At 37.4% G+C, this 72,089-nt stretch overlaps 1 protein-coding gene across 1 annotated transcript; it reads right to left on the reverse strand.

Moving 5' to 3' along the window:
- Positions 1-12,060: 12,060 nt before the first annotated feature.
- On the reverse strand, positions 12,061-59,762 carry LOC127412254 (uncharacterized). Its single transcript, XM_051648483.1, has 15 exons — positions 59,695-59,762; positions 59,006-59,338; positions 56,735-57,016; positions 55,551-55,683; positions 52,127-52,403; positions 45,971-46,175; positions 45,248-45,442; positions 36,475-36,795; positions 35,454-35,792; positions 32,339-32,446; positions 31,020-31,310; positions 26,703-27,008; positions 20,157-20,453; positions 14,049-14,360; positions 12,061-13,610 (listed from the first exon to the last, which is right to left on the reverse strand). Exons 1-15 carry the CDS (start codon positions 59,744-59,746, stop codon positions 13,543-13,545), a joined length of 3,519 nt encoding a protein of 1,172 aa, XP_051504443.1. The 5' UTR covers positions 59,747-59,762; the 3' UTR covers positions 12,061-13,542.
- Positions 59,763-72,089: the final 12,327 nt, after the last annotated feature.

Here is a 72,089-nt window from a genome sequence, read left to right on the forward strand (position 1 = left end):
ACCTCCACAGGGCGAGCAGTACTGCCAACAACTCTAGGCAGTTTCTTATGAAAGCAAGCCGCGACCGCAACGTTGCCATGGTCATGTTCTCGCAATGAGGACATGACTCATCCATGAACGATGTCTCCACGTGGGCAGTGCCCAAACATGTAAGACAGCGATCGTGGCCGTCAGAAGCGGAGAGATTATGACCGCAACCAGGAATAACACACAAATGGAAAGTCATCTTTAAAAAGACGTTCCGTGTGTGTCGCTCTTTTTGTGAATGAAAATATACTCTTTTAGAATATACTCTCTTATTTTCGCTCTGCCGAAGCGCCCAGGGGCGTTCTCTGCACTCCACGGGTGCAGAGGGGGAGAAGCCGCTGAAATGCGCCGTAAATCCAGCAGTTTTGAGGTGTGTCTTTGGAGGGAATTGAATTCATTGCACTGAATACAACCGGTCGGCTCCGAAGAGAAAATCTGAATGAGTGGTTGCATACCAGCTCCTTTTATACCCGTATGTCTGGGGGAGTGGCATGCAAATTCCACTCGCCAATTCTCATTGGCCTTTTTTTTAAAAAAGCAGAGGTGTTTGGGGCTCCCAAGAGTGACTCCTAGTGTCACTACATCGACACAACGTCGAGTGAGTGACAGATAGGGAACCAGAGTTGGCAACCCTGAAAAAGTAGAGTGGCAGTATCATGGCACAGTGGTATAAAAGCAAATAAAACTTAATGATACTGCCTGACTGCATGAGTGTAAAGCATTCTGAGCTGCAAGATCTGGACATTGAAACCTTATATTGAAAATAATATATACTTATATACTGTATATATAAAATAATTCTGCTATCATTCAGCAACATTATATCTATTAAAGTACCAAATATCTGAGATCTCATTGATACTGTCACTGCAATTTTTGGTAAGGGTACCTAGCTAGCAGAAAAATGGATAGGCTGTTTTGGCACATTAATTTAACAGACTGAGCTACCCCAAGACATACCATCCAAAAACCATATTTAGCAATAATATGATATTAAATAACTGAGATTGTTGATTCAATGGGTCCATCATCTAGAGACCGACAGAAAAATCCAAGTTCTGGTTCTCCCTCAGCCAATAAGAACGCATGCCTGAGGTAGCATTTTCATTGGTCAGTCCAGGAGCCCATTCTGATTGGTTGATAACTTTTGATAACTTTTATTGATTACTTTAAATCCAAGAGCCAAAAGAAGGCAATCTGAGAGATTCATGTGCTTGGAGAGATTCATGAGTGCACAAGACAAGTTTTGAGCATGCACACTCTGAGCGAGAGCAGAGGGAATTCGAGAGCACAGGACATATTTTGTGCATGCACACTCACTCTCTGAGCACGAGCAGGGAAATTTCACAAAAGAGCAGCGTTTATTTGAGGGTGCGCATCCAATTTTGTGCGAGAGCGAAAAAAATCTGCGTGCTAGCAGAACAATTCATGCTCACGCATTACATGGATGTGTTCTTGCATGTCAAGAATGCGCTCTCGACTTTGTGAGATGAACATTTCTCCGCAAAACTCAGTTCATGAGCGTGAGCGTGCAAAATGCTCTTTAGGGTTAGGGTTAGATCTTACTTGTGCAGAATTGTGGCACAAATATAAATCCATAACTCTCTCCTGGTACAAATGAAACCAGTAAAAAGTTTATTCTCAGTGTGTCTGATCTCAGCAGCAGTCTATCTATGTCTTGTAGAATATCATTAGAACAACACCTACAGCTGTGTGATCAACAATACCATTAGAAACCAGATTCAACATCTCAACATTACTCAACTCAGTTCTCTATTTACAGTCTATGAATAGATAAAATAATTCCTTGTTTGTGCCTTGATTTGCTGTTGCATAATTTGTAGTTACACTTCTCCAAACTATTGCAATGTTTGTTCATTTAAAAGAGCTATCATATATTTGTTTGGTTTTATTGTTCTGTTATTTCCTCAGATTGTGTTCACTGTTGTTGTTTCACTGAAGCTGTGATCTGATTGGTCATCTATGCTCTGGTGGGAGTGGCTGCTGTTGCTGTACTAGTATGACGTCAGATAGAGAAGAGAAGTGACATTACCTGATTCATCACATACTCTAAAACAAGAATAAACAGCTATGATCCATCACATTTGACAGGACAAACTGAATAGCACTGTTTTCACTAACAAAAAAATACAACACAATTGTTTTCATTAGTAGTTTTACAAAATTCATACATGGTGTGAATTGAAAATGATGCGAAAATAGCAAACAGTGTCTGCTAGAGGGCTGAAATGATCAGACAGTAAGAGCACTTACAACAGAAGTATTTTGGATCCTTACCGAGTTTGTGTATACAGAGTCACTCTGAGACAGATTAAATTCACGAAACAGAAAATATTGTGTCAGTGCAGCTGGATTTTTCTTGAAGTCAAACATTAAATTTTTTACACATTTAAATGGCTACACTGTAAATATAGCATTGTCAGTTTCCTTAATGTAGGGAAACTGACTGCTTCACCTTTCCCCAGCCTTCTAAAAAAAGTTAATGTACTCAATGTTTACTACTTAATTTGCACTTAAAGTTAATTTATGAAATCACCATAATTTTTTTTTTCCAATAACGCAACACTATTTAGAGCTAAACCTCTAGCAATTCTGAATAACTGTTGTGCAACTAAAAAAAATTTATAATGGGAAATTATCGACAAACCACAAAGAAATCCCTGTCAAATTATCTAGGGTTTTCCAAGTAATTAAGACATAGCACTCAAACAGTAAGATTTACTAGATTTACACTGTTTAGTTCAACAAACAGTTGCAGATTACAGCCAACAAAAAGTGTTACACTGTATTTAAAAAAAACCCCTTAAAATCAGGGGGCCTGGGTAGCTCAGACGGCTACCACGCTGGGTTCAAATCCAAGCGTACTGTGACTCCAGTCAGGCTTCCTAAACAACCAAATTTGCCCAGTTGCTAGGGAGGGTAGAGCCACATTGGGTTACCGTCCTCATTCTCGGTGGAGTGCGAGGTGAGTTGGAGTGTGGAATCGCGGGGAATAGTGTGAGCCTCCGTACACACCATGTCTCCGCGATAAGGTGCCCAGCAAGCTACGTGACAAGATGCGTGGATTGACAGGCTCGGAAAGCAGATGTGAATGAGATCTCTCCCCCGCCACCTGAACTGGGTGGCAACTGCACCACCACGAGGACTCAGGAAGCATTGGGAATTGGGCATTCCAAATTGGGAGAAAAGGGGATAAAACAATTAAAATTATAATAATAAATCTCAAAATCAAAGCGTCGGGAAAAACAAAAAAGTATTGTAAAGCGAATTACAATATAAACTGAGTAATAGTAGCATTGGGGAACAGCGTAATCGATGCCAAATCTGAAGTTCTATTAGTTTAACATTCCTTATTTAGTCAGTCTCTGTAAATCGCCTAATTCTAAGGAATTCCTTAAATTCCAGGAATTTCCAGATGACATCACTTCGAGAGGCCCTTTAAAACCCTCTCTCGTAGTCTTCTTTCTTTGCACCTTCTTCTCCCCTTAGATCGCCGCCTCTGGAGTCTCCACTGTTTTGTATGTAAAACATATACATACCCTATTCTCTGTTATACATGTATCTCTAAGCTTCTACAACTTTATATCATTAGTTTCATTAAGGTTATACTTCTCTATTCTAATACAGTTAAATATTCTTCTACTCTAAACATGTTTATAATAAAAAGGTTCAAAACAGTTTAAAACAGTTTCAAGGCTTTTTTTGTCCATTTTTATCTTTCTTGGGAATACTCCTAAAACATATGCCTGTGAACAATCAAGATACCCATTTTACACACAGAACCGCTATTATTTATTATTATTGTTTGGGGTTTAAGCATGAAGTGCTGAAATCTTATTGTAATCACTAATAATTTTATTATTATTATTCTGCCGTAAAACTGATCATGCAGACCAAACCGTAAGGCGTAAAGACATGAAACTCTGTGTAATGGTAGTACTCCAGCTGGCTAGGCATGCGCATGTTCCCACCCCAATCGGCCTATAGGTGACGCTATAGCAAATGCAAACATGCTTTGGTCCATAACACCTGGACTGTACGTCGTACACTCAAATGTACTCCTTGGCTCAAGCTGAACAAAATCCAATTTCATTTCTGTCATGAAACATTTTTCGCAATTTGTGATTTTTTGTAAAACTTATTTTTGTAAACTAGTCCTAGTTTGTTCGCCTGATCAGAACCAAACCAGTGCAGAGAAATGATCTAAAGTCCGAATATGAATAATTATCAAAAAAAGTTAAACTTTCGATTGAACTTCGCAGCGTTGTGTAAAAACGTAAATAGCATGCATGGCTACTTTTACTCTAATGCCTGTAACTTTTGAATGGAGTGAGATATCTTCACAAAACCTCAGAAACCTATGTATGGTGTCAATCTGAGGACAAAAGAAAAAAATGCACATTAATTAGCTTTAACTCTGTGTTTGTTGGTCCAATCGACTTAAAGTTTTCCATGCAATGTCTTAGTCCAAGGTGCCATCAAGGTCTGTGAGGACAGTCGCATATGTCGATAAACATGGCCGCCATCAACTAATCAATTTTAAGCAGCTATTAGACAGGGTTAACAAAGGCCGATCGGAATGAAACGCGGTGGGTGTATTCGACTCTTAACCAGAGAGGTCTGAACTTTGTATTTTGCATGGCTATAATAGGGTAATTTAAACATATGGGCTGGGCCTAGTTTAGGCAAAAGCCAATAACTCCTAAACGCAAGCTCAGATTTTCATCAAATTTAGTACACTTATACGAGGTATGATTCTGAAGAAGCATGCAAAGTTTTGTGGAGAGTAGACAATAGGTGGTGCTATAACAGTAAACAATGTTACAAGCACAATATCTTTATGGTAATTCAGCTGATGTTGCAGAAAATAGTATTGCTTTATCTCTATTTTAGATGCTTATGGTCTTTCTGAAAAATACTTAATACCGTGTAACACACGCACTCAAAGGCCCTATGCCACTTGAACCCTGTTAACTGCTGCTTGCAGCTATATTTTAAGGTTATATTTGCAGGATTGCTTAGATTCCCAGGCTTGCTCGCTCTACTAATACAGTATCACCCTTACTTTCTAACAATACATTGGCTCCATCTTCTGGTCACTCAAAGGTACTATATCAGTATTTCTAACAAAGTGATTACATCAACTTTTTAAGGCATAAATGGTAAAATATCATAAGCAAGGTAGCATTATATACTTGTAAGGTTACATATAACTATAATAAGTCAAATAAGCATCATAAGCATTCAGGGTAAATACATATCATAAGTATAAAGCATAGACTGAATAAAAACAGGATTCTTGCATTTTATCTAATTTTCCTCAACAATATGCAATTACTTGTACAAAAATACTATTATATTCATTAAGAAAATATTCAGTGCCTTCCACTTATATTGGCACCCATGGTAAATATGAGCAAAGAAGGCTGTGAAAAAAATGTCTTTATTGTTTATCCTTTTGATCTTTTATTAAAAATATTCACAAAAATCTAATCTTTAATTGAAGTAATCTAATTGAAGGGGGTGGGGGGGGTGGGGGGGTGGGGGGGGGGGATCTCATAATTAAATAAATGGCACCCCCAGAAATACCTATGAGTCAAATATATCTGGAGAATATTCCCATTCATATTTGACATTTTTTAGTACACCTGGGTGACTAGGAACATGAAATTGTTCAGCCATGACTTCCTGTTTCACAGGAGTATAAATATGAGGTAACACAAGCCAGATTCCCTTAATCATCCATCACAATGGGTTAGACTAAAGAATAAAGTTATGATGTGTGGCAAAAGGCTGCTGAGCTTCACAAAATAGGAAATGGCTATAAGGAAATAGCTAAAGCTTTGAAAATGCCCATTTCCCCCATCAGGGCAATAATTAACCAGTTCCAATCAACTGGAGATCTTCAGAATCAGCCTGAAAAAGGACGTGTGTCTATATTGTCTCCACGCACGGTGAGAAGGATGGTTAGAGTGGCCAAAAAATCTACATAGCTGGAGAATTAGACGTCACCTACATCACAACAAGTTGTTTGGGAGGGTTTCAAGAAAAAAGCTCTATTTTTGTTTCATCTGACCAGAGAACCCAGTCTCATTTAAAGTTGCAGTAGTGTCTGGCAAACTGAAGATGCTTGAGTTTGTTTTTGGATGCTTTTTTCTTGAAACCCTCCCAAACAACTGTCACTATTCACTTTCACTGTATGGAAAAAGATGTAATGAAAGTGAAACATGACTGAGAAATATCTGCTTTAGTCTTCCAGAAGAAAGAAAGTCTTGTGGGTTTGGAACAACAACAATAAAACATAGGGAAAAAAGTATTAAAATATATTTTTTAAAAATCAGTCAACAAAGAAAAAGATTAAAATTTTCGATAGCTTTCTTATTCTGCAATTAAATATAGTTGTAAAGTACTGATCAGCAAGCAGAACATACAAAATGGGTTTCTGGTCAGAAGATTTGCATTTATGTATATTGAATATTGTTGACAAAATAAAATTAATTGAATACATTTTGTTATTCAGTTTTTTTCTTTTTTAAATCCCATATGTAAAAAAAAAAAAAACTCTTCCAAAATAAACCAAAATCTTTTACAATGTTCTCAATTATGAATTAGGAAAAGCCTTTCAATGCCAAAACAAGTGTACAATAGTCTCTGGGTGCTACTTACAGAAAGAAAAACTTGATGGATTACACAAAAAGATGCTTTCTGTATAGGGGCGTATTTTCCAGGGGTATTGGGGGGAGGTAAAAGTGGGCCCGCAGCTGATTAGCAAAACTATTTCAACACAGTAACATTAGCTAGAAGGTTATCAGAGGCCTACAGCTGTGCACTGGGTGTACACCGTAGCTACAACACAAACTCCGCATTTGAACTCTCGGTAGCAGATAAATCCACAAATAATCAAGCATACTTACAGGTTGTGGTCCTGAAGCACCAGATTGTCCCAACAAAGTGGGAACTGCACCTTTCAGGAGTAACCATCATGAAAATTCGACATTGGTTGTGGTTGTACTGCTGAAGATTAGTGTTAAAATAAATTTGAACCACTGATTCTTCACTTTGTCTGCCTTTGGAAGTCCAAATAAAGAGGTTTTGATTTCGGAGTGAAGAAAACAGCGTCTTCTCGATATGGCGACAACACTAACCCACTCATCCTGGCCTCAGCTATAACTACCTTTGTTTGAGGGCGGGCCAAATTAGCCCTTAGGCGGGCATTATGCAAATGTTTTACATAATGACGTAGATACTTTACGGAAGAAATGGCTGGACTACAAACCAGGCGTTTCTTGTAGTTCTTGAGCAGTGTTGTCTGTAGGAGAGTATAACTCCCTTTTGCATGGACTTTTTGCTTTGTAACTTTGCAGACCTTTTGCATGCACAAACAGCTATATTACACACTAAAGGAAAGGTAAAATCCCAAAAAGCTTAATAGGGCCTCTTTACTTAAGCAACATGTTTTGACTAACCATTGAATAAACGTTTTCGATAAAGACTCATTGCTTTCATAATGATGGCTTTTTCCTGACAGACTGTATTTCCTTATTTATGAAATTTCTAATATATGTGCTGTTTTTATATAGTTGCTAAGCCATAGTGAATGGGTTGCAATTCATTATTCTCAAGTTTAAAAGCCAGTGTTACGGATCAACTGGGGATCATATTAACAAGACATTGCATGCTAACGCATATGGGGAGCTGCCCTTCCACACAACCTAGCTGAAACCTCTCTACAATAATGCCAATATTTTAATATCGGCAATGTTGTACAACCTTGTGAATGTGTTTTGAGAAGACCAATCTGCTGCAAAACATATGTCTTGTAAAGACACACCATTCCTCCATGCCCATGAGGAGGCCATGCCTCTAGCTGAGTGTGCTTTAACACCAACTGGGCAGATCTTACCCTGCGACTCGTAAGCCAGGGCAATCACATCAATGATCCAGTGAGAATGTTTTTGCTTGGAGACATTCCTTTCGTGCATCCACCATAGCACACAAAGAACTGATCAGACAGTCAGAACTAGCGTGTGCACTCAACATATGCAAGTAGTGCCCACACAGGGCATAACAAATGCAAGGATTGTTCCTCATCCGAAATAAATGGAGGATGGAAGAAAGCTTGAAGGTGAACCACCTGCGCTCTGAAGGGAGTGGTTAGAACCTTAGGCACATAGCCTTTTCTGAGTTTGACAGTGGCTTTTGAAAGACCGGGGCCAAACTCCAGACATGAATTGTCAATAGATAGTGCATGTAAGTCACCAACCTGTATTTACTGAGGCCAGAGCCAGCAGTAGGGCAGTCTTAATGGAGAGCATGCACAAATAAACAGAGTCCAAAGGCTCGAAGGTGCCCCAAAGTTAGGTCCCAAGTCGGGACTGTAGCTGGCCGAGGTGGATTTAATTGTCTTGCTCCTCTAAGGAACTTTATGATTAAATCATTCTTGCCTATAATGACGCTGGCTTCAGGTGTGTGATATACAGATATAGTCGCCACATAAACTTTAAGCATTGACGGAGTGGGTCCTGCATCTAATCACTCTTGAAGAAATATAAGAATTTCATGTATAGGGCAGTTTACTTTGCCATGTGAAAGACACCAATCAGTGAACACATTCCATTTTAGCGCATAGAGGCGTCTCATGGACGGTGCTCTGGTCTGTAAAATGGTGTTCATGACTGAATGCGTCGATTCTGACCCATTTAGCATGCACCATTCAGGGGCCATACATCCAGGTTCTACAGCTTGGACTGGGAATGCCAGATTGTGCCTTGCGCCTTAGAGAGGAGATCCCTCCTAGGTGGTATTTCCCATGGTGAGCTGTATAACATCTCTGTCATTTCCGGAAACCATGGCTGATTGGGCCATTTCGGCGCAATTAACAGAACTGTTTCCATGTCCACTCGGACTTTGCTGATGACAAAATGAAGGAGGTGCACCAGGGGAAGCGCATACTTGCGTTTCCCAGCGTGTCATGGCAACATATATACGCCACTATTGTTGTGTTGTCCGAACGAACCAGAATGTGGTGATTCACAATATCGGAATGAAAAGCTCTCAAAGCTAGAAAGACAGCCAGTAACTCTAGGCGGTTGACATGTCATGGCCGTTTCGCACCTCTTTCCAGATGTCAGAAGTCGGGTGTCCATTACACACTGTGCCCCAACCTGTGCTAGATGCATTTGCGGTCAGCACTTTCTTTCTGAAAACTTGACCCAGCATAACATCTTGTTGGTAGAAGGCTGCCGCTGTCCATGGTGCCATAGCAGCCAGACAGTGGTGAGTTACCGCGAGAACTGTAGATGACAGAGCACCGTTGAAACGGGGCAGGGAAAATGCAAGTTGGATCGTATAACCATGTTCGATTGTTTTTTAGCACCCAGTCGGAATGTCAGTAAGAGCTCGCCACGCGTCCGCATAATGGGACAGAGAGCAATTTGGTATGTTCATAACATGATATAATGCGCTGCTCTCCATTGGGAAGCGGTTGCGCATAATGTGAGGATTTGAAGTGGGAAAGCCCTTTATTGAAAAGTGTGAGTGTCTCGTGCATGGTCAACGAGCACTGTAATCTATTTCAATCTTCATAATTAATTACAAAATATAATGCGCCGCTCACCATTAGGAAGCAGTTGTGCAAAATATGTGGCCTTTGAAGATTTTGACAGTTCGTTATGAGCTTCAGGGAAGAATGGGGCAGATCTACGAGTCGCGGTCGCTTGACTGCATCAGGACTGCAGGAACCATTAATCAAGGTGAGATTATGTAGGTTCCTCTGGAGGAGACCACATGCTATCGAGCTCTTTGACCACCCTTGAAAGGATGCAAAGCATCTCCTTGTCAGTGGCACATACATGCCTCCTCGTGTGACCCCTCAGAATGAGGGCAATTCGTGAGCGCAGAGTCTTGAGACTCATGCCTTCACAGTGAGGGCAGTCTATCTCCATGAGAGCTAACTCTGTATGGGCACAGCCCAGACAGAGAAAAGCAGCTCTCATGCTGATCTGACGGCGGGATGTGCCTCTTGTACAAGGAACACTTACGGAACGTCTTTAAAAAGATGTGAACATGTAAGCGACTCTTTTATATATATATTTATACACACAATATACAATATACAATTGCTTTATCAGGATACACAACACCTGCCAAAGCGCTGCGGGGAATCAGGACGCTGCGGGGAATCAGGATGCTGAAGCATCCCGTTCACCAGCGAAGCGTCAAGCGGCGAGGCGGAGTGATGTTCTCCGGAACTCTGCAGGGGAGCGGAGAGTCTTCTCATTGCCATGAAGATTTCGCCTGCTGACTCGTGTAGTCGATGGCGAAGCAGTAGAGGGCTTCTAGATGAGAGATGAATCGCTGTCTTGAAGGAAGAAAATGGCATGTGGCATGATGGGATTCTGTTCCTCACATACGTTAGAACACAATGTCAAGTGAACTGAGTTCTCGGCTACATACCTAACCTTGGTTCCCTGAGACGAAGGGAACGAGACATTGCAAATGCTGACCGACTACAAGACTCAGAGTTCTTGAGTGATGCGCTCCTTGTCCCTCAGTCAGAAAATTCTGAGGAATGGTGTTTGTGCACCTGCTTTTATAGCTGACAGCTTCGCGCCTAAAAGGGCGGGGCTCAAACACCACAGCCAATATTAGAATATTGCCATTATTGTAGAGAGGTTTCAACTAGGTCGTGTGGAAGGACAACTCCCCATATGCGTTAGAACGCAATGTCAAGTGTGCTAACTCATAAGGGAAATAATGATTTCTTTGTTCTCCCACGTGCCAAGAAGTCAAAAACCCAAAATTGGAGATAACATCATACAAACTTTATTTTATTGTTTGTTTGCTGCAACGAACTTGCAGCATTTGGAAAAAAAAAAAAAAGCAAATGATAACAGTTGTAAACAACTGAAAAAGTAGCAATCAGTGATTTTAAATATTGAAATGCAATGTGTTTGTATATGAAAAGCAAGGTTAAGAAAAACAAGGAAATGCATTGGAAAAATACATATTAACAAATGAGATATCCCTATTTTGTAAATCAGTAAGAGCACTGTTTTAAGGCCACGATCGACATCTTTATGGTATATAGCTTGGTTCTGAAATTACTGCAGGAATGAAGAATTGCTGACATGTGTAAATTAGTAAGAACAAATACAAACTATTAATTTGCTGTCATTTTAGATTTTCACATCTTATAATGTCTTTCAATAAGACTGAAGAATTTAAATTGGCATTTACAAATCAAAAACGCAGTACTCTGCATCAGCCTTGATTCTGAGGGCCCCTGGTTTCCAACACATCGCTAATAAAGTGCAGGCATTTCTATCGATCAACCAATTTATAATTAGACACATATCATCGACTGTGACTTGGCCAGCAGATCATATGCACAAGAGTTTGTTCATAAACATTTTAACAGGATATTCTGAATCTCTATCATGTAGGACTCCTAAACATGATCTAAGTGGATTGACAGAAACTCTAGATCTGCACAGGTGTCTTGATTGGAGAATTCTGATTAGCACTAGATTTATTATTGATATCTTTATGACTGTGATTTTGCTATCAGAGTTATTATTATTATACACCAGTTATACTGAACTTTTGCTATGCTTCCTTTAATATCCAGACCAAGTATATCTAAATTCCACTTCCATATATTCCATCACAGTGGTAATGAAGAATTGGATGATTGAATGAAGCCACCTTATTAAGATTTTGGGAATGCACATGACACCTGGTGTACCACTCACACTTGTTGACATGAATTCATTATGTGTCTTTATATCTTATATTCTTTTGTTACATAACCTTGTTCCCTGTATCATAATGGCATTTAGTTCTTTAGAGTTCTGTTTTAAATGGTCATTTAAGATGCTGTTCAGGTGTTTCATACAGAGTGAGAACTCCTTCACCTATGGCGATCGGCCCAAACGACCGCACCATTGGAGGTGGCCGAGATTTCTTCAAAGGATCAGATAAGTACATGCTTGTCTTGTTGTTTTACAGCTCCATGATTTAAAAATGGTGCTACTAGAGATGCATCAGGATCAGTAGTGTTGGAATTCCTTTATTAGTCTTTATGACATTGAAATGGTCTATACAGTCTGATGAATTTCTAGATTCGTCTACACGTGAGGAAGAGCTTTCGCAGACCCAAAAATACACAGTTCTGACCTCAAACATGAACAATAACCTGTTAGTGGTGTCAGTTGTTTTAAACTATGTACTAAACCAATAAACAATGTTTAGAGAACTTAGAGAACTTTGCCACACTTTATCTCACGATATTGTATCAATACTTTAGATCCAAGTATTGATATTTTTATTCAGTTATTTGTGTATTCATGTCATGTCCAGTTTAATAAAGAAAAAGCAGATCATCTAAATAAGAGCAAACTCAGAGCGTTCCACATTTCATTACTTTTGTGAGCAAAAATGGACATTATAACTGAAAAATACCCAAATAAATTGAAATTGAATCAAGAGCTTGTGAATCGTTACCGAACTGAATCATGATATTGCGATGTTTCGTTATATATCGAATAGTGACGTATTGTGATACTGTCTTATTGTGAGGTGGCTGACGATACCCAACCCCAAGAGATGTACTGCTGTGGTACAATCTGATCTTCGTATATAATGTCTAATGTTTCTTATTAGATATTTAAAGCTTGCAGACTACAATCACACAATGTTAAAGATATGAAAGTCAAACCGATAATATGATATATGCAGTGAGTAACATTACTGTACACAGGTATAAAATCAAAGATTAGGGTTTAATCATTGATATGTATGATGGCATCCAGTGTTGCATCAACTTTAAAACAGAAACAGGTTTCTTCACACTTTTTACATTTCAGTATCTCAGCTCAACACAGGGCCGGCTCTAGTGTTTTGGGGGCCCTAAGCAGATTTTCAAAATGGGGCCCCCTTCCCTAAAGGTACACCTAACCAAACACCCAACATCAATAACTAAGCAAGATTAAATCTGTGCAAATACACAAGTCAGCTTATTCAAACGTATAAAGTTTAAGCGAAACTATCAACTAGACTGCTAAGTGCTAAGCACCCTCAAACGAATGTTAGAGCACCCTCAATTAAATATGTATGGATAATAATACTATATATTTGCAAAGCATATTTTACATGATTACCAGCGAAAACAGAAACAAAATTCCTGCATCAAAACTAACAAACGTGTATTATTTTGCAAATCAGTGTGTCCTAATTTGCAGATGCAGCATTCTAGTTTCACTTTCATCATTTGATTTGTTAAGACCTCTGCTAGTGCATAAGATAATTTGTAGCAGAATTATGTCATGCAATGCACCACTTGTTGCAAAAACTTTTTTTGTTACTGTAGATTGAATTCAAATGTTGATGATGTAACTGCGATTCACACCAGTGCTGTTGAGCGTCTCTTTTAACTCTTCAAACTGAATGCATGCTCTGATTTTCATTCACTCCATCAGCAGCCTCATTATTCAACTAAGGAACCAACTCTTTCGGAGGCACGTTTATCACTGTTGATTCTTTCTTTTTGCTTCCTGTGGAATCTGTATTAAAAACAATAAGAATCACAGATGATTAAAAGAAAGACAACATAGTGTGTGATTCTACAGTTACACAAACTCAAAGACACACAAGTTCAATAAACATATTTATAATTATTTAAATATAATTATTTACTTGTAGAATGAATTATTGTTATTTTGGGGGCCTTTGTAGAAAATATTTATATGCATGATTAATTGCGATGAATTTCATTAATCTGCATGTCATGTAATTAATTCTATTATTTATTTAAGTCACCTAATTAATATTCATGAGTCAAGCAGATGAGGTTTATGATGCGTCTCCCCCAGTTTTCAGATCATTAACTTAAAATTCAGTTTAATTTAGTGCTTATATGAGGTAACCCTAGGGCATTAAACTGTTGACCGAGTGCTCATTTAAATATGATAATTACTACACTGAAAAATGGAGCTACTCACCACAGACAGCAATATCGAATCTCTTGTGTATATTTGCTCTGCTGTTGATGATCTTTACATCATATTCTCCAGAGTCTGTAATTCTGCCATTTTGGATGGTGAGAGATCCAGTCTTTAGGTTCACATGCAATCTGTCTCTGAATTTTCCACCAAGAACATCTTCATATGAGATATTTCCATCATTTTGTTTTTTGTTAGCTATGACAGTGTTTTCAAATCTCCACACTATTATAGCATCTTTCTGTATTTCAGTAAACATGTACAGAATAACAGAATGTCCCTCCTGCACCTGCTTTCTGAACACTTTATCACCTGGAGAACAAACAGTCACAGTTACTCAGACATAAAGATATAAAACAGTCAGTAACATCAGTAAGTATTAAACTGAGATTATTGAACCTCATGTAACTTATAGTCTACATTTCATTTCTACAATGTTCAGATTGCTATTCAGATCTTGGTAAATTTTTATGGATTCCTCAATTTGTATGGATGTAATGGTACTTTGTTGCATGATAAACAGCACGGGGGAATTTTGTAGCAATAAAAGGCTAATAATAATAATAATAATAAATCTAGCTGCAAGCAGCAATTATTGCATGTGTCACAAGATGTTAAAGAATTATTCAGATAGCTTGTAAGCACCTAAAATAGAGATAAAGCAATATAATAATATTTATTCATTTTAATTTATTTTTGTATGATATTTATTATGGTTTGGTCTCCATGAATAAAATTAACAACAGCAATTACAGGGCCAAGCACACAATCAACATGCAAGGAAATATGATTGGACATCACTAATAATAATTTTGAAGGTGCTATATGTAAGACTGACAACAAGCGTTTGAAATGGGTACTGCAGTCCAAATTCAAAATATTGGAGAGTTGTCTGCCCCGCCCCAGACTCGAAGCTCATGTGGGTTGCCAGAATGTTGACATGCAAATTAGCCAATTCAGCATCCGTTTTAAAGGATTTCTGGGCTTTAAGCTGTCTCCATCTTCCAAAGGCATCTCCAATATTTGTCCTTGTTTTACTACACCTCTTGTCATGGTGGTTTTTAGACGGATGGCGAGGCTTTTTAGGTCGGGTGGAATCTGTAATCTCTGATCCAGTTCGTTTGCTGGCTTCCATGGCTGCAGCATGCAGTGTTGTTTGCCTGCAAACTTGTTTAAATCTGGCAACCCGGCGGTGTCGAATCACACAGGTCAAAACATAAACAGAAATTCTGGCCCGAATGGAAACTTCAAAGTAGAATATACTGGCTGTAGTATTGTTATCGGAGAAGCCAGTATTTCAACTTAGCATGTTTCCTAATTCTCTAATGACATATTATGGTCATTTTTTGATTTAGTACAGTAAAAATATTACATATAACACCTTTAAGAAAAGCTGTATAAAAGAAATAAGTAGAAATTGTTATTTATTATAACTTTTGATCAATAGGTGGCAGACTCAGATGATTTCTGAGCATCTTGCCATCTAATTCGTTGGTGAGCTGTTCGAGAACCGTTTAGTCTATCGAAAAGCATTTGATATCTTTTTGTTGTGAGTTTCCCTAGATTATACACGACAAATTTCATGCAAATCAAACTTACAGCCTAAGAGAAGTTAGAAAAAGTAGTTTTTCAATGAAATTCAAAATGGCGGACAGGAAGTATGGCCAATTGTGGCAAATTGGGTATCATTGTACTCGGCATGACCCAAGGAATCTAAAGAGAGCAGTATCAGGATGACAGGCCAAATTAATCAAATGTTATAAGCATTTCCACACATTTCATTATAACTTCTGACCACAAGGTGGTGCTGGCCCTAAACTGTATTGGCTCTCTCAAGACATGGTGGCGATGATGTATACCAAGTTTCGTAACGATATGCCGATGCATTTGTAAAATACAGAACTTTATGAGCAAATTCAACATGGCTGATGCTTAATATGGCCGACACAGGAAAATTGGGTATCACTCGATACGATATGCCCCAAGGAATCTAAAGAGGCCAGTCTCATGATTTCATGCAAAACTGTTCATAAGTTATAAGCAAAAAAATCATTTTTTTCATATTTTATGACCACTAGGTGGTGCTGTGCCGAAACTGTGCAGGTACCCTCAGGTCATGGTTGTGATGGGATTAGGGTTGCGCGGTTTACCGGTACTAACAAAGTATCGCAATACCCAAAAAATTTATATGGTACGATATCATCTTGTTGCTAATTTCGGTACCATATTACAGTATGCTGTCATTAGCAAAATTATATGAGATGTGACAGTTTTGAGATGAAATCACTGACAATTTGAAAATAAAATAAAAAACCTCTGGATATGGCCAAGCGTGATCATTAAACAGCAGGGAAGTTGTAATTTAATTCAATATCAGGGTTTCTGCTGGTTTTATGAAGCTAAATTTAAGAGATTTTAAAGACATTTTTAAGACCAACTAAAGAAAATTTAAGGAATCAATGTGTGTGTGTGTGTGTGTGTGTTGGTGTTTTCTTAAATGAGGGATCATAAAAATTGCATATTGTTTTTATTTAGTACTGCCCCGAAGAAGCTATTTGACATAACATCCTCACATATATTCCACACTACAAAATAATAACTGAATTTACACACATGATCCTGTTCAGAAGTTTGCATTCCCTTGGTTTCTAATATGGTGTGTTGCTTTCTCGATGATCAATGACTCTTTGTGTAATAACTGTTGATGAATCCCTGCTTTGTCCTGAGCAGTGAAGATGTCCACTTTTCTTAAGAAAAAACCCAACTACAGTAAAATTATTTGGTTTCTCAGCATCTTCTGCACATATGAGTTCTTCCCAACAGTGGCTATATATGAGGTCCAGATTACTAATACACAACTATTACAAAAGGTGCAAACAATTATTGATGCTCAAGAAGGAACACAAGAAGATCCAAGGGGTCAAACTTTTGAACAGGATGATTTGTGTAAATAAGAGTATATTTTGTGTTATGTAGCTTTTGAAGGGCAGTCCTACATAAAAAATATAATCTCTTATAGGCTATTTGGGATAAGGGGTATGGAAATTTATAAAAACAAAAGGGTTATGCAAACTTCTGCACTTAACTGTATAGGCTATACAGTTTGTGAAAATCTTATATTTTATTTTAGATTTAGTTTTTTCATGATTTAACCACATTTTAGCTTTTTTTAATGTACAAATTCCATGTAGCCTATCCTATCCATATGATGTCATATTGCATGTGTAATTACGAAATGACTTGTCATGTCAGGTACAAATTTTAACACAAAATTCACAACATTGTAACCAAAAATTCAAAATACAACCCCCACATCTCAACATATAAGTGCTTGTACTACGTAAAAATTGTAGTGTAGCTGTCTAAATGTGACATTGTCTGATTTACCTCTGTGATCGTGGAGAAATGAACGTTACAGAAAAATACTCGCTTACATATTCACGTGCTGCACGAAGAAATGGATTGGCTTCTTTCAGCTCGTTGTTGAAAACAAATTTTTTTTTGGTGCATTTCTACTTGTGCTGACTGACAGGATGACAAGGAGTGCGCGCCAAGCGTATGACGTCATTGCCATGGTATCCAGATACATTTTAGCAGATTTGCAGAAAGACTAGAATGGAAGTATCGTCAAATCAACATAAAATGCTTCGAAATTGCTTCTCTTCTCTGCAAACGATACCAAAGACAACAGCGAGAAGGAAAATGAGTACATCAAATGTAAGTAGAAAAAAAATCTGTGAGCCTACCAGCTGAAACCAGGACATAATTACAATGTTTAGAGAATTGTCGGGACACCGGGACACACCTCTTCAAAACGGGACTTAAGGTCACCCTACTTAAACGCAACGAGAAAACAATCCCTCATACAACATTTAATGCCATGACCTAATGAATTAAAGACTTTTTGTTCCGATTTAAGACCTTTTTAAGGCCTTATTTTGCGGAAGGGCGAATTAAGACTTTTTAAGACCTTTTTAAGACCTGCGGAAATCCTGTTATAGTCACGTGCACTGCACGCTTCAGAATGAACAAGAGATCTCGCACCAGGAGTATCCCAGCATTAATGGGAAGTCTGATATAACTAACCCGTCAAAACAGGAAGAACTCAAAGATCTGTCAAAATAAAAGTCCCACTTAAATGAAAGCTCTATTCAACTGGATGCGTGAAATTGAAGACAGAAAAATATAACTATTGTATAAAAATGTAATATTCAAAAAGTAGCAATAATACTCATAATAACAATTTTATAATATTAAATGGTTGTTTTATTATTATTATTATTATTATTATTATTATATGTAAGCAACATCACAAATGCACGTGTATTATCAGCATGTTGTGATTCAGCCATAACAGCCTTGTGCCACAGGTAATCAGATTTTTTTTCATTAAAGTTTTCATTAATACTGTGAAGCTCTGTTGTGCAGCATTTTGTTTCACCCAAAAAAATAAAAAATAATAATAAAAAAAAAAAAATATATATATATATATATATATATATATATATATATATATATATATATATATATATATATTTTTTTTTTTTAAATTTAAGCTGTATGTATCAATTTGATTAAACCCCATTTGATCATAACATTTAATTAAAACATTTAATATGGAATCCAGAAAAATGGAAAATGCACAGTTTGTATCTGTGATATTTTATGTCGTTTTCTGTGTCATTTCATACAAAATCTAAGGCTTTTATTTGTTGATTATAGTCTTGATTTAGTATCGATACTGAAGTACCAGGGCTGGTATCGTACTGAAGCCAAAATGTTGGTATCGGAGCAACCCTATTACACATACCACGTTTCATGTCAATACGCAAAAGCATTGCGAAGTTACAGCTTTGCGTCCATTTTGGCGTGCTCACAGTCAAATTCATTGATGTGTTAATCGAGAGCGGTTTGGTTGATCAAAAACTTCTAATAACTTTTTGTCACCAGTGTCCCCAGATGATACATGACAATTTTTGTGTAAATCAGACATACGGCCTAGGACGAGTTTGAAAAAGTAAGTTTTGCAAATGATCAAAGCGAGAAAACGAAGGGGCGGAGCAAAAATTTGACAAGGTAAAATGATTCAGAAGGAATCAGGAAGGAATCACAGGAAAAAATAATTTTCTTTCTAGGCTTTATGGTTCAAAAGTTATGGTCAAAAATGTTGTTTTTGAAATGTTGAAATTTAATTGTTTTGTTTACTATAGCACCAACCTTAGGCCGATCTGGGCGAGCCTGTGTACCTGAGTAGCGAGCAATAGTACTATCTTCCCACCAAGTTTCAAGTCTCTAGGCCTTACGGTTTGGTCTGCACGATCAGTTTTAACAGAGACAAATTATAATAAAAGCCCTTCGGGCTTGAACCCCTAATCATCATCATCATAATCATAAAATACACCTAAAATACTTGCAAAGATGCTTTTTAGGGGGGTCCGAAAATAACGCTTGAATCTGACCCTGCCGATGAGATATTAACTTTCTTTTTGAATTCTGGATTCATCTGGAAAAATCACATTCCGAAATTATGAATTTTGTTATTTTATTATTCATATTTTTCTCTCTCTTTTATTTTCTAAGTTCAATACTTGTTTCTAAATTGCACAGTACTTTGGTTTAACTCAATGGGTGCCCAATGTTCCCTGTGAGCATGAGGTCATGAGCACCCAACAGATGCCACCTAGAGCATTTCTGCCATAGCATATCAAAACAAAAACATTATTTTTTGCATTCAATAAGCATTCAAATCAATTATTGAACGAACAAATACTTATTTTGAATTTCAAATAATCCGTCTCAAAAATCTGAGGGGCTCTGAGGGAGTGACTTCAAACAAGATTAAACTTGTCGTCAATACTGGTGTATGGTAACTCATTAGAGAAAAAAATATTTAGCATCACTCAGATGTGAAAATCAAGTGAACCTGGAGCACTTTGTGTTCAGAATGGATGTTTTTAGTGATCTGCACCACAGAATGAAAGCAATCTGTACTCAGACCACCTCAAGAGATGGTCTTGCATCGGTTTAAAGGTTTGTTCATCATAAAGTGTGAAAACACTTTAAATTACAGAACATAAAAAACTGTTCAAAGAGCTCTGATCTACTCACCATCGACAGTCACAAATAATCTCTTGTATGTGATCTCTCCACTGCTGCCGCTGATGATCTTCAGTGTATAAAATCCAGAGTCTGTGCTTTTAGTGTTTGTGATGGTGAGACATCCAGCAGTCTGACCCACCAGCAGTCTGCCTCCTCTGAATCTCTCATCAACTGGTGTGATCTCCCCTCTTCTGATTTCAGCTATGAGAGTGTCTTCATAATACATGTTCAGATCATCTCTCTGTATATGAGTATCAGAGGTGCATAGAGTGACAGATTCTCCCTTCATCACTGACATCTCTTTATCTGTATCAACACCAGACAGAAGAGAGGAATATAGGAGACAAATGTTGACATTAGAACAGGTGAATGTGTTCAATGCACTGAAAACTGAACAGGAATATTTAAGTGCCAACAAAACATCAGAGGTATCTCTCCAGCTGTATCATCCCTCTGTACTTCATCAAACAATCTCCCTCCATCACTGACACTGACCAGCAGTAAGCGGTAATCTACTATGACTACTGGGCAAACATTATGTCACCTAATTCTAAACCTTATCTGTCTGACTCATGAATATCATGCGTTTTCTCCAGTTTTCAGATTGTTAACAGAATGTATCCAGAGCTGGGCGGATTACATCAGAATTGTAATCTGGTACTGATTACAAATTACATGACTAAAATTGTAATTAGTAACGTAATATCTTAGATTACTGTTTTCAGGTAATCTAATATGATGCCTTTTGGATTACTTTTGGATTAGCTTTGACCTAACGTTTGTTTATTTGATGTCACATGCATTTGAGTAGGATAATCATGTACCATTCTGACATAATGTTGCTTAAATGTATTTAAGAAAACTTAATTGATGAATGAAAATGTGAGAATTGACTTTTTTTTTTTTTTACTCGCTATTTGTCTGTTAATGGGCGAAACAAAAAAGGCACTAAAAGAGTCTTGAAATACAAAAACATATTTTAACTACATACCATCAACATACCTATTTAGAAGAAGATTAATGTGCATTTCTTATTCAGTTTCGTCATTACAAGCACCATCCATGTGAGGTAGCGGATCAGACCAGCTATAGTTTAAAATTGTCTTAAAAGTGACTGCAAAAGCACACTCATGTACAGTTTTAAAACTGAGTACAATAGCAATTTGCGAAACTAAACCTAACTTTACCGTGCTAATGTGATCGGTTTGGAATTTGTCTGTGGATTCGATTGTGAATATAAAATTATGTGTATTTTGGCATTTTGATTTATACTTAGAGCAGTGGTTCCTAACCCAGTTCCTGGAGGCCCCCCAACACTACACATTTTGGATATCTCCCTTATCAAACACACCTGATTCAGCTCATCAGCTCATTAGTGGAGACTCTGAGACCTGAATTGGGTGTGTCAGAAAAGGGAGATCTACAAAATGTGCAGTGTTGGGGGGCCTCCAGGAACAGGGTTGGGAACCACTGACTTAGAGTAAGGGGAATCAATAAATTATCAACAATTTACTGTAGTTTTCTGAATAATATGTAATCATGTAATCCATACAAAAGTAACTAATCTGATTACAAGTATTTTAAAATATAATTAAATCTAATCTCAGTACTTAATCTAATCAAGTACTTGAATTTGTAATTTGATTACCCCATCCAGATTACATGTAATCCATTACTATCCAGCACTGTGGGTGTATGTATCAATGTATCAATGTATCAACTTAAATTCAGAGGTAACTTCAGGACATTAAACTGTTGACAGAAAGCATTTGACAGAATATTTAATAGGGGTGTGACGAGATCTCGTGACCATATTTCTCGTTGAGGTGAAAAGCTGTCTCACGATATCAGCATGATGGAGTGTGAGGGTGAAATTAGCATAGAAGATGCCCCCGCCACTTTTAAATCGTTTGTGTGGCAGCATTTTAGGTACCCGGTGGAAACAATAAACGGCAACAGAGTGACAGACAAGACACGAACAAAGGCTGTCTCTCGTTTGGAAGGCTGTGTCCTCCGGAGGTCGCATTTATCAGCCGCATACGTCATCGAGGCTGTCTCGTTTCATTTTTTTTTTCCATTTTTTTTTTTTATCTGTTGTCAATGCCTTTTATGTACATGCACTTACATTTATACAATTGTTAACCTTTTTTGCATTCCCGATAAAAAAAATAATAATAAAAAAAAAGAAACGAGAGAGCCTCGATGACATATGCGGCCGACAAATGCGACCTCCGGAGGACGCAGCCTTCCAAACGAGACACAGCCAATATGTAAGCACTGTAAGAAAATAGTGCCGTACACCGCGGCTAACACGAGCACTATGCAAAGACACCTACAGAACCACCGCAGCTCTCAACTAAAATCAACCAGGTCTGAAGAGACTCATGTGATATCATACAGGAGAGAAGCCAGTCAGTTGAGTTTGTGGCAAAACCTTTTACAGTGCTTGCATACTGTTCTGTCTTTTACTGCATATGATAATTCATACTGAAGTGACATTCATTACAAGATGATTAGTTAAAACATTTCAAAATACACCTGCATTGTTTTGCATTTTGTGACTTTCAGTCGAATAAAAGACTATTTTTCCAGTCATGCTGGCACCACGGATGGCTGCCTCGGTGTGGAGCTCCTCAGTTCTTTTGTTGTTTTTTTTGTTTGACATGCGTTTAGTAATCTTTTTACAGTCAGTTTTAACAGAGACGAACTGCTGAACATTTGACAGCATGTTCCAGACAATCTTTTCCCGGTTTTCGAATATTCAGACGTTTTGCTAGACATTTTAGTTGGAGGCGCAGCTCTGCTGTTCAAGAGGCGCAGGCGAGGGAGACGAGCCGGTGCGCTGGTCAAACTCCATCGGCATGGATTTCGAACAGCGCTGCCGAGTATTCACTTAGTGAATCTCCGCTCTCTTCCTAACAAAACGGACGAACTACATCTCCTCACCTGCACAAACAAGGACTTTTCAACCTCTGCTGCCTTGTGCTTCACAGAAACCTGGATGAGTGAAGCCATTCCGGACAGCGCCTTACATCTGCCAGGCTTCCGGCTGTTCAGAGCGGATCGTGGAGTTAACGGGGAAAACGAGAGGTGGTGAAACATGCTTTTACATCAATGAAAGTTGGTGTACAGATGTAACAACGTTAAAGAGGATGTGCTGTCCTAATTTGGAAGCGCTCTTTATTAACTGTAAGCCTTTCTACTCGCCGCAGGAGTTTTCCTCGTTTATTCTGGTGAGTGTGTATATCACGCCAAATGCGTGTTTGAACACAGCGCTGCAACAGCTGGCTGATCAAATCACAGACATGGAACAAAAATACCCGGACTCAGTTATTATTATTCTTGGGGATTTTAACAAAGCAAATCTCACACGTGAACTGCCCAAATACAAACAGCACATCACATGCTCCAACAGAGGCAGGAACATACTGGATCATTGCTACACAACAATAAAGGATGCATATCGCTCTGTCCCTAGAGCAGATTTGGGACCCTCTGATCACTGTCTGGTTCATCTTCTTCCAACCTACAGGCAGAAATTAAATTCAACCAAGCCAGTAGTAAGGACTGTAAAGAGATGGACCAACAAAGCAGAGCTGGAACTACAAGCCTGCTTCGATTGCATGGTTTGGAGTGTTTTTGAGGCTTAGCCACAGACCTGGATGAGCTCACAGATACTGTTACATCATATCTCAGTTTCTGTGAGGATATGTGCATTCCTACAAGGACTTATTTAAAGTTCAACAACGACAAACTGTGGTTTACAGCAGAGCTCATGCAGCTTCGTCAGGCCAAAGAGGATGCTTACAGGGGTGGGGATAAAGTCTTGTACAATCAGGCCAGGAACACACTGGAAATCAGAGTGGCTAAAAGAAGATACTCTGAGAAGCTGAAAAACAAGTTTTCAGCTAACGACCCTGCATCAGTGTGGAGTGGCATGAAACAACTCACAAATTACAGGACTCCTGCCCCCAACCCTGTGGTGGAACAACAACTGGCTAATGACCTGAATGTGTTCTACTGCAGATTTGAGAGGCCCAATCTCACACCCCACACCCACTCTGACCTTCACTTCACACAAACACCAACACCTCCTGCAACACCCCTCCTCCCACCTCCTGCTACTCAACCTGCACTTAAGATCTGTGAAGATGATGTGAGCCGCGTCTTTCGGAAACAAAAGACGAGGAAGGCTTCAGGCCCAGATGGCGTCTTACCAGCGTGTCTTCGATCCTGTGCTAACCAGCTGGCCCCCATCTTCACACAGATCTTCAATAGATCACTGGAGCAGTGTGAAGTCCCATGCTGCTTCAAACGCTCAATCATCATTCCTGTCCCAAAGAAACCAAAAATCACAGGACTTAATGACTACAGACCTGTTGCCCTGACGTCTGTGGTCATGAAATCATTTGAGAGACTGGTGTTGGCCCACCTGAAGAACATCACAGGACCCTTTCTAGATCCCCTTCAATTTGCTTATCAAGCAAACAGGTCTGTGGATGATGCAGTCAACACAGGATTGCATCATATCCTGCCACATTTGGACAGACCAGGGACATATGCAAGGATCCTTTTTGTGGACTCCAGTTCAGCTTTCAACACCATCATCCCAGCTATACTCCAGAATAAATTACACCAACTCTCTGTTCCCATGTCTATCTGTCAGTGGATTACCAGCTTTCTGATGGACAGGCAGCAGCTTGTGAGACAGGGGAAACTCACTTCTAGCACCTGTACAATCAGCACTGGTGCCCCCCAGGGATGTGTGCTCTCCCTACTAATCTTCTCTCTCTACACCAATGACTGCATCACCAAGGACCCCTCTGTCAAGCTCCTGCAGTTTGCAGACGACACCACTGTCATCGGCCTCATCCGAGATGACGATGAGTCTGCATACAGAAGGGAGGTTAAACAGCTGGCTGTCTGGTGCAGTCAAAACAACCTTGAGCTGAACACGCTCAAAACGGTGGAGATGATTGTGGACTTTAGGAGGAACACCCCAACACTGACCCACCTCACCATTCGAAACAGCACTGTGGCAGCAGTGGAGTCATTCAGGTTCCTGGGCACTACCATCTCACAGGACCTGAAGTGGAAGACCCACATTGACTCCATTGTGAAAAAGGCCCAGCAGAGGTTGTACTTCCTTCACCAGCTGATGAAATTCAACCTGCCACAGGCGCTGCTGATACAGTTTTAATCAGCAGTCATTGAGTCTGTCCTCTGCACTTCAGTAACTGTCTGGTTTGGTTCAGCTACATAATCAGACTACAAAGGACAGTTCGGACCGCTGAGAGAATTATTGGTTGCCCCCCCCCCCCCTTCAAGAACTATACACTTCCAGAGTGAGGAAAAATGCTGGAAAAATCACTCTGGACACCACTCACCTTGCCCATTACCTTTCTGAACTGTTGCCTTCTGGCCGACGCTTCAGAACTTTGAGCACCAGAACTGTCAGGCACAGGAACAGTTTTTTCCCTCAGGCTATCCATCTCATGAACAGTTAAATTGCCCCATTGAGCAATAACTATGTGCAATACACAGTTTAGTCTTTTTTATATTCATCCAACACATCCAACCTCTTCTGCCATTTCATTCCTCTAAAAAACAAAACAAAAAAAAAAACAAAAAAAAAAAAACATTTGCACAGTACATAACAGATTTGTATTTGCACTGTACATAACAGATTGTATTAGATTTGCACTACCCATGTGTATGTATGTATGTGTGTGTCTGTACATATGTGTATAATTAGTTTTATTTTTTATTTTTTATTATTATCTATGTCTTGCTGCTGTTTTTGTATTGTTGTACACTGGAAGCTCCTGTCACCAAGACAAATTCCTTGTGTGTAAGCATACTTGGCAATAAAGCTGATTCTGATTCTGATATACACTACCGGTCAAAAGTTTTGAAACACTTGACTGAAATGTTTCTCATGATCTTAAAAATCTTTTGATCTGAAGGCGTATGCTTAAATGTTTGAAATTAGTTTTGTAGACAAAAATATAATTGTGCCACCATATTAATTTATTTCATTACAAAACTCAAATTTATTTAAAAAAAAGTTTTTTAAATTGATGACTTGGACCAAATAATAAAGAAAAGCAGCCAATAAGTGCCCAACATAGATGGGAACTCCTTCAATACTGTTTAAAAAGCATCCCAGGGTGATACCTCAAGAAGTTGGTTGAGAAAATGTCAAGAGTACATGTCTGCAAATTCTAGAGTGACTACTTTGAAGATGCTAAAATATAACACAGTTTTGATTTATTTTGGATTTTGTTTAGTCACAACATAATTCCCATAGTTCCATTTATGTTATTCCATAGTTTTGATGACTTTACTATTATTCTAAAATGTGAAGAAAAAAAATTATAATAAAGAATGAGTAAGTGTTTCAAAACTTTTGACCGGTAGTGTATATAGTGTTAAAATATCGTCTCGTCTCGTTCTTGTGAACCCAGTATCGTGTATCGTCTCGTGAGCTAAGTGTATCGGCACACCCCTAATATTTAAATATAATTAATACATTGAAAAACTTGAACTACTTACCATAGACAGTAACCTTGAATCTCTTCTGTATATTTGCTCTAGTGCTGTTGATATTTATGTCAAATACTCCAGAGTCTGTAATTCTGCTGTTTGGGATGGTAAAAGATCCAGTCTTTAAGTTCACATGCAATCTGCCTTTGAACATCCCACCAAGAACATCTTCATATGAGATATTTCCATCATTTTGTTTTTTGTTAGCTATGACAGTGTTTTCAAATTTCACTATTACAGCATCTTTCTGTATTTCAGTAGTGTTTAGAGTCAAAGAAACTCCCTCCATCATCCGCTTTCTGAACACTTTATCACCTGGAGAACAAACAAACAGTCACAGTTACTCAGACATAAAGATATAAAACAGTCAGTAACATCAGTAAATATTAAACTGAGATCCCCTTTATGAGATACCCTCATGTCACTTACAGTCTACATTTCATTTCTACGATGTTCACATTGCTATTCAGATCTTGGTCTAAAGCCACACCTTAAAGGAAAAGTTCACCAAAATGTATGTCTTTCTTTCTTCTGAGGAGCTCAAATGAAGACATTTTGATGAAGATATGATGGGAATATTTCCATTCAAATGCAAGTCAATACAGACTAAAATTTTGCAGCTCCAAAAGCACATAAAGGCAGCATAAAAGTGATCTATACGACTCCAGCAGTTTAATCAATGTCTTCTGAAGTGTTATGATTGCTTTAGGTGAGAAAAAAATTCTCACTCTTTTTTTTTTTTTTTTTTAAATTATTAAAAAAAGTTTAACTCCTAAAGACATGAATTGTAATATATGTAGGAAATCATGAGCACTCGCAATAAAATGAAGAGTCCAGGGGGCCTGGGTAGCTCAGTGGTAAAAACACTGGCTACCACCCCTGGAGTTCTTTAGTTCGCTAGTTTGAATCCCAGGGAGTGACTCAAGCCAGGTCTCCTAAGCAACCAAATTGGCCCGGTTGCTAGAGAGGGTAGAGTCACATGGGGTAACCTCCTCGTGGTCACTATAATGTGGTTAGTGCTCGGTGGGGCGCGTGATGGGTTGAGCGTGGATGCCGCGGTGGATGGCGTGAAGCCTCCACACGTGCTATGTCTCCGTGGCAATGCATTCAACAAGCCACGTGATAAGATGTGCGGGTTGATGGTCTCAGACGTGGAGGCAGCTGGGATTCATCCTCCGCCACCCGGACTGAGGCGACTCACTACATGACCACAAGGACTTAAAAGCACATTGGGAATTGGGCATTCCAAGTTGGGAGAAAAAGGGGGTAAAATCCTAAAATGAAGACTCCAGTCATATCAGAAACCTTATAAAAGCTGTTTTATTCTACATGGAGAGGGTCCGCACATGGGGGCTGCCATGTTAGAATCACATGACCAGCCGAATACTACTCGATTAATCTCAGTAACCATCCTGTTATTTGACACTTTCACTCGTTGATTAAAGTAATCATGGCTGACTGTGAATACTACATTTCTACAACAGCATCTGAAACTGAAAACTATTGATTTTAAATGATGCTGCATCCAAGCCACTAGGTGTCAGCGTATGTCCAAGATGACACAAAGACAAAAGTTACAGAGTGCCTCTGCACTATAAATCTTTACTTCTGGCCAGCTCTCTTACTTGCGTTCACGAGAGAACCGAGTTCACACAACCTCTCAAGCGAACATGCCAACATGCTTACATCACGTGAGAGGCCACATGAACTTGGTCCTCTCGTGAATGCTCATAGGATAGATGGCCAGAAGTAAAGATTTATATATAGTGAAAAAGGACTTATAGGCTCATTTGAAATGCCAAACACAGCGCTCCAGACTGCAACTAAATGATCACATTTTGCGACCATTTTTCCCACCGGTGCAACAACATTTTTTTATAGGTTGCATTGGTGAAAAGCCCAAATATCTCACGATTAAACTAGACTTTTGTATGTATTTTCATTACAAAAACGCCATAGTTTTTTGTTTTACATGAGTTACCATGGAACTGAGGAGCCATATATGATCTTACCTGTGGTAATGGTGTAATTATAAATACCTCAGTAATATGTAGGAAATAAGTATGGAAGAACTATGCAATCTTTCATAATTTTATGGACCAAGAGATCAGTTTTGCTTCTGTGTAAAATCTGTTCTCCCAGAGGGCAGCGAAATTAACAAAAGCTATTTGTTTCACATACATTTTTTTTCGGAAAGTATGCCAGCTCTGTAACTCCATCCAATGCATGCGAATAATAAGTTAAAAAAGTTTTAATTAGCGATTTGTTTTTCATACAAACATATCGATTAATTACAGAAGATGTTACTTGATCGACTGGAGTCATGTGGATTATAACACTCTTTTCCAGTTATCTGTTGTCCAATGTCTGTGTTTCTTTGCCCACTCTAAACTTTTCTTTTTCAAAAGTGGCTTTTCTTTGCCATTCTTCCCATAAGGCCTGCACCCTTGAGTCTTCTCTTTACTGTTGTACATGAAACTGGTGTTGAGCGGGTAGAATTCAATGAAGCTGTCAGCTGAGGACATGTGAGACGTCTATTTCTCAAACTAGAGACTCTGATGTACTTATCCTCTTGTTTAGTTGTACATCTGGACTTCCACATCTCTTTCTGAAATGTCACCTGAGTATCTGGACAAACTGACAGCTAGAATGCCAAGGATCTTCAAAGTTGTCATTGCTGCACGTTGAGGATTTTTTGATGAAAACTCTTTGTAGTTTAAGAAGTTTTGAACATTCAAATTGTAATAGTAACTTTTCACATTATTAATGTCCTGACTATACATTGAGATCAGTTGAATGCCACTTTGGTGAATAAAAGTAACAATTTATTTCCATAAGAGCAAAATCTGTACATTATTCCAAACTTTTGGCCGCCAGTGTATATACTGTTTTAAAATATTGCCTTAGTCTTTTACTGTTACCAGATGGCCCACACAAAGAGACTACAAGAGTGCAAATTGAACGAAATCTCAGATGCAGTTTATTGTGCTACTCCAATCCCAATGAATAACTACCAGAAGAAAAAAAGTGGTACACAATACAGGACTTTTAATTATAAAGAAGCCCAAAATAAACATAGGACTCTTATATTGAAATGTCTGCACTCCCAGTTGTGAGCTCACTGACGGCTGATTCGCTGAGAAAGTGAATCTGATTCAAACTGCTAACCTGAGCTCCTGAGTTCACACCCTCAGTTCTTTTCGGGTGATACACGAAAAAGATCCGGTTCAAAAGAGTCATTTGTTTACGACTCTCTCGCGCTGGGTTTGTTGTTGCGTGCGGTGCAGCAAGCTCGTCAGAAAAAGAATGGGTGAAAAGAGGCGCGAGACACACTGGTTGTGCGAGTTCTACAAATATATTCAATAACTCACAAGATGATATCTGACGAAACCGCTTATGAATGCACACAACCCAACTGTCGCCAGCGGCGACTCGATTTTAAATTATTGTCGCAATCAATTATTTTTGGTCGCATTTGTGACTATTTTAGCAGCAGCCAGCAGCCCTGAATAAACAATTAAAAGTAAACACTTCATCAACACTACATCATCATCATCAACAGATGATCATTAGTGATCGATTGTCATAAATTTCCGATATGGCTTAATGATTGTGAACTGCTCTGCAACAGCTGAAAACACTCACGAGCCCTCGCGTGCTTGGAGAAAATACAACAGTGACGCGTTCCCACTAGGAAACATGCACATGCATTTAATTAATTAAATCATATTCTTTTGAGTTTGATAATCACATTAGGTCATATCATGATTCCTGTCTTTCTGCCCCCAAAATTTAAGACCTCTTTAAATAAAAATTAAGACTTTTGTTGTATCTTTTAAAATATTTGAGACTATTTAAGACCTTAAATTTTGGAAAACTGAATTTAAGACATTTTAAGACTTTTTAGGGATCCGCGGGAACCTTTGGCCATATCCAGAGGTTTTTTTATTTTATTTTCAAATTGTCATTGATTTCATCTCAAAATTGTCACATCTCATATAATTTTGCTAATGACAGCATACTGTAATATGGTACTGAAATTAGCAACAAGATGGTAAACCGTGCAAACCTAGGATATATTGAGGGAAATTTGCAACATTCTATTCACCAAGAACATTTATTTTTCTATCAAAGTCTAAACGAAATAGAAGTGCATCATGCGACTGAAAGAGAACTTTTCTCTGACCATCTCTTGAGATGGTCTTACTTTGGTTCATTTAGAGCGTTCACATAAAGGTCAAAATTCTGAAAGAAACCAAGTGCAAAACACTTTTAATTTCAGAGCATGTTTGATAATTATTACATTAAAAGGGTTGATCTACTCACCATAGACAGTAACATTTATTCTCTTGTATGTAATCTCTCTGCTGTGGATGATGATGTTCAGTTTATAATCTCCAGAGTCTGTGTCTGTGGTGTTTGTGATGGTCAGAGATCCAGCAGTCTGATCCAGCTGCAGTCTGTTACTGTACTCATCATCAACTGGTGTGACCTTCCCTCTTCTGATTTCAGCTATGAGAGCATTTCCAAAATACACATTCACATCATATCTCTGTATACGAGTATCATCAGTGCTTAGAGGAACAGGATCTCCCTTCATCATTATCACTCTCTTCACTTCATGTCACAGCACCACATAGAAGAGAGAAACATAGGAAACATATGTTGACATTAGAACAGGTGAATGTGTTCACAGCACTGAATACTGAACATTAGGTTTATTTAAACAGATCAGAACATCAGGGTCCATAGTCACAAAAAAATCTTAAGCATAAAAGTAGCTACTAACATGTAAATTTAGGAGCTACTTGCATGCAAATTTAGGAGCAACTCTTAAAAATGATGAGCGATTTTCTCATATGACATTTTTCATCAAAGAGTAATTCATGGAGCAATTTAAGGCTAAAAGTAGCTCTTGAACCCACAACAGCTTAGAAGTCATTTTAAATCCCTAAAAGAGTTAATCGCAAACAATCCGAGGCATATATGCTGTTATCTATTCATGCTGCAATTGAATCAACGTGTTATAATATTTTATACAACAGTTAGTTCCAGTCCTCAAATCTGATTGGCCGAGATGCATTCCAAGAGTGCTGATAGTTCAGACCATCAGCACTGGCTTTACTGTTAACTGTATCGCTCTGCCTGTATTTGTGGTGTTCTAAACTAAAGTTTATTCTGAGTTCTGTACAATCATACAGAGATTCAGTAATACAGTATAGTAATGTCATTTAGCTCAAAACTGGACAATCACGGACTTCAATAATGACTGCACTAAATCAATCAAGTAGAACTAGTTGTAACAACATTTTACATATTGATTATTAACAAAAACATTACACCTTTAAACTCTACTGTAGCACAAATTAGTTTTCTCTGGCTCTATAAGCTGTAGGTAATTGTGACGAGGTGGAGGGCGGGGCTGGGCCATGAGTGCGCACGGCCGGCCCCCAATCGGGCTAATCAGCCGAGGAGAGGGCTAAAGCTGAGCCGGATGCGGCAGTTCGGGAGAGAGGGAGCCACACGCAGCTGTCGTGTGTGTTTATGTTTGTGTCCTTTTAAGTTTTCATTAAACATTTTTTTGATGGTTTGTCCGGTTCCCGCCTCCTCCTTGCCCATGTTAACCTTGTTACAGTAATACTTACCCTTTGGTTTACAGGTCCTGTAAATCACACCAGCAGCAGCAGTAGCAGCCACGAGCAGCAGAACACTAACACACATTCCTGTTATACCACCTGAAGACAGACCTAAAGCTGTAATGATAAAGCAAGACCGTCATTAATGGAACTGAAAGAGGATCTGTTACTGAGTCCTTGTCATGAAGGCCAAATTGGCTGAAGCTTTTATTAGGTTTTCAACAAGTAGTTCTATGCGCTCGGATTTGTAAGAGCAGAGAAGAGACGGCTTTAACGCTATCATCATCTATAGTCAACTGTTGTTGCTACCTTTGTATGAACATATATGTGCTTTAATAAACACAATTGCACTTGAAAATGCTGTGCATTGAGTTTTCTAACACAGATTTCAACTAGCAATTAAATCAATGCTGTGATACTGTCTATTATCTAACGTAGGATTGATAGTATGTACATATTATGAACTTAAAAAAGTCCACTTATGATCATGAGGTAAAGTAGAAATATCTTTATTAGTGCATAATGCAAGCAGTGAAGCCTTTAAAGGAAGCAAACGAGGCAGTGCAAAAAATTCAGGCTAACTTAATATGGGCAGATTTTCTTTGTACACCTTCTCCGTTATGGACGTCAACGTTTCAAACTGCATTTTTCTTCTCCATAAATACTCTGCAGATCCTGCACAGCAGTGTCTGTCCATCTTGCAAATTTATTGAGACGCAAGGGCGCCAGACATTTGACGGCAGAAGCGAGAGCCCGCCAGGGTTTGGTGAGGACACTTGCTTCTGCCGTCAAGCACATGCCACTATCGCGTGTATACAGTTTGCAAGAGACAGCAGTGTGCAGAATTTTTCTTGTTTATTCTCTTCATAATTTTTTTCTCATAATCTCAGATGTGCGGTGGTTCTTTGTTTTTTAGATCAAAAACCTAAAATATCAACAACTCAACAAATGTTTCATTGAATCTTGCTAACCAGAAAAAATGGTGGATATTTTTCTTAACCAACAAGAAGCGTTCGCTGTTTTGACTTTGCAAGGAAAGTACCACCTCAGGAGTAGGTACTAAAATGGTTCCTGATTTGGTTCAGGATTTAGTTCCATGTGGAACTAGTTCATGTGGCGGAAAAACAATGTGAACCCGAAATAGTTCCAGGATCTATGAAAAGTTCCTGCAGTGGAAAACACCTTATATATGCATGTTCTCAGACACTCTATAAAAAGTTTCATTAGGATATACCCAAAATGCCTATCAATGCATTAATTTCCTCAGACAGAGAGGCAGAACATCAGTTTCTGTCTCTGTATTTATGGTTTTTTGTTTAAGCACACTTATAGTGGCTCACTACTGAGCTCTCTAACAAAGGAGTGCTTGTGCTTCATGAGCATTGTTACACCTGTCCAATTACAAAGTAATTCCTGTACATAGTCCTACATCAATTTCAGTCCACCAATTTCAGTTTTCACTAGATGTGTCATGAATTGGATTTGTATTTTATTTTATAATGTTTCTTGAGGTCCACTTATAATGTTAGTGTGATTTTTTCATTAAATAGTCATAATTTAGGAATAATTGGTCATTTTCAATTCAGTTTTTGTGACTTTGATTCAAATGCTCAGTTTTTTGGGGCATGTGTTCTTGAAGACTTCAGTGTAAACGCCCACTGCTGTGATTGGGTAACATCTTTGCATGTGGATAAGTGTAAATGCCCCCACCATTATGCACATGTGGGGTTGTTTTGAAAACTTCGGATGGTTAAAAAAATGACAACCGAAGGATTTCAACCATATATATTTGAGCCAGAGCCTGATCCCGAATTAACCCCCTCCACAAACACCACGGATACTGCAGTCTGTGGCAGCGTGGTAAGTAATCACTGTAATTTACTTGTCTATTTGTGTAATAGGTATTACTTTTATTATTGTTTGAACCAAGACGCGACACAGCGGTGTGTTACATAGTTGGGGCATTTTCCAACGGTGAAACATTTCTGTGTTTTTCAAATGCTGAGTAACGCATGACAGTACCAAATAAAGAGTTAATACATGGTGCTATCACATTTATAACTGTGAAAGGATAAATTTACTGTGCAACATGTAAACGTATACAGGATACATTCACCGGTGTTTGTCACACTGTCGCTCGTCATATAATCATCTTTCATCATATATTCAGTGTAGTGACAAACACATACGTTGTTCATTACAATGAGTCATATTTTCATTAAAAAGGAAAGAGATTGTCTAAATATATTGATATCAATACTCTTTAGGTGTATCTGTGGCAATTGTGCCATCATGCCAACAGATCAAGATGCATAGAGATCCCTGTGCATTAAAACTAATACACGAGCGTCTAAAATCACTAGGATCAATCAAATACTCAGTACACATCTAACAGTCTGTAACATACGAAGCAAAACAGTTAACATGGATACTCACACTTGTTTGTTGCGACATCACTGTCGGGTCCAATATAGTTGGCACTGCATCAACTTTTAATTTAAGTCTCTCTGCAAAGCCTGCTTCGAACTGTGTTTTGTTTGTGAAAGAATCATCGGCAAAATGAAGCGAGCAAACAAACACGTTCTTACCGACACGATCCGGGACTTCATCAAAAATAAACGTCAGCCTTCTCTTTCTTAATGTTGGGATCCTTGCGAAGCAAATGCAAGAAATCTAGTTTCCCACAACCTGGCACTGCACAACGTCTTGACATCTTCATAGCCATCGTGACACTTCCTGTTGCTCCAAAAATAATCTCATCGCTCTACTCTAACGGCAAGACCGGTGGGCAGGCCTAAGCAGTGTCGGCGATAAAGCAGGCGTTGATCTGTTTATGCAGAGGCTGGCCTGTGCTGATGTAATACCTCACTATGACGTATTAGTGAGGAGGAAATAGAGAACAAGCCATTTTGGCACCTTGGTTTCAATAAAGCCTTTTTTTGGATTAAAGAAGAAGTTTTCTGTTCTGAAATTTACAGTATGTTTTTATAGTGCTATGAACTCTTACATGTCAAGATATCATGGCAAGTTTGATTTTCCAATTCATGACCCCTTTAAAACTATAAAATGATTCAGACTGTTAATCTAAAGATCATTAAATTACTCAAGAAGTTGATCTACTCACCACTGACAGCAACACTGAATATCCTGTGTTTGGTCTCTATGTTGTTGGTGATATGTAGATGATAAAATCCAGTGTCTTTAACTCTGGTGTTTGTGATGGTGAGAGATCCAGTCTGATCTAGCTGAAGTCTGCCTTTGAAACTCCCGTCAGCACTATCATATAGTGAGATATTATTGTCCTCTTTATCACATTTAGCTATGAGAGAGCCTTCAGGTCCAAACCTCCACAGTATCAGCTCATCTCCATGTGTTCCACCATTATTGTTTAGAATGACTGTATCTCCTTCCTTCACTGACATGGTCTTCAGTTCTTCTTTCTGTTTATGAACTAGTGGAGAATCTACAAGAACAATTCCACACACAAGTTAAGTTTAATTACCACTCTTTGTTCACACTGCAAAGGGAGGGTATTTTTCTTAAATTACAAGTTTTCTTTCTGTTCAGACCGGAGTCGCTTTTGCGAGCATGTTTAAGTTGGTTGTCATAGTAATTACTCTAACTTCTGCAGGCTCAGTGAGACTTTAGCAATTGATGTTTCATCACTGATTAGTAGAAGCAGTAGTACATCATTAAGTGCAAAGGCTATTTTCATGGCAAGAATAAAAAATAAAAATAAAGCAAAACGTAAATACTTTAACTGAATAAACTAAAAAACACTGAAAAGTTAAAATCCACTTAAGATTTTACAAATATACAAATTTAAACATATACAGCTCTGAAAAAAATTAAGAGACCACTCCAAATTTTTATTAAATCAGCATCTCTACATGTATGGCAGCCATTTCAGTGTCTGTTGAATTCCAACACAAGCACACATCATGATTTCTTTTTCACAGAGCTAGGTAGGTCTATTACTAAAATCAGCTGACTTCAGCACTCATAGTTGCATTTTAGTCCAGGCTCCTGAAGATCTGCCCAACATGAAGCTATATATGTCTGAAGGAAGTACACTGCCACAGGTAATATCATGCCTTTCATCATCACTTACATAATTATTACATTAAACGACTTGATATACTCACCATTGACAATAACACTGAATATCTTGGATGAGGTCCCTTTGCTGCTGGTGATCTCTGCTTTATACTGACCAGAGTGTTTGGTTCGGATGTTTCTGATGGTGAGAAATCCAGTCTGATCCAGCTGTATTCTGTCTCTGAATAGCTTATTATCAACATATGAGACCTTCTTGAATTCTCCATCTACTCGAGCTATAATAGACTTAATTGGTACAAACATCCACTCTAACATAATATATCCTTGTGTTCCATTGTCAGTGTTTAGAGTAACAGAACCTCCCTCCGTCACTGTCTTTACTTGATCAGTCTCAGCACCAAACACAACTGCAGAAAAGAGGAAATATTAGAGATTAAAATGAGACTTCTACACAATGTTGCTGGCCTTTGTACTTGAAGCCATGTCATAAAATTACAATGTATGAGAATTTAAGTTAATAATATACAGAAATGCATTATATTTATTTTTAAGTTTGTTATTATTATGCAGTTTATTATTCAGACTGTAACAGTGAAAAGTTTGGACACTCTGTCACAGGACATAAGCACAGACAGAATAGACAGTTAGGTGATAGCTTTTATGTACAGAAAGCAGGCAAACTTGTAGTAAAAGAAACAGTCAAAGTTTGTTCTCGAAAAGAAGCAAGAGCAGACAAAGGATCCAGAGAGGGGCAGAGCAGAAACCGAATTACAAAAACAAGCCAAAAACTTGTTTAAAGGTGCACACAGTGAGTTTGTGTTCATGTCGTCTTGGACTTACAGTGACACCTAGCGGCTTGGATGCAGGATCATTCAAACACAGTAGTTTTCAGTTACAGATACCAATGTAGAAATTCACTATTTACAGTAAGCCATGGTTAATTTAAACCATCAGTGAAAGTGTCCAATAACAGGGTGGTTACTGACATTAAGCAAGTAATATTTGGCTGCTCATGTGATCTCAACATGGCAACCCCCATGAGGGGACCCTTGCTCCATGCAAGATTAAACAGCTTTTATAAGGTTACTGATGTGACTGTGAGTCTTCATCAATTGTTACTGTACTTCATTTTCAACAAGTTTCTCAAAAGTGATATTCATGTTTTAATTTGTAAAAACTTACTGAGTGCACCTTTAATGCCCTGTGCTCCACATCAGCATTTATTTATTATGCCTTCCTTATGAACAGCAGACACACACACAACCAGACAAAAACGAACACATCCCGAGAGTGTCGTCACAGTAATAACTATGTCAGATGAGTGAGTGCAAATGTGAAAAAAGTATACTAAAAGGAATTGTTCATCCAAAAATGAAAATGTGCTTTTTTTAGCTCACCCTCAGGCCATCCAAGATGTATATGACTTTCTTTCTTCATCAGAACAGAAATGAACATTTTTAGGAAAGCATCCCAACTCTGTAGCTCCATCCAATGCAAGTGAACTGCCATACATTTCTGATGGTCCAAAAAGCATATTTAGGCAGCATCAAAGTAATCCACATGACTCCATATGATTAAGTAACATCTTCTGAAGTGAATCAATAAGTTTGTGTAAAAAACAAATCGCTAATTAAAAAAATTTTAACTTTAAATTGCCGCTTCGACCAACTCTCTGTAGCTGTTTGAACTGACCCAACTCTTGCATGAAATATGGTCCTCTGTGGTGAACAGAGCCAAACTTCTGAATTCTCACGTGAATGCGCCAACATGATGACGTCACACGACAGCAACAACAGGCGCCTAGTGCTAACAGGAAGCGATTTTATAAAGTTACAAATGTTTTAATTCGTTATTTATTTTTTCACACAAACGTATCGATTCACTTCAGAAGACGCTACATGATCGACTGGAGTCGTGTGGATTACTTTGATGCTGCCTAAATATGCTTTTTGAACTGTCAAAAATTGATGACTGTTCACTTGCATTGGATGAAGCTACAGAGCTGGTATACATTCCTAAAAATGTTCATTTCTGTTCTGATGAAGAAAGTCATGTACATCTTGGATGGCCTGAGGGTGAGTAAATAATCAGCAAATGAAAATTTTTTGGTGAACTAATCCTTTAAGTGTAATCGGGTTATGCATATTAATAAATTAAACATAAACAGAATATGGAAAATGACATTTCGTTGCTTACAGCAGATGATCCGGATTAAAACAAGTCCCGAAACAACCTAACATGGTGCACTGATCTTGAAAAAATCCCTCATGGAGTGTCGTGACGTTAAATTGGCTGGAAACACTGGTTTTAGTTTGAGTTAGATCTTCTTGTATTTGGCCAGGGCCGTAGCTAGTGGGGTGATAAGTGGTAATGATTCTATGGGCCCAAAGGTCCCCACAACAAATTCTAAACTGTATTATTTATTTTTTTTATAGGAAGGGGGCCCACAGCAATATACACCTGGTGGTGATCTTTTAGAAAAGAGGCTTAGGATCTAATTGCAGCTTTTCAATGATAGCAAGAAGGTAATACAATAAAAAGAAGAATACAAATGAACTAAATGTATACATAAATGCTACAGCTTATCATAAGAACAAGAACTGACAATCAGTGAAGGAAACAAGAGGGTGTATATATATATATATATATATATATATATATATATATATATATATATATATATATATATATATACACACAGATGAATGATGAGGGAACAGGGAACAGCTGTGGAAGATGGAGGGCAGGTGAGTGTAAACAAAAGGTGCATGCTGGGAAGAGTAGTCCATGAACAAAGGGGAAAACTAAACAGTCACTTAACTGAACTGAATGTGAGGGAAAAAACACGAGGCAGTTCGTGACGCCTTTATCCTATTTAAAGTTAAATTTCAATGTAAATAACAAATAATAAATTAAAAGATATGCATGTTTCCTAAGTGTTTCTAACACTTGTTTGTTTTTCCCTAAATCCTTTTTTCCTTTTTTTTTAATTATTTTTCCAAAATTCCATGTTTTAAAGTTCCATTTAATTTCATTATCAAATTATAAATATAAGATTTTTAGGAAAGTTACCAATCTTTTTAGCTTCATCCAATGCAACTGAATGGACAAAAAATGTTGACGGTCCAAAAAGCAAATTTAGTCAGCATCAAAGTAATCCACATGACTCCAGTTGATTAAGTAACATCTTCTGAAGTTGACGTTTGTGTGAAAAACGAATCGCTAATTAAAACATTTTTAACTTTAATTCGCCGCTTCGACCAACTCTCTGTAGCTGTTTGAATTGACCTAACTCTCGCTTAACAAAAGTTAAGTATGGAGTGCCACAGGGATCCGTTTTAGGGCCTCTGCATTTCTCCTTATATATGCGGCAACGTGATTACATCACGCGACAGCAACATGAGGCGCCGAGTACTAGCAGGAAGCGATTTTTTGAAGTTAAAACATTTTTAATTACCGATTCGTTTTTCATACAAGCGTATTGATTAACTTCAGAAGACATTACTTGATCGTGTGGATTACTTTGATGCTGACTAAATTTGCTTTTTGGTCCATCAAAAACTAGTGTCCATTCACTTGCATTGGAAACTTTCCTAAAAATCTTAAATCCTGTTCTGAAGAAAGAAAGTCATATACACTACCAGTCAAAAGTTTCGAAACACTTTTTTTTTTTACATTTTAGAATAATAATAAAGTCATCAAAACTATGGAATAACATAAATGGAACTATGGGAATTATGTTGTGACTAAACAAAATCCAAAATAAATCAAAACTGTGTTATATTTTAGCATCTTCAAAGTAGTCACCCTTTACCTAGAATTTGCAGATATGTACTCTTGACATTTTCTCAAACAACTTCTTGAGGTATCACCCTGGGATGCTTTTCAAACAGTATTGAAGGAGTTCCCATCTATGTTGGGCACTTATTGGCTGCTTTTCTTTATTATTTGGTCCAAGTCATCAATTTCAAAAACTTTTTCTTTTTAATTAAATTTTAGTTTTATAATGAAATAAATTAATACGGTGGCACAAATATATTTTTGTCTACAAAACTAATTTTAAACATTTAAGCATACGCCTTCAGATCAAAAGATTTTTAAGATCATGAGAAACATTTCAGTCAAGTGTTTCAAAACTTTTGACCAGTAGTGTATATCTCGGATGGCCTGAGGGTGAGTAAATTATCAGCACATTTTTGGGTGAACTATTCCTTTAATACAAAGGTCAGTATTTTCCCCCACAAAAAGCTTTAGAACCATGACAATATAAGAGCCAAGTACTTCATTTCTAACACAACATAATGATTATTAAATTTAGAATAGAAATTGGCTCATAACACAAAGTGCGTACTGTCTGTGTTCAAAGTTTTCTGAAAGATGATCAAGTCCGATCAATGATAAAGTATTCAGGAGTGTATAAAAGACATAAAACATTTCTCATTAATTAAAACAACCATTAAAAAGCCATCTAACAATTCAAAGAACAGAGTTAGATAATTTTACATAAAACAATGATTTTCAAAGAGCTGTTTTTTTTTCAGATCACTTGTCTAAGGCTAAAACTTCGTTCAGCGTATATATTATATATCATATATCATATATATATATATATATATATATATATATATATATATGGACCAATGACGTGACGTGCAATTTTGATGTCCAAACCCCTTTATGGAGTAAATATTAGGAAATGTTTCTAAAAAACACATTCATTGAATCTATTAATGTCTGTTTATTAAATTATATGAACATGTAATGAGGGTTTTACAAAGTTTAAGAATTATTAGACATTATAATCACACAGTGTCATACCGGATAACTGTCCGGACCTCATGGTGAAATGCAAAAAAGCTACAAAAAGTGTTAAAAATCAAATAAAACCAAAAATCTCTGCCACAGGCATTATTGTGTGAGTGTTACCAACAATATATTTAAATATTAAAAAAAATATGACATCCAGTTGATTGTTATGCTTTGGAGCATTCTGTCCCAAAACTGGCAGTCAGCCAATTTCATCCGGGATAACAAGTAATCTGGAGCAATTTTATGGGATATTTTATTTTGACATGTTATAAGACAGGATGTTACACACATACACACACACACTAGGTCAAATTAGCCTATATTATTGTTGATTCATTGCTGGGTCACATTGTATATTAAGTGTAGCATCATTACACATTAATAAAGCCTTAATAAACATGAAATAACTTTTATTCTCTGTTAATAAAGCATGTTATTAAGCATACTTCATTGTACATAGTGCGTTATTAATTATTTCATGTTTAAACGTGTCAAAATGCACCACATTTATAATGTTTTTCCTTTGCCTAGATACTTAATATTTATATAATTATTCATCATTAACAGTTAATATGTAAATGTACAGTTTTCACATTTTGATGATTTTTCTAGATGCCACTGTCAAACAAAGAGAGCAGCAAGGTTTCTTTACAGCGTAGCCTAATTAATTTCCTTGAAAAAACTATTTTCAGTGTGACTCCCTTTGCATAACATAAAAATTTAATTATTGATGAACATCAATTATGTGTAAGTTGTGTAAAAATGACAATTCATGTGTAAACTCATAAGGTGTCATACCAATTAACAATTTCAGTCAGGCGGGATAACGCTGATTTTTTCCCTTAAAATGCATAATTTCATTTTATGGAGTTGAGAAAACAATAATAGTATGATGCCAAGTACTGTAAAACATTTTCAGACATTTTGCAGCTTAAATCACACTGCAGTGTTAAAATGTGGGTAAAGAACTTTAACAAGTATGTCACGTTTAAAGCAAACACATTATAATGAGAAAAAATAATTGTGCAAGTTTTATTTTCCGAGCTTTAATTATTGGTTACTGCCTCACTTTATATATTCATTAAGTAAGTACGTTGTCCCATATGACATTTTGACTGGTGTGGTCATATGATTCTCAATTAAAACACTTAAAACACATTGTTTGAAAATAAGATTTTAGTAATAAAGTAATAACATCCTCATAAAGGCAAAAACTACTTTGATGTGCAGTTTTAACCTATTTTAATTTTTGGTCAATTGAAAAATTTTCCGCTTGTAGAAAGTGAAACCGAAGGTGTTAAAGAATCAACAGAGATCAAACACTTACTGTCCACGAATATTAAGAAAAGCAAGAGTGAAATAAATCTGTTCATTCTGCTGTCGAGTTGAATAAATGATGATGATCAGTGGAGATTGTTAATATTAATCTGCTCCGGTCTGTACGTTAATGTTTCCCGTTGTTTGAGCAGCCGCACCGACTATAAACAAAGCGACCATCATCGAGACTTTAATTTAGACTGACATTTCCTTATGACTCTTTGATTATTACTATATCGAATAAACTTAAATTCGCTCAAAATGATCCAGTAAATTTGCAGTACTGGGTGCAACTGATGTTATGAAGAAAGCGAATAAAAGTAACGGGCAACTCGCGTATTACGACAGTAAGTCGCCGTTTACGGATAGCCGTAAACTGACACCTACATGTCGCAGAATTGGCCCAAGTGGCGCTCACTGCAGAACCGAATGCGTGGAGCTGAACCCACCGGCACCCCAACTTTTTTATTTTTTATTTTTTTTTATTTTTTATTTTTTCATTGCTTTAACCAATATAACATGGCAGTCAAACCAACTGAAAGCATAAGAAATAAACTAAATAAGTAAATAAATAAAAACCTTACAAAAAGATATATCGACAATATACAGATTTCAAAAGGCTATAAATTATACAATATACAATGCATATAACATTAAGATTCAAAAGGTGACATTTAAGGCTTTATAAAAGTTAATACTCTTTAGCGCTTTACTGTTTTTTACTCCTGTTAACAAATTAAAGTAATACTTTACTTCTATTTTGAAGTGTATGAAGTTTGGTTTCTGTGACGACCATTTACATTTATGAATAAAAAAAAATTCCATAAATCAACAATAAATGTATAATATACCATGCTTTATGTTCAATTTTACTATCAAAATAAAACAAAACATCCTCTTTCCTTAAATGCACATCAATAACCGTATTCATCTTAATAAAATATTCTAAATCACACCAGAACATTTTTGTATAAATACAGTCAAAAAAGAGGTGTACAATGCTTTCAATTTCAAAGTTACAAAAAGCACATTTTAAATCAATATCTTTCCTAAATCTTGCAATAACTTGTTTAACAGGGTAAATCCTGTGAATAATCTTAAAGGAGACCTCACAAATCTTATTGGTCACACAATATCATCTTGTAATTTTAAAGGTTTCTTCCCAATTAATATTTTGAAATTGTGCATTCCAAAAACTTTTAGCTGATGGAGATGCACAATTTTGACAGATTTTCCTAAGATAGTTGTTATTAATTTTTTTTATCTGTAATACTTATACCTTCCAACGTAACAGTAAAGTCAATATTTGGTCTTGAAACAATGTTATATTTTAATAATTCAATAAGTTCAACAGGTATAGCATCAATCACAGTCATAAATCATAAATCATAAATTCCTTAAAATATACTGGGAAGGAATATTTTCCAGAGAATTCAGAGTGTGTAAGTAAATTACTATTGCTGTTAAACAGTTGTGACACCAATAAAATATATATTTTTAAACCAACTGACAAAAAAAAAAAAAAAAAAAAAAGATTTATTTCTGTGCTTAATATATTTATTGTTCCAAATTAAACATTTGTGAGGGGAAAAGTTGTGCTTATACATAATCATCCATGATAGTAAGACCTGTTTATGGAAATTAGATAATTTAATGGGAAGTCTACTGACATCAAAGTTACAATTAAGAAGAAAGTCAATGCCTCCAACTTTCTTAAAAATTGTATTTGGTATGTAAAACCATAACCTATCTCTCGAACAAATGTAATTTTGAATCCATTTGACTTTGAGTATAATGTTGGATGATTCAAAATCGAGTACATTTAACCCACCTTGATTAACAGGATTATAGAGAGTTTTTTTATTCAAATAGTGAAGCTTATTCCTCCAAATTAAATGATATAAGTTTTTATTTACCTGATTAATATTTTTCATGATTTCATGATTTTCCAGCATGGTCCGCATCATTTCTGTGACAAAAATCACACCTGTCTGCTGTTTTTGTCTTGTTTGTTCCTTTTAAATGTACACTTAGGGTCTCCAGCTCAAGCAAGAAAAATGAATGCATGCTCTACAACAGGTTAGTTGTGAATATAATTTAGATGGAATATGTGAATATAATTTTGGATGGACTATGCATTATGCTATCTTAATCAAATGATAATGAATAGCCCGACCAGTAGTCTGAATCCAGCCTTGTGACTTTGCAACACTAAAGAAAAAAGAAGACAAGTGTGCTCTAAGACTGGTAAAGAGGCAACCACTCAGCAACATTTGGTAGTAGACTGGAAGAGTCACTTATTTAACAATTTATTAGTCACATACTCCACTGGAATTATTTTAGTTCTATTAACCTTAATTAGCAAAATGTGCAGCTAACACAAAAATCAATCTTCTTTTTAGGAAAATTTTTATAATAAGAAGATATTAATAAGATACTACATTTCATTTTAGTATATTAAGTTTCAAGAACACAACTTTCTGTTTTGCTTTTTCAAAAAAATTTAATGGGTAAAAAAACAAGGCATTTTACAAAACCTAAAACTACAAACAATTGAACAATATTCACACATATCTACCCCACTACTGACTGCATGTTACATGTGAGGGTTGTGCAGGCAAGACACACAAATTTCTCTTCTATCACGGATTTCCAGCATGAAAAACACCATGTCCTCTAGTCTCTGAAAAGTAAAAAGGAAGGAAGCCCGGATTTCATCTTCATGCATTTCACCTTCATAGAGCATGGTGTTCATAAAAAGGTCCCGCATTGTGATGGCCAACAAGGCCTCATCCTCTTTCATCTTCAAGACCTTTGATAGGCGAATCTTTCCAGTAAAGTGGTGTTGGTTCTCCTCCAACCACTCACAGGCCAGCTGAATCTGTCTCATCACTGCTGAGTTCTTTCCAAGGTGCCCATTTGTTATAACTTGGTGAAACCAAAAAGGGGTTCTTTCGACTGCCTTGAAATTGAAAAAAAAGTTTCACTTCATTACAAAAAACATGTTTCTGGACAAACCATTTTCACAGCAGCTGAACTCAGTGACAGACAACTGAGTAGATACAGGAGCAGAGATGTTAGTAACTAAGAGCCTTGTGTGAACCCACAGTAATATACTTCAGGGAATAAAGGTATATTCAATTGAGAATGTTGGTTGCCATAGTTACAACAGTGCTATTGAGATGAAACAGTGCTATTAAGATTGAAAGTCATTGTATCACAGTATTTTGCAATCATGTGGGGAATAGACGTATGCCTTATACTTCCTACTTTGAGTAAAGAGACACCCACTTGTTAATAAACCACTGCAAATGATTTCAGGTCATAGAATCCTACAATCATGTGATAAGTCTGCTGGTGGCGCCTCCATTTCACTTACTGTGTATTCAAGCTTGGTATTAAGTACTGTCAAATTTTGTTTCTTTATCATTAAATGCTGTTTGTTCTGTTACTTACCAGGCATATTGAAAACACTCTTTCTGTGAAGGTCCATGACAACCACTGGTGGATAGTATCCGCATTTGAAGCAAGAATATGAATAGTTGTGTGTAGTCAGGGCTTCAAAGTGCATGTAGGCATGGAGCATTGTGGTCTTTTTAAGGAAGGTCTTATTTTCTGTTTGCTCAAGGACCTCAGTTGCTCGGCTTACAGCATGACGAGTCTAGGAAAGAATAAGACATAGTTAGGCACACATTCAAAAAAATAGGAACAGTACAACATTCCTTGAATGTGCTTCTTACCTGAAGTGATGTACGTAGAACAATACACAAATGAAGGGTGATGAGCATATGGCCATTGAAATTATAAATTCCATCACTCCATTCTTTTTTGTCATTAACAATTTTTATTGATTCCAAAATTATAATGTAAACAATCAGCACATGAAAACACGGAATCAACATTTATCAAAACATGACACCCCCCCCCACCCCACCCCACCCCCTTTCCACCCATCACCCAACATACATCCCAGTGGTCAGACATTAAATACGACAGACACACATATAAACAAGCAGTTCAAAGAAAATACTCCATGACATAAAAAGACAAAGAAATTAACCAACCAACCAACCAACCAACCAAAAAAAAAAAAAAGATTCCACATATTAATTACAGAAATTACCCAATTGTCCCTCTCCACTGCTCCTCCACGTCAACCCCCCAGGAAGGCCAAATGAGTGCCCCACTTCGTGCCATACTCACCCGAACTGCCCAGCCATCTATGAGACATCTCCTCAAAAGCCGCCACTCTTCCCAACTCGGTGCACCACTCATGAAATCAGGGTGCACCCGGCGACTTCCATCCCCTGAGTATCACCTGCCTGCCGATCATCATGCAGGTAAGAACCCAATGTTTTATATATTTATTTATTATATTAATACCCACCCCATCACCCAAAATAAAAAGTCTGGGGCAGAATAAAATCTGAGTGCCCAAGACCTCACAGACAAAACTCTGAACCATTGACCAAAACTCCTGAATCTCAACACAGGACCAAAAAACATGTGCTACGTCCCCATCCTCCAACTGGCATCAACAGCAAGTAGATGTGTCTTTAAGGCCAAGCCTATACAGTCTAGAGGGAGTCCTATAAAAATGATGCAGAATCTTAAATTGAATGATGCGCACCCTTGCATCCCTAGACATAGACTTGTCATTTTTAAAAATTCTACCCCATTCTACATCTTCTAGTACTAAATTCAAATCTCTCTCCCTTAACTTCTTAAGAGATGTTAAAACCCCATCTCCTAGTCTCTGAATTAGCCAGGAATAGTACGCTGAAGCTTCATGACCTTTTCTAAAAGCAGCAAGCACCATCTCAAGAGTGTCTGCCGCTTTAGGGGGCTGCGTACTACACCCAGAGGTGGTACAGAGTAGATGGTGCAGCTGTAAGTACCTGAAGAATTGAGATCTGGGAATCCCAAACTGCTGTATAAAAGGATCTCAATGCTCCATTTTCATACAGGTCACCCAACGTCCCCAACGTCACGTAACACCCTTCCCAATCCATTCTGTCCAGCAGAAAGGGGACTTGTTAATGCACAATTTCAGGTTTAACCAAATACTTGCAGCAACGTTCAGATGAATGTCCGAATTGAACAAACAAGGAACTTTTGTCCACACTAAATGCATGTGTGAGATAACTGGATGTGTCTTTACTTCTCTGGGCAGCTTGATAGAAAGTCTTTGTAAGGCAAGATAGGGGCAAGGACCTCCTGTTCAATAAAGAGTCAGGGAGGGGTCTCTCAGGTGGAAGCAAACAATGAGCCAAATGTCTGAGACCAAAAGCATAATAGTAAAACAAAATCTTGTGGAGACCCAACCCACCTTTGTCAATTGGCCTGTGTAACTTCTTAAAATGCATCCGAGGACGTTTACCATTCCAGATAAAGGATTTAGCTATACTATCAAATTTTTTAAACTAAAAGAGGGGAAATTCAGTGGGGAGGGACGGTAGTAGGTAGTTGAATTTTGGAATACAATTCATTTTAATAGCATTAACCTTCTCAGTCATAGAATAATGTAATGAAGCCCACTTGCTCACATTACTCGAAAACCTTGTTTAAAAAGGGGTCAAAATTAACTCGAACTAAATCACACAAATTTGCTGGGAATAAAATGCCCAAATATTTAATGCCCTGTTTGGGCCACTGAAAGGTGCCCAGCTGGAAAGCCGCTACTGGGCAGTACGCTGTCAAAGCCAAAGCTTCGGATTTAGACCAATTGACTCTGTATTCTGAGAAATTAGAAAAGGAATTAATAATTCTATGGAGGCAAGGCATAGATCTAGTAGGGTCGGAGACGAATAATAAAATATCATCTGCGTAAAGCAGAAGCTTATGTGCCACCCCTCCTGCCATCACCCCTGGAAAATTGTTCTCCTTTCTTATCACGACTGCTAATGGTTCCATGGCAAGACAGAACAATAATGGGGAAAGAGGGCAGCCCTGCTGGGTGCCCCTATCCAGAGTAAAATAATCTGTAATTAATCCATTTGTTTGTACCACCGCTACCGGGTGTCTATAAAGTAACTTAATCCATCCAATAAAAGTATTCTCGAACCGTATATTTCCAAAATCTTAAAAAGATAATCCTATTCTCCCATATCAAAGGCCTTTTCAGCATCAAGTGAGATGGCAGCGACCGGAGTCTGATCGTTCACCACTGACCACATGATATTGATGAAACTCCCAATGTTATCAGAAGAGCTATGGCCCCGAATAGACCCCACCTGATCTATATGTATAAGAGAAGTCATAGCTTTACTCAATCGATTAGCCAAAATTGTTGACAGTATTTTTACGTCTAGCTGGATCAGGGAAATTGGACGGTGCTCAGTCGTCAGTTTAGGGAGTTCTAATGGTTCCACAAAGTTTCTAATATATTCATTGGTAGACGAAGATGTGGAACTATAAAGATCAAGATAGAATTCTTTAAAAGCATTATTAATATCAATGGCTGAGGTAAATATTTCACCACCAGCAGATTTCACTGAGGGAATGGTAAAAAAAATTCTCTCTGCTTTATATATCTAGTCAAAAGCTTCCCTGCTTTGTCCCCCGACTCAAAGTATGACTGTCTTGCCCTGAATAACCAAAACTCCACCTTCTGTGACAAAATAGTATTATATCTGTATTTCAATCGGGTCAATTCTCTGAGGCCATCAGCTGATATTCGGCGCTTCAGCTCTGCCTCGGCACTTTTAATATTCCCTTCCAAATCCACAAGTTCTCGTGCTTTGGATTTTTTTGATGAATGGGGCATACTGTATGATACAACCCCTAAGAACCACCTTAAGTGCTTTCCAAGCCACACCCACAGATGATACTGAGGACCAGTTGGTCTCCATATAAACATTGATTTCAGCCTTTAACATTTGTCGGAAATCAGGATTTTGCAAAAGGGATACATTAAAGCAGCAACTATATGATTTCTTTTTCTCCGAATGTGGCAGCTCCTCTAAACTCACCAGGGCGTGATCTGAGACTAAAATGTTTGCAATTGAGCAATCAACAACAGATGAAATGAGGGACTTAGATATATATTTAAAAAAAAAAATCTATTCTAGAATAGATCTTATGGACTGATGAAAAAAAATGTACAGTCCCTACCTGATGGGTTCAAAAGTCTCCAAAGACCAAGATTTTTACACTTCCTGTGAAGTGTCAATGTTGCTCTAGTGGGCTTACACACTTTTGCTTCACTATGATCAAGGACTGAGTCCATCAAAAGATTAAAGTCTCCTCCCAATATTATATCATGAGGGGTGCCAGCAGCTTGCAACATCCCTTCAAGATCTATAAAAAAAGCCCTGATCATCAGCATTAGGTACGTAAATATTAGCCAAATTCAACATTTGCCCCTGAATTTCTGCTAAAAAAAAAGTATCTATTCTCAGTTTGGCTGGGAACATCAGTGCAAAAGTGATCTTCCGTTGATGTAAGAGTTTCTTGCATTCCTTGAATCGATCACGTTTCTCTCTTGTCGAATTCCCAAAGTCTGGGAACAAGAAAATGTTGTGATTCTTCCAAGAAAGATTTCCTTTGCTCCTTGCCTCACGTAACACAAGATCTTTATCGGATGATCTCAGAAATTTGGCCAGAATTGATCGGGGCCTGTCTCGCTCAGCCAATCTCCGAGCTGGAACCCTGTGCTCTCGCTCGATTTCCAGCTTATGGCCTGTTATATCAGCAGACTCGGGAAGAGCCCATCTAAAAATTTCACCATATCTCTCCCTTCCTCTTGCTCAGGAATTCCAACAATTCGGACATTAGTTCACCTACTGTGGTTCTCAAAATCCTCCAATTTTTCAAAAATTCGTTCCAAATCTATCTTGGTCGCTAGCGGATTAGCAGATAATTCCCTTTCCAATGACTCCAGATAATCGATCCGTTTCTCGACATCCAACAATCTTGTAACCAACTCAGAGAATTTAGTTTCCATCGCAGTAATCGATCGACATATTACAGCGAGATCTTCTAAGTCGGCAACAACTTTCATCAGCATCACAGACATGTTGGACAGTTGACGCTGGATTTCTCCTGACGCACCGTCCAAACCGAGTCCCTGGTCTGCAGGCCCGTCAGAGGTTTCAGCTTGAGCACATAAGTGTCTTTTAATATCTCCAGAGTCCGAGGATTTTGACTTCTTTGCCATGTTGACTTCAAAGAACAGATATGTAGCAGGATGTGTTGAATCTCACTGGTTTATGACATAAAAATGATAAAAAAATTAGCAAAGTGTGCAGAGCTCGTCATTTACACATACGCTCCTCGCATGGCGTCAGGTGAATCTCCCCCATCACTACATTCTTGATATCGGTACATTAGCCCACAGTCAGGGCATGCCCTACAGTAAGTAGAAAAGCCTTAAAAAAAGAAAGGGGAAAGAAAAAGTACAATAAGTTATTGTAATTGATTGATATTAATCATATTATATCTAGCAAGTTCACTGTGCACCTTCTGTACAACACTGACTTTACTGTTACTTTGTTTTTAACATTAGTTAAATCGGTATGGCTAAGTTCATATGGATGACTTTTTGACATGTCTCACCATCTACAACACCAGTCTATGTCTCAAGTTTGGCATATTCTGTAATGAGCACTGGCTCACTAAGATGCCCGACACACTCTATGCATGACGTTTCTTTTGGAATCAATTGCCTTGGAAGATCTTGCAAAGATTTGGAGCCAGTGACCAAATGCTGGGGAAGCATTTGCACTATTTTTTTTTGCAGTAAATAGTGGATCATCTTCCGGAGGCCTGCATCATCAGGAGGAAATGCTGGTGTATCACCTACACCTGGTCTTGCATTGCATTTGTGATCTTGTGCATCTTGATTAATCGCAACTGGATCTGGCCTAGCATCGCTCTCTGCGGTCCTGAACAGATGTCGGTCAGTTTTAAAAAGATGCTATTTTGCAGTTATTTTATCAGAATCAGCTTTATGGAGACATGATTGTCTTGCTTTGGCACATTGGCAATGCCAGGACTTCTTTTTCGAATCATATGCTGCTATTTCCCTGCCCAGTCTGCTGTGGTATGATACCTTTAGCTCATATATTGAAAAACTTTTTTGGAAGGAGGCCCTCCAGCAGTCACCTCAACATAAAGTGGAACACCTGCATCAGCAGCTGCTTTTTAGTGGTTTAAGCAGCTTGCTTCCTTGCATCCCCAAATATCTTAGCAGCAACCATTTCTGACATCACTTCCTCCTCCAAATGATGGATGTGGTGTCCGAGCGGGAGCAGAAGAGCAATGATTTTAGATGCATGCACTACAATTCCACTCCTGACTGCAAATTCAGCATTTGTGTTGCATTCATCCAGTTCATAGATTATTTTTTGGCTTGCACCCCATGTTTTGTTTTTTGTTTTTGTTTTTTTTCAGAATATGTTTAGGAGAGCATGGCTTGAAGAATGATTTATCAGTGGCAAAGATGCCATTTTTGGCATCAATGCATTGGCATGATAAGTGCCGTTTTGCGGAAATATCAATTACCCTTTGCCTGTGTTTTGTGTTAATGCGAACCAGCAAGTTCCTTTTATTTATTTGAATGCCGCAGTGTGTGCAAGTCACCCTGACTTGCTGCCGTACACGTAATCTTACTGCTGCCATGGTGCTGTTGGGTATGGAGTTGGTACTGGTGGGGATGGAGATGGTGCTGCTGGGGATTGAGGTGGAGGTGGTGCTGGTGGGGATGGAGATGGTGCTGCTGGGGATTGAGGTGGAGGTGGTGCTGGTAGGGATGGAAGTGGTGCTACTGGGGATGGATGTACTTCTGCTGGAGATGGAGGTGGAGCTACTGGGGAAGGAGGTGCCTCTGCTGAGGATGGAGGTGCCTCTGCTGGGGATGGAGGTGCCTTTGTTGGGGATGGAGGTGCCTCTGCTGTGCATAATTTCTCACTTAAGTTGAGATGTAAAGTAGTTCACACTAAGGGCTCAGTAACAACTAGTTAGTTTGTAACTAAGTCAGTGCTTAATTTGGTTGCACCACCTGTTCTTATGGCAAGACTTAACTAGTAGGTCGTAAGCTCTCCATAAAGTAATGCACAGTCCCATAATATGACGTTTACCTGTATTGATCCAATAAACAGCCTTCAAATTTGACACAGAAGTGTTAAAAAGCCATGTATTTTAGTTTTATCTTGTTACGGTTGATGTTCAAACCTTGTTTGCTCACATAAATGTCAGCTGTAATAAATTATATCCCCATTAAAATACGATACATAATAAAATTTAATTTGATAAGTAGTATATTTGCCCTGTGTAAATAACTATATAAGAACTGAATCTAAAATAAATAAGGGGTGATAAATAAATACTAATACAACAGGCTGGAAAAATAGACATTTATTCATTTTAATATGCTATATATATTTTGAATGTGTTAACTGAAAACTGCACCGTTAGAACGGTTTTATGCCGAAGAGCCGCTTAAAAGTAAGTTTTTTTCTCTCTCTCATAAATGTGTCGAAATGATTGATGCCTGTCTCACAAAACATGAGCTCATTGATGTCATAAAATATTAGTCTGCTTTTTTATTCCAACTGTTACTCCTGGTCAGATGCTTCCATAAATATTTAGTTTATACGTTGAGTTACATCCTACCTAAGTTTAATGGTGCAATGCTCAAATATATAATAGTGCGTAAATTGTGACTTAGTGCCCATTTACGCCACAACTAGGCTAAGTTGTAACTTGCGTATAGCTGGAGCAACCGGCCCCAGGTCTCCTTTCCAGTGTATCGCACATTGAATATCTGTGCTATTTTTATGCGCATTTTGAAATTGCACATAAGAAATCCTGAATGGAAATGCTTGATATGCGAATAAACTTAAATTTGCTTAAAATGCAATGTGCTAGGAGGAGGTGGGTTTTCGAGTTTCGCATTAGTTAAAATGCACATTAAGGTGATAGAAACAGTTTATTCGCAAAACGATGACGTGTTTTGACCATTCGTGCATGTGTTATGAGTGTGCGATAGCTTGATGTGACTGGCCCACCAAAAGGTCCGACCTTGGTATACAATTCTTTGAACATAGCGCTTGTCATTTGGAAGTGTTTGACCCACAGCTGGATCAGAAAGTGGGTCCTCAAAATCCGCTAGAACATTTTTGAGAGTGGGCACTCCCAGGTATGCGGAGACTGGCGGTGTGTGGGCATCGCAGCTATTTCAGCCCATTACACTTATTTTGCGTGTCTCGTGGATGCATTTAATCAAATGAGATACTTGCTCCAGTCTTGCAAATAAAACTGCCCCCAAAGCAGCAAGAGGTCATTCAGCTGCTCCATCAAGACGAGGCAGCTCCCTCGTGAAGATGCGCATTATGTAGTGGATGGAAATGCGCAATAATTCGTATTTTCTTAAGTCGCATTTTTAGAAATGCGGTTAAAAAAATGCTAAACATTTTGGATGGAAGCCCAGCATATGGGACTGCTGTGTTTTGCGATGTTTTGCTAAGTTTAAAAGCTCCCCTTTTGAGGGGTTCTGGAAAATGGCCCATGCCGGTGTTGTGTCGAAGTCTGTTCCCCCTATTTTTCCCCGGTTAATGTTCCCCTTAGTGCCGTTAAACATTAAACATAGGGGGAACAGACTTCGACACAACCTCTTGTGTTTCCCCTTAGGTTAGTTTCGAAGTCTGTTACCCCGTATGTTTATTGTTTAACGGCAATACGGTGAACACTAACCGGGGAAACATAGGGGGTTGTGTCGAAGTCTGTTCCCCCTACGTTCCCCCTTTGTTGAAGTCTGTTCCTCCTATGTTTCCCCTTTGTTGAAGTCTGTTCCTCCTATGTTTCCCATTTGTCGAAGTCTGTTCCCCTATGTTTCCCCTTTGTTGAAGTCTGTTCCCCCTATGTTTCCCATTTGTCGAAGTCTGTTCCCCCTAACAGACTTCGACAAAGGGGAAACAGACTTCGACACAACACCGGAACTGTTGACGCAGAAATGTGAATCTTTTTTCCATCTGGCAGATGCCCCTTCTGGCAGATGATGGAACTACACACAGATTTACATTCAAAAGTAGCCTTCTTTTCTGGTGAAATATTTTTTTTTTTTTTTCCAAGAACCATTTAAATCATCTTAAATCTTAGTTATTTTATAATTATTATGAGTGGTTTCACTAGGTTCTGGGTTGACCTAACAAGCACTTTTGAGTGTAAAATAATCACTGTATTCGCCAGTGACATTAGTGACAGAGTTTTGCTTAAATTGGAAATCAACAATAAAAAATAATATTAATATTTTAAAAACTTTTGTCCACCAAACCAACAAGCTGACCTCCAAAGACCAGGTGGTGTAACCAACATGCAGGTAGCAGGTAAAAAACAAAAACAAAAAAACTTTTAGACGCTCATGACTGTTAAAGAAAATTACATTTAAGTTTTTTTTTTTATTTATTTTATTTTTTTTATATATATAGAAAATAAAACATTTAAAAATAAAACTATACAGAAACTAACAATTATATGGTGAAAACTAAAGAAAACTAAAATAGGAATGACAAATTGAAAATAACATTGAAATAAAAAATAAAAAAAACATTTAAAATATAATTAAAATAAAAGTTAAGCACTGTAAAAAAAAAAAAATAATCATAGACTTTTATCTGGATGGGTGTAGATTTCTAAGATGACACCCAAGTTAGCAGAAATACAGTAGGTAATTTTTTGTGAGAAAAACACAGACATGTACCAATTCACACAGGATAAAAAAAAAAAAGTCTGTAAAGTAAAAAGGTCCTCAAGTAAAACCCCCGTCCAAATAGGCTTAAGGTGAAAAACTGAAGGAAATTACATTTACACTTTTTTCAGTCTGTGTCTTTGCCTATTATAAGACTTTTGTTTGTTTGCCCTTTAGGGCTTTTAATTTCACACTGAAATTTTTGCCACATCCTGTTGGGCAGTTGAACACTTATGCTCCCTGCAGATACCTGAAACATGACGTGATTATTGTGTTTTTAAAGAGATTTAAAAATTTGTGTATTCATTGAATGTTAAGACTTTCAAAGTCAATATTTAAGTTTGTGTTTTTCTCTTCTGTTCAGCTCCTCTGGATCTGATGTCATAAACCAGTACAGCAACAACAGCCATGCCCACCAGACCAGAGAGGACCAATCGGATCACAGCTTCAGTGAAACTGCAACAAAGGTCACAGCAGTGCTCTGAGGGAATAGAAGAACAATGCTGAAACAGAACTGTAAAGTTTCTCTTTAAAACACTTTAAAACAACCCCTAAGGCAAGATGACATCTTCTGAAGTGAATCGATACGTTTGTGTGAAAAACAAATCGCTAACTAAAAAGTTTGTAACTTTATATCGCCACTTCGACCAACTCTCTGTAGTTGTTTGAATTTGACCATCTCTCGCGTGAAGCACGTTCCTCTGTGGTGAACAGAGCGGAACTTCTGAATTCTCGCGTGAACACGCCAACGTGATTATGTCACGCGACAGCGTCATGAGGCGCCAAGTGCTAGCAGGAAGTGATTTTTTTAAGTTAATAAAGTTTTAATTAGCGATTTGTTTTTCACACAAACGTATCGATTCACTGCAGAAGACGTTACTTGATCGACTGGAGTCGCGTGAATTACTTTGATGCTAACTAAATATGCTTTTTGGACCGTCAAAAATTGATGGCGGTTCACTTGCATTGGATGAAGCTACAGAGTTGGGATACTTTCCTAAAAATGTTCATTTCTGTTCTGATGAAGAAAGAAAGTCATATACATCTTGGATGGCCTGAGGGTGAGTAAATTATCAGCAAATTTTCATTTTTGGGTGAGCTATTTCTTTAAGGGTTCTTTTGAGGAAGTTGAAATGGTTCTATATAGAACATGGAACCGTAAAATTGAGTTCTTGTTAAGTTTTTGATTCATTTCCCGAACATTTTATGGATATGTGAATGGAATGTAAATACTTCTAGAAATGTTAAAGTTCGCTCTCACTACGTTTTGGGAAATTTACATCATATTTAAAAGTAATATTCCGGATTCAATACAAGTAAAGCTTAAGTGACAGCATTTGTAGCATAATGTTGTACGCACTGCTACTGCACAAAAGGGAAGGTTGCATGCTTTTTTGGAGTTGGGTCTCTTGGGTCTCACCTGACACAAAATGGTAAAAGCCCCCCCACTCCAAATCATCATCAGCTCTGAAGATGAATAAAACACTAAATGAGGCCACAGATCAGCTCAGCTAATAATACAACTGACATACCTGAACACGGCTGACAGACATGATTAATGTCGAGTTGTTGAGTCTGGTTTACGAAGTTATTGTTGATCACACAGCTGTAGAGGTTGTTCTCTTGATTTTCCACCTCCAGAGGTAGAGAGAGTTTTGTGGTGAGATGAGAAGCACTGGTTTTGTTGAGTAACCTGTTTCCTTTGTACCAGGAGAGAGTCACCTGTGTCACTTTCACCACTGAACACAACAACACACATTTAGATGAAGAATTCTGTGAAGAGTCTCTGCTGATGACAGGAATGGGCAGACGAGCTGGAGAACATGAAAGAATAAACCAAATAAACATAAAATAAGACGTCTGCCATAATTGTCAATGTTTAAATATGTTGAGTTTTCTGTGATGTCATTCTGAGCTGATACAGACAGTCCATTCACTCCCCTCTCAATATTTGTAAAAGATTTAAAATTACACTATTAAAAGATTTAGAATCACTCCATTAGATATTAAGACAGAATTAAAATAAAATTAAACGACATAAACAGCTAACTGAAGAAGAAATTCAATGGCAAATTAATGTGCAAATTTTAATAATTTTATAACTTTGTAATATTGTAAATAATTACAGTGCATCCGGAAAGTATTCACAGCACTTCACTTTTTCCACATTTTGTTATGTTACAGCCTTATTCCAAAATGGATTAAATTCATTATTTTCCTCAAAATTCTACAAACAATACCCCATAATGACAACGTGAAAGAAATTTGTTTGAAATCTTTGCAAATTTATTAAAAATAAAAAATGAAAAAAATCACATGTACATAAGTATTCACAGCCTTTGCCATGACACTCAAAATTGAGCTCAGGTGCATCCTGTTTCCACTGATCATCCTTGAGATGTTTCTACAACTTGATTGGAGTCCACCTGTGGTAAATTCAGTTGATTGGACATGATTTGGAAAGGCACACACCTGTCTATATAAGGTCCCACAGTTAATAGTGCATGTCAGAGCACAAACCAAGCCATGAAGTCCAAGGAATTGTCTGTAGACCTCCGAGACAGGATTGTATCGAGGCACAGATCTGGGGAAGAGTACAGAAAAATTTCTGCAGCATTGAAGGTCCAAATGAGCACAGTGGCCTCCATCATCCGTAAATGGAAGAAGTTTGGAATCACCAGGACTCTTTCTAGAGCTGGCCGCTTGGCCAAACTGCGCGATCGAGGGAGAAGGGCCTTAGTCAGGGAGGTAACCAAGAACCCGATGGTCACTCTGACAGAGCTCCAGCATTTCTCTGTGGAGATAGGAGAACCTTCCAGAAGAACAACCATCTCTGCAGCACTCCACCAATCAGGCATGTATGGTAGAGTGGCCAGACGGAAGCCACTCCTCAGTAAAAGGCAAATGACAGCCCACCTGGAGTTTGCCAAAAGGCACCTTAAGGACTCTCAGACCATGAGAAACAAAGATTGAACTCTTTGACCTGAATGGCAAGCGTCATGTCTGGAGGAAACCAGGCACCGCTCATCACCTGGCCAATACCATCCCTACAGTGAAGCATGGTGGTGACAGCATCATGCTGTGGGGATGTTTTTCAGTGGCAGGAACTGGGAGACTAGTCAGGATCGAGGGAAAGATGAATGCAGCAATGTACAGAGACATCCTTGATGAAAACCTGCTCCAGAGCACTCTGGACCTCAGACTGGGGCGAAGGTTCATCTTCCAACAGGACAACGACCCTAAGCACACAGCCAAGATAACAAAGGAGTGGCTACGGGACAACTCTGTGAATGTCCTTGAGTGGCCCAGCCAGAGCCCAGACTTGAACCCGATTGAACATCTCTGGAGAGATCTGAAAATGGCTGTGCACTGACGCTCCCCATCCAACCTGATGGAGCTTGAGAGGTCCTGCAAAGAAGAATGGGAGAAACTGCCCAAAAATAGGTGTGCCAAGCTTGTAGCATCATACTCAAAAAGACTTGAGGCTGTAATTGGTGCCAAAGGTGCTTCAACAAAGTATTGAGCAAAGGCTGTGAATACTTATGTACATGTGATTTATTTATTTTATTTATTTATTTTTTTTTTTTTTCGTTTTTTATTTTTAATAAATTTGCAAAGATTTCAAACAAACTTCTTTCACGTTGTCATTATGGGGTATTGTTTGTAGAATTTTGAGGAAAATAATGAATTTAATCCATTTTGGAATAAGGCTGTAACATAACAAAATGTGGAAAAAGTGAAGCGCTGTGAATACTTTCCGGATGCACTGTATAACAATGTCTACCGAAGAATTTGAAGCTCACCATAGACAGTAACATTAAACATCTTGAATGGGGTCTGTTTGCTGGAGATGGTTAGTTGATAAAGTCCAGAGTGATTGCTTGTGATGTTTGTGATGGTGAGATCTCCAGTATGAAAATCCAGTAGCAGTCTGCCTCTAAATTCCCCATGAGAACCATTAAATGTAGAGCTTTTTCTGGCCTCATTATTGATTTTAGCTAAAGGAATACCAGATCCAAATTTCCACATTATCACATCCTCTTTCCGTATTTCAGGTGCATGTGTCTGTAAAGTGACAGATTCTCCCTCCATCACCGACACTGACTTCACTTCATCTGTTTTGACACCAAACACACCTGCAGAACATAGACAAACAGTTCATCAAATATAGACTGAGATTCTTATAAAACTTTCTGGTTGATTAAAGCTGTAAGTACAAACTTATTGCTTTGCCTTTGACACTATTTTGATATAATTATTGTAAAGTAACTGTTCAGCTTTAATCTCTAATGCACTAAAAGAGCACATGTATACCAAAAAGCTTTAAAAATAAACTCAGATTTTTTTGTAAAATTGAAAATGACAGAGCTCAACATCTTAGGGAGAATTAAGAGAACACTTAATCTGTTAAATGTAATTCTCAAATTGATTTAAAAACAAGCGTATTACTGTACACTGAAACTACAAGAACAAAAACACATTTATAACTTACCAACCAGATGCAATAAGTAACAGAAGAACAAAACTGAGTGGACTTTTTTCATTTTCTTCAGCAGTTCACCTAAATAGTCAGAGAAAATTGTGACAGAAATTTGACATGAATTCATTAACGTATCTCATGAAAAATCATGTGAATCGTGTAAAGAGAGTCTTCTTCATTCAAAGAGAATAAAGTCCTCCAAACTGCTCACCTCATCTGAGCATGTGTATAAGTGTGATTTCTATATTTGAACATGTTTTACACTCCTGTCTCTGAAGAACCCTTTGAACTCACTACGACCACATACAATAGCAACACCACATGTTTTAATAGTTACTCTGTGAAAATGATGCATTGGGAACATTGTATCATTTTTTTTTTTTTCTAACTGGAAATATAGTTTGTGATAAAAACACACCATTCTTAACTCTTATGTGGTGTTCCGGTCATTTTTTTACTTAATACAATTGGAATAAAATTCCTTGACTTTGTTCACATATGGTATCTGAAAACCGGACATTGGAAATGAATGGATTAGTCTAAAAAAGAAAGAGAGAGAGAGAAATATTGAGTGTTCAGGAGCATCCCAACCCTTTAGATAAGCACATATGTGGATGTGTGTTTGCACACACAAAGTCCTTGAACATGTGTATGTACACACATACACTCATATACACACATATGCTCACACACCACACACACACACACACACATAATGTGTGTTGAACACCCTCTTGTTCATGTTCACTCTTTGAGGAATATTTCAAGATCTTCCCATCCTATTATGTTGTGTTCGGGCTCATTTGAATCAGGATCATCTGCTGTAAAATATTATATGTGTGACAAAAAGTCACTTCTGTTTATTATATTCATGTGTGTCTGTGAGATTTCATACACTAATACTCACTGTAGTTTGGTCTCTCAGTAAAACAATTGCTCACTGTATTCTACTAATTGTGACCTCTCCAAAGATATATAAATCATGACTATCTCATCTTTTTTATGTTTTTACCAACTTTGTTGAGATTACAAATTGCAAGTTATGACAATGGAACAATTCTGTTTTGTCAGTAAATTAAAATAATTGGTATGATCAGCTATATGCATTGTAAAATCCAGATTCTCAGCTTTTAAATGACACCTAAGCTCAGTTCTATGAGGCCTACTATCAATTAAAAATAATGTTTTAAAAAATAAGTTTAAAAAGAAGTACAACATCTGTCATAATTATTAGAAAGAAGTTGACAAAAATATCTAATGCAATATCTAGTGAAAATATATTAATAATGAGAGATTTATATACATTTAAATGTGCCGGTCATTTTTGACCGGGAACACCACAAGTGTGACTTTCTGCCATTTCTTACAAAATACAAGAGTTGAAAGAATCTGGTTAAACACAGAAACAAAGTAGTGTGATAAACAGGACAGAACATTTTATGTATGGTATTTATTATAGTAAAAATATCCATAAAAAACACCTTTTTAATGCAAAAAATTAGTTGCATTAGCTCATAGCTAATTTAGACCTATTGTCAATCAATTCCAAAAAGAGGTACAAAACCTGTTCCAGTTAATATAAATCAAGTTTGAAAAAATAAAAAAATAAAAAAATCAAATGCAATATTTAGTGATAATAAATGGATTATGTAAGATTCATAAACTATTTAAATGGGTCCGATCATTTTGATCTGGGAAGACAAGCAGTGGTAGCCAATGAGGAAACAGCACAAACATGTAAGCTTTACTGAAATGAACAATAGCTGTTTATTTACATCACACTTATTCACACATGAACATTCAGCAATTGATATTTATTCAAGTACAATTAAAATGAAAGATTAAATTATATGAAATATGACAAAAGCAAAATTCTAGACCCAAATTTTTTTTTTTTTTTTTTTTTTGCCTCTGCTCAAGTTGAAAATGACCCCTCCAACCCAGCAACACAAACAACTCACACCAAAACACACACACATATGGCAACCACATATATTGTATCTGAAAATACCCGCACATTGTTTGTCCACCTAACAGACCAAACCACATCTCTGTACAGAGGTAGGTTCCTTTTTGACTCACAAACTGAGCTGCATAAGTATTGCAGTGCATTCAGAGACAAAAATTACATGACATAAATACACTCAGGCCTTTTGTGTATTGTTGAGAGGGGCGGATTTAGTGATTTGGGGGCCCTAGGCAAAGTACAGGAATAGGGCCCACTTCAACACCTTTTTTTACCTTTACATTTTACATTTAGTCATTTAGCAGACGCTTTTATCCAAAGCGACTTACAAATGAGTAACATAAGCATTTTGTCATAGAGAAGTAAACAATACCTGCAATATCATGCTTCCATTTTCTATGTGTAGATAGAGTATTAAGAAGCTAGCACAGAAGAAAGAGACAGACAAGTAAGTGCCATTATTTAGGACTGGTTAAGTGCTCATGGAAGAGATGTGTTTTCAGCGTGACAAAATGACAATTTTTGTCTATGATTTTGGAGCAAAACCACATGTCCAAAAACAACCTTGAAAGGTTGCAGCATCATTATTTCATTCTTACACAGATATAGGTAGGTCTATTACCAAAATCACTTGATTTCAGCACCCCTTGTTGTAGATAACTGCCTAAAATAGTAATGGGTTCCTTAAAGCACAAAGAGTACTTTGTTCGAATGTCAAAGCACATCTAATGTTACAAAGCTTTTTTCTGTTGTTGTATTTTATTTTTTAGTTAAACTGGTCAATGGCAGTAATGAACAAAATCATACAGTGAGCTTCATAGGCCACCAGAGTCAAGAGTGTGACATGTTAAATACAGAAGTACACTCACACATTAATTCACCCTCACCTAAAGCATGCAGACTGGAGACGTTACTCTCTGAGTTTCTCTACACAACTCTAAACCTCAGATTTTTATTTACCAATAGCCAAATACATGTTCATTTTTAGCAGTTTTCAGGAGTCGTGACAGATCTTATTATTTGTAACTGCTTGGTAAACTGCTGAAGATAATGATCCAAATGCTTGTCTTGTTCTATTACTTGTTGCATCTGGTTGGTAAGTAATAAATGTGTTTTTCATTCTTGTAGTATAAGATTCTATTGTGTCAATGTTGCAAGTTTTGATAGATAACTGATGTTTTTAAATCAATCTGAAAACATTTAATTTGGAGGTCACATTAACAGATATACTCACTTTGATCAACACTTTAAATCCATTAAAATATTTGAAACCAAGATCCTGAGTCGGCTTTAGATTTGTAGTATCAGTCAGTTATTCTTATGTCTTCTCTTCATTTTCCCTAAGATGTTGAGCTTTGTCATTTTCAATTTTTCAAAAATCAAAAGTTTATTTTTAAGAGTGCTTTGAATGCTCATTTAGAGATTAAAGCTGAACAGTTGCTTTACAATAATAATATCAAAATAGTGTCAAAGGCAAAGAAGTTGCTTCTACACATTGCTTTAATCAACCAGTAAGTTTTATAAGAATCTCAGTCTATATTTGATGAACTGTTTGTCTATGTTCTGCAGGTGTGTTTGGTGTCGAAACAGATGAAGTGAAGTCAGTGTTGGTGATGGAGGGAGAATCTGTCACTTTACAGACACATGAACCTGAAATATGGAAAGAGGATGTGATAATGTGGAAATTTGGATCTGGTATTCCATTAGCTAAAATCAATTATGAGGCCAGAAAAAGCTCTACATTTAATGGTTCTCATGGGGAATTTAGAGGCAGACTGCTACTGGATTTTCATACTGGAGATCTCACCATCACAAACATCACAAGTAATCACTCTGGACTTTATCAACTAACCATCTCCAGCAAACAGACCCCATTCAAGATGTTTAATGTTACTGTCTATGGTGAGCTCAGAATTACAATGTAACTTATGCTACCTGGCTTGTAATGTAACTGACAACAGATCTCAATTTCTCCTTCTTAATTATCTAAAAATAAAAATAATTTAAAAAATAAAAATTATCGTATAATTATCGTGTGAATATATAGTCAGTTGTGGTTTTATAAAGCAGTTACCACATAAAAAAGGGCACAAATGTTTAGGTCCCTAATGGTTTTGTAGGTTTTGAAGCTATTGGTTTTTATTCAGCCATGGGAGTCTATGGCAGCCCATAGAACCGTAAGGAGAAAAATGCTGAAATTTGGCACACTGGTAGGGGTGGGTATAATTAGTCCCCATACCTAATTTAGGGTCTTTATTCAATACCGCCACCACCAGTTCAAATGTTCACTTTTCTTTTGAGCATATCTTTTCAACTGTTTGGCCTAGAAACAAAATTCTATCATTTATCATTTAAACTTTTCACACTTTGTCAGATTCACCCAAAAAGTGGCTCAGATAATCTTCAAACCGAGCCTCACAGATGTGACTTCACCAGATTTTGATTTTCACAATTGTTGTAAAGTTATGCTTACTCAAATGTAACAATAAGACGTAAAACAGGATGTGAGGCTGCATCTCTGCAATGCTTTGCCATATGGAAATGAAACTTGGTATGCTTCATTAGGGCCATGAGCGGAAGGTATATGCAAAGTTTGGTAACAGTGCCACCTCTGGGTCAGAAATGAAAAAAAAAAAAAGAAAAAAAAAAAAAAAATATATGTCCTACATGATCATATCACGTATGTCCTAAGATCATGAGGTTGGTGTCTATGGATTCCTTGGCAATACCAGTTTTTCTGATGTCAGCCATACTGTACTGCTCTCAACCATTTTGAATTTTCTTATAAAGTGATTTCTTTTAAATGCTTTGTCGGATCTAAAAGAAAATTGGTATGCATGATCGACATCATGTTCTGAGTGAACCTGAGCAGTTTGCTGATAGCACCACCTATAGTTCAAAAGATAACTAACCCAAACTCTAAACCTGCCACGTCTCTTTGCCATCAGTCAGTCATGTCAACTGTGTGGAACAGTGTGTACATTTCTGGTCTGTAGTTCTGAAGGTTGTGGGTGTGATCCCCATCTGTGGAAATTCATAGTTATTTGTGTAGCGCTTTTCACATTGCATATCATTTCAAAACAGCTTTACAAAAAATTCAGCTCTACTGTCTTAAGCCATTCGTGCTTTATAGAAATTAATTCCTTAATGGCATTGTCTCTGTAATGCCTTGTGGCTGAAGGGCTTGGCACCGTATTGCTGCTTGCGGCTTTATTTAAAATATTATTTTTAAAGTAATATAATCATATGCATTCCTTTCATTTGAGGATGTAAACCCTGACTGTAAACAGTAAAAAAACATTGCTATGCAACAACTATGATGGTCAGCTATGGGTGCTGCGCAGACATACAAACATTAGCTGTGAATTATTGTGAATACAAGACGTCTATTGACCAATTAGTATCCAGGATCTGTTTTATAATCAGAAATATTTGACCACTGTATGCCATGACTTGCCAATAAGAATGGAGTATTCCAGGAAGCCGTCTGTTAATATACAAAAGTTACTTGAACAGGACTACATAGATAATTTTCCAGTGAGTTTACACAGACCTTCTCTCTTTCTCATTTCCAGAACGCCCTCTTGGCACATTTCTGAAAGTGCTGATACCTGCTGCTGCTGCTGCTGTTTCTGGGACTCTGTTGACTGTGGCTGTAGTTGGGATTTTCTGCATCTGCAGGAAAAGTAGAAAAGCAGATCAAGAGTGTAAGTATTAACTACAGTAATATACACATCTATAAAAGGGTAGCAGACATATAACATGTCATGGACTGGTGGCCTGGGTAGCTCAGCGAGTATTGACGTTGACTACCACCCCTGGAGTCGCGAGTTCGAATCCAGGGTGTGCTGAGTGACTCCATCCAGGTCTCCTAAGCAACCAAATTGGCCCGGTTGCTAGGGAGGGTAGAGTCATATTGGGTAACCTCCTCGTGGTCGTCATTAGTGGTTCTCGCTCTCAATGGGGCGCATGGTAAGTTGTGCGTGGATCGCGGAGAATAGCATGAGTCTCCACATGCTGGGAGTCTCCGTGGTGTCATGCACAGCGAGCCACGTGATAAGACGGATTGCGGATTGATGGTCTCAGAATTGGAGGCAACTGAGACTTGTCCTCCGCCACCCGGATTGAGGTGAGTAACTGCGTCATCACGAGGACCTAGTAAGTAGAGGGAATTGGGCATTCCAAATTGGGGAGAAAAGGGGATAAAAAAAAAAAAACATGTCATGGACTACTTTTTTAAAAATTTTAAGTTAAAAGTTATGAATATATTTTAGATGCTGTAACTGCTCACAATTTCTTCTCAGTTCTTCACTTGATCATTTCAATAGTCCTGTGGTGTGACAAATACATTTTTGATAAGTGAAAGTGCAGATATTCCACACAGTCTCTCAATTAAAGGTTACATGCTGTTAGCCAGTGGTTCTCAACCAGGGGGCCGGGACCCACTAGGGGGCCTCAGCACACTTCAAAGGGGGCCTCAAGATGACTTAAAGTTAATTTAAAATAAGAAATATTAAAATAATAAAAATAATCCAACTTCATTAAAATGCTAAAAAAAATACTTTAAGATGTATGCCTACAAATTATAAACAGACTCTTTCTGAAACTTCTAGAATCAAAAATTATCCATGATTCATTATTTTAATCAGACACGTCTAGTTTCGGGCGAGGGGCCTTCCAATATTGTCTTGGACAGTTGGGAGCCTTGGAGTCAAAAGGTTGAGAACCACTGCTGTAAGCGATGTTAGCCATTCTACAACTTGAACAAGACTTAGCCGTTGAACTAGACACACCCCCTATTTTCAAAGACATTTATACACGCAAATACACTTGAAGACTGTTATTAAGAAATGGAGCAGAAGAGTATTTCAATTTCACAAATAAATATGCAGTTTCACGTTAGCAAAATCAAACCATTACACTGATCTTGTACAGGTGCTAGGTCGCCGGTAGAAAAATGGCATTCTGATGCAACACACGGACAACTCTCAAACTAAAGAGTTGACCGTGTTGTGGATCGCTACGCGCACAGTATGCGTGATGCAAATTTCATCATCAGCACAGTCCATGCGTGGCCCAGTTTTTCTCGACGCATGCACAGTCCTTGTCTGTGCGCATCGTCTGTGCATGCACCTGCTGGTGAATTAACTCAGAGAGTCACAAAGCAGTCGTAGTGTGCATGCTTCGATCGCATCTTTATTTGCTCACGGTCAAAAAGTATACTTTGAAAGGCTGAGCCCTCGACTGTGTGTGAGTATACCAGAGCCTAATAGATTAGCTTCCTTTTGACCATATATGGGCCTCAATGTGAACAAGCCAAATGGCTGACAGGCAGAAAGTGATTCAAAGTCTTCTAATTGGCTAAACAAATAACCTGACCGCGGTCCGCGGCCATTTTATCTCCAGTTTACAGAGCCTAGTGCTGTCACAGAGACAGGTGTGATATTTCATGGCATCTATTTCAGTGATATCTGACAAGTAATAAGGATGAAAAAAAAAAAAAATCACTTACAGCACCTTTAACATGAGCTCATAAAAGATGCATATATAAAAATTACAGACGAATTGGAACAATGTTGTTTAAAATAGTACTAGATAGAGTATAGCACATAACAGTGCTGTCATTGCCTGTTATCCAGTGAAATATATCCTAAAATTAATATTTTGTAAAGATGCAGATTTCTAGAGAAGATCTATACCTTAATTGTTTTGTCATTATTGTAACAGTTGAGACTCGTGAAGAAGAGATAAATTACTCCAACTTTCTACAGAAGGAAAGTGGTAAGATCATTATATATGTATGTCTTGAGTCTACAGTATGTGTATTTTCCAGAGTGTTTGCATACAGTAAATGCAGATGTGTGGGTTCTTTCTTTCTTTCTTTCTTTCTTGCTTTCTTGTCAAAGGCCAATCTGAAATGACAGGTTGCATGTAGCTACAGTAGTTAGATTACACATCCCTGCCATGCAAAATAAAGTTGGTGGGGGTTGTTCATTTCATGATTCCAGGACTTGAAATCTTCAGGTATCCACCTGTACTACAAAGCAAGGCCGTAACCATGTCTTGAATATTAGGGGGGACCAAACCTTTTAAAAAAAACTAAAACTGAATAATACTATATATTGTTATTTAATGCTCCACATTTCACATATTCTTTGCCATAAACTAGGTTTATGAAAGCAAGTGATCCGATCAGCCTGAAATATACAATGTCACCTGAAATATACGACATGGCAAGAAATGTAAAATATGCATTGTAATAGAGAAACAAGTTAGATATTTGTTTAATTGTTATTTACTGTAAATATTACAGCCTAGATCAGTGGTTGTCCATACAACACAACCCCTCCTAATGGCCTTAGAAGGCTGCGCCTTTAATTCACCTTTATACTAGTATTTTCTTTTTTGAAGCTGGACAGCCCTGCTCACTATAAATTGTTGTTGTAGAATAGAGCTGGGTAAAGATCTATTTCTCATGTTCCAATAATAATAAAAAACAACAGCAGCATACAGGTTTGTAATAATGTAAGGTTGAGAATATTACAGAATTACAGAAATTTTATTTTAGGTGAACAACAACAACAAAAAATGGCTGCTGTTCATGAAGCTTGGTCTCTTTTCAAAGAAAACAATTAGCAGATTGTTGTACAAAATTCAGAATTAAGTTATAAAAAACCAAGTTCAAGCTCAAATGTATTGTTAAATACTTGCAAATAGTATTTTTGTAAATATACACTATATGGCCAAAAGTTAGTGGACACCATATGTGCTTGATGAACATTTGATTTCAAAACCTTAGGCATCAATTTCCCCCTTTGCTGTAATAACAGCTTCCACTCTTTTGGGAAGGCTTTCCACTATACTGTATGTAGTAACATGGCTGCAGGGATTTGCTCTCATTCAGACACAAGGCTATCAGGGAGGTCAGGAACTGATGTTGGTCGACGGGGCCTGACTTACAGTTGCTGTTCCAGTTCACCCCAAAAGTGATCAGTGGGGTTCAGGTCTGGGCTTTGTGCAGGCCAGTCAATTTCTTCTACGCCAGACACAGTAAACCATTTCTTTATGGACTCACTTTGTTCACAGGGGCATTGTCATGCTGGAACAGAAAAGGGCTATCCCCAAACTGTTGCCACAAATTTGGAAGCACACAAAGCCCAAGTCATTACATAAAGAAACATTAAAATTTTTCTTTACTGGATTTAATGAAGTAACCAAATTCGTTAATTTGAAGGGGGTGTCCACAAACTTTTGGCCATATAGTGGATATGTATACTGTATGTATATAGCCTATATATATATTGCCACAACCTAAAAACATAATGAAATTAAAGCCACAAGCCTTTCAAGGTTCTAGTTCAAATCTGAGTGTGATAACATTGAGTTTATTAATCAATTTCTAAAGGGCTATTTCAAAAGCTGGACAGATACCACATTCATTCACAATATGTTCCCATTTTCTTTTTGTCTTATGATTGATATGCGGAAAACTGCTCCGTTAATGTTGTCTTTCACATTCACAATTGCGAGTAACATTATGAGTACATATTAGTACATATTACACATTCAAAATGACAAATTAGGCCAAAAAGTGAGTATTTGCATCCTTGGAAATTACTGTTATATAATAGTGGACAAATATGATCATGTTTCATTACATACTGATCATCTTACATGACACTGACACTTTTAACCTGTTTCTGAACTTGCCGATGCGTTGCGACACGTGCTTGCGCTGCTCCATTCGATTCGATTAATTCGATTTGATTAATTTCAATGAAACGTAAGCCCCGCCTTCTTTAATTTGATTGGTCATCTTAAACGACACTGACGAGCGGTATTAAACTAAAAAGCATGTTACAAATGTACATTTGTTTAACCATTATGTAATCCCTGCAACAATTTAATGACATTTAGACATCGGAGCATAATGGACTGCAACAGAACAGCAATAAGAATATCAGTTATTGGAGGGGAGGGGACAATTTGACCGTATCTGATTATTGGAGGGGACTTGTCCCCCTCAATGTATATTTTGGTTACGGCACTGCTACAAAGATGATAAATGACATTTTAGGAATAAAACTCAATATGCTTCTGGCTACTTTACTGCTAATGTCCTCTACATCTACTACATAATTTAAAGAATTAACTTCCTGCTTCATTTAACGTCAACATTTTGACCTAAGAGTGATTAAAACAAATATTAAGTATTGAGAGGTGCCAAGTAAACTGAGAAAAGAACCTGAGCAGTAACCACACTCACAAAAATAAATGTGTGAACTTTAATGTTCACCACCCACCTTTGAGTCTCACCTTTAGCTATGTCTATTCTACCAGGTTATGATACTGAAAGTAACAAATGCTGCATATACTTCTGCTTATAAGTGTATATATAGGAGAGAAAGATGAAGTGAAGTTTGCATGGAAGAGTGGTCACAAATTTCAGCAAGCTGATGTCAGAGTCTGGTGGACAATTATGCAAAATGCCTACAAGAAGTTATTTCTGCTTAAGGGGTCAATACTAGCTTCTGAGGCCAATGGTGTACTAATTTTTTCACAGAAGAACATCTATTGATATTTTTGTTGAATAAATGATTGAAAAAGCTAAATTTCCTTGTGGTTTTGTTCAAGTACATCAACTTTATTAACAGACACTGTTTCAAAGAGGATCAAATGATTGCTTGTCCAAATATGTAAAAAAAAAATGTCAATGGTGTGTCATTTTGAAGTGTATTTTCATGGCATGAAGGTTTTGCTCCTAAAATGGTCAACAATAATAACAGCACATGTGGCATCTAAAACATCTATCTTTGTGTTTTCTTACAGAAAGTTAAAGAGGAGGAAGATGTGGCGTACGCAGGTGTCGCCATGATACGTTGATTAAACTCTCTGTGATTCGGTTTTCTCATCACTGAAACTTTGACTGTGTTCAGCACTATTACTGTTTAAAATATGTTTTATCTGTGTTTTGTGTGATTTAGAGTGGTGAGATTAGCGGAAGCTTTAATGTTAATGTGTGATTCACGTATACTGAAATGTCAAAAGGTCAAACATCATCACACAAAGAGGTCTTTAAATTGATTTATATTAGGGGCTTATGACCAATATGTTTTATTGTTTTCAAAATTGAAAAATGTCTACATTTTTTTTAATGTCTTAATTTTGTAAACTTGAAAATGATTCAGTAATGTTGTCAGTGCTGGCGTAACAGACTTCTGGAGCGCCACCTAGTGTATGGAAACAAGCTCAGTCTGCAATGCTATTTTGCAGTGTCAGTGCCTGTAAGCAGATATACAGTCTTTTTAAAATCACTTTGCATCTGTCAATAATATATCTCTTAATTATTAATCATTGTCATTATCAAACTCCGTCTTTAAACAGTCGTTCCCTAAACGAGATGCAGCCATGTGAGCAACCTGATTCTGATCCTGATCTGAGGCCGTGTCAGATTCTGCACTGATTTTATGGATAAATCTGTTAAGTTTGTAGTTTTTAGAATAGAAGATTTCTTTTCTTTTTTTCTTTTTTCTTTTTTTTGGATACAAGACCACAAAATTGTATTTAATAAATGTTTGCCTATTTTTAAGATTTATGCATTTCAATTTCATAACAAATTTCCACCAAATTGAACTATGCAATCTTTAACAATATTAAATTAATAAAACATAAAATATGTATGTTTTTTAAATGTTATTTTGTTGAAGATTACATCAATTTTATGGAAATGTATTCATTTAAAATGTGTAAATCTTTTTTTATGATTAACATATTTATTAATTCCACAAAGACAAAGAAAAACAAAACATATATACAATGAATCAATATTTGACTCCCACTACTACCCCTCCCTCTCCCCAATCAAAAACCCCACCCCGACACCAATGAACATCCCGGTGGTCTTACATAAGTACACACAAACACACAGAGAATAAAAATCAATAAATCCATAAATAAAAATTTAAATAATAATAATAATAATAATAATATATATATATACTACCAGTCAAAGGTTTTGAAACACTTACTCATTCTTTATTATCATTTTTTTTTTCACATTTTAGAATAATAATAAAGTCATCAAAACTATGGAATAACATAAATGGAATTATGTTGTGACTAAACAAAATCCCAAATAAATCAAAACTGTGTTATATTTTAGCATCTTCATAGTAGTCACCCTTTACCTAGAATTTTCAGAAATGTACTCTTGACATTTTCTCAACCAACTTCTTGAGGTATCACCCTGGGATGCTTTTTAAACAGTATTGAAGGAGTTCCTATCTATGTTGGGCACTTATTGGCTGCTTTTCTTTATTATTTGGTCCAAGTCATCAATTAAAAAAAAAAAAAATTTTAATTACATTTTAGTTTTACAATTGAATTAATATGGTGGCACAATTATATTTTTGTCTACAAAACTAATTTCAAACATTTAAGC

Source organism: Myxocyprinus asiaticus, chromosome 2 (assembly GCF_019703515.2).
Source record: "Myxocyprinus asiaticus isolate MX2 ecotype Aquarium Trade chromosome 2, UBuf_Myxa_2, whole genome shotgun sequence".
Classification (NCBI taxonomy): Eukaryota; Metazoa; Chordata; class Actinopteri; order Cypriniformes; family Catostomidae; genus Myxocyprinus; species Myxocyprinus asiaticus.

Excerpts from the sequence above, each read along its gene's own strand:
- LOC127412254 (XM_051648483.1), bottom strand. The coding sequence starts at position 59,746 with ATGAAAAAAGTCCACTCAGTTTTGTTCTTCTGTTACTTATTGCATCTG. Across the intron at positions 32,447-35,453 it reads ATTCAGTGTTGCTGTCAGTG|CTTTAGGTCTGTCTTCAGGT; the intron begins GTGAGTAGATCA and ends TTATCATTACAG. Across the intron at positions 14,361-20,156 it reads ATTATTTGTGACTGTCGATG|GTGATAAAGTGTTCAGAAAG; the intron begins GTGAGTAGATCA and ends TTTGTTCTCCAG.